The 54647-nt window shown below is 39.3% G+C and overlaps 1 protein-coding gene across 1 annotated transcript; it reads right to left on the bottom strand.

Annotated features, from left to right (window-relative positions):
- Positions 1–10264: 10264 nt before the first annotated feature.
- SGMS2 (sphingomyelin synthase 2) lies at positions 10265–40623 on the bottom strand. Its single transcript, XM_054295642.1, has 6 exons — positions 40578–40623; positions 18492–19126; positions 17644–17761; positions 15776–15929; positions 12058–12224; positions 10265–11076 (listed from the first exon to the last, which is right to left on the bottom strand). The coding sequence occupies exons 2-6, from the start codon at positions 18944–18946 to the stop codon at positions 10873–10875; spliced, it is 1098 nt and encodes a 365-aa protein (XP_054151617.1). The 5' UTR covers positions 18947–19126; positions 40578–40623; the 3' UTR covers positions 10265–10872.
- Between the last annotated feature and the right edge of the window lie 14024 nt (positions 40624–54647).

Below are 54647 nucleotides of genomic sequence, written 5' to 3'. Positions count from 1 at the left end.
TTACTGCAACATCAGTGGGTTTAGTAAGCGCTCTTGCTGTGCCCTCACTAACAGAGAAAAGTATTCATGTTTTGCCAACAGTGCTCCTTCTATAAAGTGATCCCCAAAAAACAAAACAATGGACAGAATAAAGGGAGCTTTCCCATTAAAAAGGGTTTTGCTAAACAAACTCTTTTTTTAAACAGTTGAACATTCAGTAAAGACAGTGACAAGCTGCTCATAAAACAGTGGCTGAACTGCATTAAAAAGGTTTTATTGCAATTATACAGAAGTTACAGCAATTTCAGAAATACATAAAGCTTTAAATAGTCAAGGTCAGTTTTCCTCTGAGCAATTAAGGCAACTGTCTCTTTAATCTAAACAGCAAGTGGACATTTTACCAGCCATGGAGCGAACAAAAGATAAAAACTAAGAACAGATTTAGACTGGCAGAATAGAATTCAGCTTTTATTTTCTCCATATTTGGCAGAAATTCAGCAGCTAATTACAATGTATACAAATAAAATGCATCTATTTGAAAAAATATATACAAACAGATGAAAATTTAGCTGAACTAAAGATATTTTATATCTGAGTCTCCAGAAAAGTTTAAATTCTGTAGTGTAAAAATAAGAAGCTAAGGTATTCAGCACAGCTGAAACACATTACTGTTTTTGTCAGTTTTCTTTGTACAAGAGTAATCTAGCCCCACTTCCTTCTCAGTCTAGTCAAGAAGCTATACTAGATTTAAAAAATGCCTTCCTTCCCTATGTATGCAGCTGAAAGTTTGGTTTCAGTGGCATATAGCCAATTCTAGGATGTCCAGAGATTAAATTGCACATTAATTTTGATAGAAAATGTGATTAATTTCAAAATGTTAAGTGATAAAATATTACTTTTCCTCTAATATACCAGTAGATATTTCAAGTTAAAATAATAGCTGTTGGAACATTAAAATCAGTTTCTCCAATTTAAATTAGAACCAAATAGCCTCTTTTAAAAGCATGAAATTAATAGTAAAACATATCCAAGTACTTTACTAATATTCTGCATACTCCAATAACTACATATACAAGTTTTAGCACTATAGTACTTTCCATCGAAGTCCTTCCTGTTCAGTCCTAGCATCAGTGTGATAAAAAACACATCCCCTTTAATTCTTCACTTAAGGAAACACCATTCCTCAAACTCTTTTACCCCTAACTGAGTAATCAAAGCATTTGGTGACTCCACTTCTAACAGGTCAAAAAATAGCTCCACATAACAAGCAAACAAACATCCCCACCAGAGTAAAGACTATCATGAAAAAAGCAGTAAAAATAGAATAGTTCAAAGGAACTAATTTCTCCTTAAAGATAACCAAGTTACAGAGTTAAGGCCCAAGCAGAAGCATTGGAAGTTTAATTAACACAGTAAACTCTCAAAAGCAACATAATATTCTTTGCTCAAACTTAATCTTTGAGTCCTGTCAAGGCTTAGGACTGTTGACCAGCTGTTCTCTGCAGCTGCTGACTTAGCATCCATTCTCTTCAAGTATGGGCTGTGGTTTTACATGCTTTATTTGAGCTTGCACGCAACTTCTGGATTTTTACTTCCACAGGCACTTTATTCATAAAAAACACTCTCCTTGTCAAAAGCACATTGAAAGTATTTGAAAGTTCTGAGTTACACTAATGCACTGAAACATGTTTCTGTAACACAGCAGCTAAAGCTAAAAAAAAACCCACGTTGGTGAAGTGCATGTCACATGCTCATAAAGGTTTTGTTTTTGCAGGGCATTGAAACATGCAGCCATTTGCCTCTTAATATTCTGTAAGTATTGCACTTTTTTTGTAAATTAAAAAAATACAGTCATTTTTCTCTGAAGCGTCTAGTAACTACGACAGGAAAATTATATTTCAATGTGGCTTAGGACTATTATGGATGACTTTGTTCAATCTTTGGCTTTTCCAAGGGTCCTACTATAAAAGCAGGCATGGACACAAGTAGGAAGACAATCCAGACTATTGTTACTAGACTACCCACCTTCACACAACAAAAACCCCACCCAGCCCTGGTTTCATCCTAGATGGTGGGCTTGTTTCTGCTTTAAATTAAGTTCCTCTAAACCTGGAATATTCTTTGCACTGATATAGAAGTTCCATCAACTAGATCTCAGAGAAGCCCATTTACTTCTTGAAGTACTAGGTGGAAGTGATAAAAGAGAATCTATTCTAGTATTTGAAGCATAGCAGCGTGGGGTACAACCCTTTCAGAGTAGAGGGGTGTGCTGCAGTGCCACCTGGGCATGGCACCCACTCTGCATGATTACATGTCCAGATGTATTAAGGGTATCATGCTCATCTAAGAGCTGACTCCAGCAGGATTTCCACACCTGTCACAGGCAGATACTTCACAACTGTAAGCTCACAAGTAAGGGCCTTTAACAAGAACTAAAGGCTCTGTATTCTCTGTGGATAGAAAGTGTAGGTACTGCTGCCTAAAAATTCCTCTTGGAAAGATCCGGAAGTGTGCTGTCCATTATATATAATAAAATCACAACCAAAGGCAGGGAGGAAGGCAACAATAACTTCTGCAACAGAAGGCACAAGATAGTTTTTCATATTAAGAAAAAGTTGCTTGTGAAGCTTTCAAACAAAGCTAGAAAATTACTTTGCTGTTTCACTACCTAAACAATGTAGATTAAGGTTCTTGCACATGTTTTATAATGTCCTACTGTGAACTGCCTTGACAATTATGTTGTTTCACTTCTGCTCTTTAGACAGCTACATGGTCATATCCATCACAAGCTGTTTGGGTTTTTTTTAAAGTTTTAGCGAAATATACATCTACACTATATAATCAGTGACCTCCTAATAAAGCTTTGTCGTCTTCACATCCTCTCCCTCTGTCCCCAAGGCTTCAACAGTGATGATGAAGCCAGAGAATTATTTTATATAAACTGCCAGCCTGTCCCTTAATCCTACCTAGTGAAATTCTTACATTTTAGACAGTTTTAGAAGATTAGTTATCCTAAATGTATGAAAATTTAGAATTTGACATGTAATTTAGAACAATATACACACCTAATGTTCTCCTGCATTAAAATTCTATTTTTGCCATTTTTATATAAAACAGAAATAGAAAAGTGTTGTATTTATATAAAAAGCATTTGGAACAGGCTTAAAATGTAGAGAAATTTTATTTTATTGAAAGGTGTCACAACAGCTTTCCTTAGTGTTCATGTTTACTAAGAGAATAACAGCTCTTTATAATATTTGAGATTATTAGCACCATAAACAGATATAAGGTTTTAGATTTTTAAATATGTGGGTGGTTATGTAAATAGTCCACCTGTATTCATTAGTACACAGGCTGACAATAAAAAAATTCAACTTGTACGTGCCAAGTAAATAAGTAAAACACATAGGACAATTTCTTCAACATGTTTTACCGAATTCACAGTTGGTAAAGTGACAGACAGTGAAGTGACCATGACAGACAGCACCTCTGGAGGGAAAAGCTACAAGATGCTCCCATTATTGCTTTTTTTTAAAGTACAGCTAGTGCAATAGTTGGTTTTGGTTTGGGTTGTTTTAACACAGTGAACAGATTGCAGCACAAACCACAACTCTAGCTCTAGCACCTCTTGCACATATACAGCAAACCATAACACTCAGTTACCTGACAAAGTATCAGTTATAAAGTGTCATCCTGAAAGTTTGACAACATAAAAGCCAACTCTTGCTAATTGTGAAGAATTTCTATGAAAATGACACCCAATTTGCAAAGATCAGTAGAAACTAGAGCACCAAAGGTTTCTCAGTTTGTTATTGCAGTAGTCTGCTGCATGGTGTTTGCAGAACTGGACCCTGAAGCTACAGAACAATGCCACCTTATCAGATTCTTATCATGCATGCATTACAGCATTCTCATACTACCTTGGAGGGTTCCTCAGCAGCCAATGGCTTTTCTTGCCTAGTTTTTCCAAGGTTGGATACACAGCTCCAATTGACATAAAGAGCTATGGATACCTAGGATCCAGCCTAGGAGAAGTCCTGCAAGAAAAGCTGTCAGCTGACAAGGATGAAACCATGTTGCAGCCAAAGTGAGGTCCTGTGCTGTTTTTAGGGAAGTCTTGAGAGTTTTCAAAGTCACATGGAAAGCATGAGAACCACAAGCATCAAACCATTATTTCTGCTTTTACTTTCAGGTTCCTTGGTACAACCCTGACCTCAAAAACTAGCAGAACCTTTTTCACATCTCACACATGCTCTCCTGAATCATGAAAGTGAACACAAACAAATGTGCTAAACATTTAAGAAGCAAAAATTGATTCCTGAGGGAAAAGAACTATGTCCTAGCAAGTTAGGTTTCAAAACCTGAAATTATTATCAAGTACAAATTGCGCAAATATGTGTCTGACAAGAATGCCTTTGGCTTTAGGATTAATTCTGAAGCCATCTCAAATGTAAATTCTACTCTTCTGTATTGAGCCATTTAGAAAATACAATCAGTAGAAGCAGATGTAGTTAGACAGGAGGCTTCAGCATAAGCAGCATTTTGAATGGCAACAAACTGAAACAAGTGGAATGCAAACCCAGTTTTTACAGAAGTAACAAAGCACTGCTAAGTTACTCCAAATGTAAAGAGGGGTTGGAGTTCAGTAATATTGTTTAAGGTTCACGCACAAACACTTCAATGGCAGAGGTAAAAGTAAGCAGGGAGATAAATTTCCTCTTGGTATTCTCAGCACACCTGCCACCTCTAATTAAAAAAAAAGTAGAAAGCAAACAGTCCCACTCATCTTAAATGCAACTCACACACCTGAAGTAACACCCAATTGTATGCTCCATTGAATTGGAATGCAGCTCTCTGATAAGTGGTTTTACAGAGATCTGCCTTTTCAGCCCCATTTATAGTTTTGATAAGTGACCTTCACTTTTTTTTTACCTATTGTCACCTTTAGCACTGCACTGTCAGTCCAAAAGAAGCTCAAAAAGACAGAGATGCTCCCAGCCATCTGTACTGTACAAGTACAGCCTGGTTTGCCTTCCTAGAGAAGCCACTGTGTACTGAACCCAGTATTGCTCATCCCAGAGAAACCCCTTCCACACCCATGTGCCTGCATGGTGCCTGACCCCAACTGCTTGAGATGCTTTTATTTCAGACTCATTTCTGACCACTTTTTCTCTTAATTAAAAATTTAAAAAAAAAACCAAAAAACCCAAAAAAACCCCAAAAGTCATCTTCAAACATAGTTCAAAGATACTTTGTAAAAATTGAACTCATTTGGCACAAAGAAGAGTCTTCTGCAGTAATTCTTTGCAGTGTCACAAATGCTAACCTCCTAAAGATCATATTTTGCTGAGAGAAAAGGCAAGAGCTAACATTATTATTTTTTAGGCACAGCTTGAAAGAAGAATATTTCTCCTAGAAGAAACCCATGCACAGACACCTTAAAACACCTTAGGCACTGTATCCAAGGGATCTGCAATTTTTTCATTAACATTTACCAGAACTAAAACCAGTTACATTTCACCATACAGACAGCAAGTAAAAGACAAAAACACTCACTCCTCATTCAGCAAAAGGACCAGGTCAACCACTACAGAATCATTTTAAAAAGTGCAAACACTAATTATAACAGTATAATACAGCATCTTTTCTCAACTGTAGTACAGATAAGACTGCATGTAACATGCAGCCAATATAATTTTAATTCAAAAAGTAACACACTGCTCCTCCCAATAAGAAGTGGTCTGCCTTCTCCTCCTTCCTACTTTGCATCTTAAAGGTTAATACACAGCCGAGTGCCACAGAAAAAAAACCAGCTAGCTATTTGCTCAACTCCAAGTCCTTTGCAATTAAAAAATTTTCACTGAAAACAACTCAAACCTTTGTGTGTTTTTAATCACTGACTTAGAGTAGAAAGAAGGAATCCTCAACACCAGTATTTCATATACACATTAGAGACTGCACAGTATTGTTACTTCATCTTTAAAAATCATTCAGGCATTGAGTGTTTAGTTTGGAAAGAGTTCAAAACTGGAAAGCTTCCTTGAAATACATGAGCTACCTGTATCCAGCCTGACATCCTCATGTGTTGCTTTCTAGGTTAATAAGATTTAATCTTATGCTTAAATCCATGGAAACTGAAGCCAACTAGAAAATCTTTCAGTATGTTTTAAGCATTGCAGCACTTTGTTCTTGTTTTAGAAACTATTAGTGACAGCTTGTAGGAACAACTTATAAAAGACTGCTAATAATATTTAAGTACTTTAATCTCCAAGCATTTATCACTGGGTTAGGTTTTGTTTTTATGTTGTAAGTTACGGATAAGAGCCAGCACAGACACACAGCTGCACCATAGAATGACGTGCTTAATATTGCTACTTCCTTACAGGGTTTTTTTTCAGAACTATTACACAATTTAAATCTACACTTCTAACAAGTTAGGTGTAGTTTAAGCTCAATTTCATGCAAAAAGCAATATATGATCACCATCTACTTCAGCGTTTTCATCTTCTTTGCTTTTCCCTATAAATACTACAACAAATGCCTTTGTTTCACAGCATTTATCTCTGGATTCTAAGAAGCACCACAGAGTGGCACATGAAGGCTTCCTTCTAAGCAGAGTTACTTGAATGGCGTGCTAGGATATTTTTCTCATGTGTACTTAAGCAGCAATACCCACTTGAATGATGCCTAATAGGAGTATTTACTTTTAAGATCCCTATTCTCAGTAACTGAATTTAAGACATTGAACACTTCTGTATTGAAGTGTTCTATTCCAGGCATTGTAAAACCAATCTCAAAACATCTAATTTTGTGTGCCCATATAAAGAGTTCTAGGTAAGTCCAAAACACGTATATTGTGAAAATATCAAGATGACAATGGAGTTTTACAACTATTACATCTGCCAGTAAGGCAAAATGGTTCCAGTTCATATGGCAGCTTGGACCCATTTTCAAAACAAGCCCATGAATCTTTAAGATTCAAGGTTTATGCATAAAAAAAAAAACGAAACCAACAAAACCAAAACCACAAAAACCAAAACCCCACTACCAAAGAAAAAAAATCCTGCAAGCAAACATAAAAAGTAACATAGAGACACGAGAAAGTTCATTTAAAGTTAATGGGAAAGACTTCTTCTTGCGCTGAAGCTAATGGATCTGTCTCTAGAACATTCCATCTAATGAAATGAGAAAAAGAATTTGGGTTAGTACCAAACAACTTGGGATAAACTGTCTAGCCAGATACTACTGACAAGAGAAAGCCAGAGATTGAACAGAGATTCTGATTTAAGACCCTAGTAAGCAGATTTGCAATAATTCAATTAAGAGAATGGTCTCTCATCTCTTTTAAGACTTCCCAGTTCTGTCTCTGTTGCTGAGCTTTATTTCTCTATCACACGAAGGCAGTGTATTTTAACATAAACTTACTTTCATTTCCTTCTCTCCCAACCAGATTTTTTTAAGGAGGGCAGCAAATCCCGTATAGGGTTCATAGCAATGTTTAGCACAGCTATTTTTGCTACTACGCCACCTGTGGCGATCTTTCCAAGAAAAGAGCAGTGAAGGATAACTAACAGTACCATTTGCGTCCACACGGGAGTGCTGAGCACGTACCGAAAATGTGTCCATTTACAGTGCTTTCAAGTAGATGTTAACAATTTCTGGCATTAGGAGTAAGCATCTGTAGCATGACCACTTAGCAGCACATTTCTTTAAATGCTCAAGTTAACATTTAAAATCCAGATTTAAATTTATGTTAGGCATTTTAAGAAAGCCCATCGGCATTTAAATCATACTGATATGCACAAATGTAGTGGGGTTTTTTTACCAAGTGTCTGTAAAGTTCAACATGTAAATGCTCTTCAGTCGAGAGGAGCATGTTATAGTCACAGGAAAGGGGCAGCTCCTGTGACATCTGAGAAATATTACTGGAACTAGGAAAAAATAATTAGTGACACACTGCAAAGTATGTCATAATACACAGACCAAATAATACAACAACCACTTGATAGTAGGTCCCATCCTACCTACTTCCTAAGGGAAGTCCAAGTTTCTCCTTTTTACCTACTGCATCTCTTGCTTCTTATGATGAAACTATACTTTAAGCTTTGTGGTATTTGTATATAATGATCACCAAGATGTTACAATTAGTAATTTTTTACACAGCAGTTGTGGTTTATAGTGGATAAATTACTATAACAGTAAGAACTAGAATATATCATTACTTACCCCATTTTATCACCTTACATATAGGTCTAAAGAGTCATCAAATACAGCTATACCATCCAAGTTTGTAAAAGCACTTAAAAGCTATTGAGAGGATAGAAAACTGGGGCTTTCTGCTGATTAAACACACAAATATCCCTTTGAGAGCTTTCATACAATGGATAAAGATTAAGTACTTAAGGGAGGACTGAGCCAGAACAGGAACCAAGTATTTTGAGCTAGAGCTGCTACTTAAACTTTCCTGTTGTACTAAAACAGAAGTCTCTATCAAATTTAGCAGTAGAATAAAAGCTCATGCAGCCCAACAAAAGCAGAGTCTTTACTTAGTTCTATTTCATCACTTTCACATTTTTTTCCTTCTGAAACAGGAATAAGTGTAGAAAACCCCAAATAACTCATCCTGCATGAAGAAAGCCTACTTTGCAGATCTATTACAGAAATCCCACTGTCAAAGTGTTTATTTTTCAGCCAACAGATGAAAACCACTCTAAGCTCTGTAGGTAACGCTTTTCATCGTGCTATTTTCAAGGCACAGTGACTATCAAAGAAATCCTTTCATAACTCCTAAAAGATAGCATTACTACAAGTGGATTAACATGACCATATTTAAGGTATCACAAAGCTTAGATTTTAGCTTTAAAAATGATGATCTATGAAGTAGTACTGATATAACAAGTATCTCAGGAGATCTACTGACTGGTGTTGAACAGATTCATTTGTATCACAGAGAAAAAGGATTTTCAAAAGTTTTTTGATACTGGCTTTGTAGCTGTTCAAGGTCTGCTAGAAGCAAGCAAATGAAAGCACAGGTATGCCCATATACACACAACTTGAAGGGCACATTATCAGAGTCTGCTAAACTCATTTTAAATGACACAACCAAACCACAGCAGAATTTCTTTCTTAACTAAGTTTTTCCAAAAATGTATTGAAAGGAACACTTTTTATTGTATTATTTTGATAATGCACAAAAATATTTGAAATGCACAAAAATATTCTCATGTACAACTCAGAGAAAAGATCCCCTTAACTGAAAATTATTATATTTGAATACTCTGTATTTCATTTTATAACTAACTCTGGACTTCTTAAAAAGTTGTCATTATTTAAATTGTGCTCACACTTGTCACTCAGTTCAAGACATTCTTAAAATATGCAGCATTTCATTTATATTAGTATCATCTCAACACAATGCAGTTTTATCTTTTCATTAGGTTTTAGTGAGTATCTGAAAATAATATTAACTGCAGAAATTAATACAGAATATAAATGGCTAAACATGGTGTGCTAATTTTCTACTTTGCTTTCACAACAATACAAAACAACAAACCAACAAGAAACAGGCAGCTGTTAATCTGTGGTTTTGTTACATGTTCACCCCATGGTAGTTTCCCCCATTCTCAGCCAACTTGTTTAGATAGTCATTTTAGCTGGACTGCAGCCCTGGGAAAAAAAGGTAATCTACTTTTGAGGCCTACCACAGTGTCATTTAATATGAAATTATTTTATGTTGTAATTGAAGAAATGCTGCTGTTGTAGATACTTTATCTTAGCACTTTTTTGTTTGGTTGTTTTTTTTTAAAGTAAGTCACAGAAACATGTGTCAAGAGGTAAAAGACAGAAATTCACTGGAGAACTATGGCTCCCAAGCAAACCTGCTACATAGCTTCAGCAAGAGATTGCTACTAAAATTAAAATGTTTATTTTAAATGTAGCCCCATTTTGGACCTGGCCTTGCATTCCTCAAGCAGGTGAGAGCTGTACAACTTCTGCCTGCATCAAGAACTCTAGGATTACCATTCCCAGCAAGTAATTTTGTTTAAGGTATGTGCTTTTGTGTATATCTGCATCTATATACACTGACAGGCACTGTAGAGCTATATACACAAGGCCAGTTGTAATTCAAGATTCAGATGTTGAAACTGTCTCTTACTAAAAACAAAATTTTAGGCTCCTTGAGCTAGCAGCTGTTTCTAATTTGCAAATTCATAGGTAACAACTATTTAAATATAAAATTACAAATAAAAATGTAAAAATTGGTATATAGTAGAATACATGGGAGTTAACAGCGGTAAGTAGTATTTTAGGGTCCTAAGATATTCATACCCAGTGTGTAAAAAAGCCAGACTTGCTTCCAGCTGTACCAGTCACACAAAGGCCTTACCTTCATTACAAGAATAATGCAACAAACCACTTCCCACAATTGTGTTATTTTTTTATACACCTCAGTATGCCAATATCGTGCGTTTACATGTTAGCATGTTTTTGCCCTTACGCACTGCAGAGCTCTGAAGAGGAGACTTTTGGGTGCTTCTGTGGATGAGTGAGAGATGAGTGATAGTAATGGAAGTGTTACTGTGGTCTTTGGCACCTCTATCTCATTAATAAAGCACAATCCTGCTCCATTTTTTCCTTTAATTAAAAAAAAAATCCCATCAGTGGTGCTTTTCATCAGCACTGAAGAGTAGAATAGGTCTGTACAGCCAGATGAGAAGAAAACATCTGAAATTCAATATATGTGTCTACAATTGTCTTTTCATCAATTGCACAGAAGCTTGGTCCACTTCTTCAGTTACAGTCTTCTTAAGAACTTTGGTTACAGCATTAATGTTTTGGTAAAAAAAAAATCAAAAATGAAAAAAACCAGAGCAGATGCTTTCCTTCTTTTCTTCAGGTAGATTTTTCATTGTCCTCTCCTGTCTTCTGAACCCGCGAATACTTTTTGCATGAAGATTTGAAGCAGCTGGGAGGCCAAGATATTGGCCAGGAAAAACTGCAAGGAACAGAGCCTTGCACATTCTTCTCAAAGAAATAAAATATTGGATACCACCATGCTCGAGAGAGAAAATTCGTCTGCGAAGACACCTTTAAAGTCTGTATTGACACAAGCATGCAAAGAGGAAAAGGCAACTGTCAGTTAAAAAGCTTAAAATCTATTACACTGAGTCAAGACAACAGCAAAAATGCAATGCATGTGCATGCATTTCTGCAAAGACTCTGAGTATTTAGCCTAAAAACACAGAATTGAGACAGACATTAGAGTCCAAATGCATTCTACAAACTGAGCATCTTTACCACAAAGAGATGCTTTGTTGCAGTGGAAAATTTGGGGCAACAAAGCACTCGAGAACTTTTCAGTATGAGTGCTTTCAGGCATGACATGTTTCCACTGATGAGTAATAGTTGAGAATTAGACTAAATGGGCTTAAGAGCTATGCTTCTGCTTGAAAGTGTTGTTGAAACAACAGCAGCAACAACCTTCTGAACTGTGTACCTTTAACGACATTTACACAAGAATTGTCATTTGAATTGTAGGAATCACAGAATCACAAGGTTCAAAGAGACCTTCAAGATGATCGAGTCCAACCTGTTTCCTAGCACCTCAACTAAACCATGGCACTGAGTGCTACATCCAGTCTCTTGTTAAACACATCCAGGGATGGGGACTCCGCCACTTCTCCTGGCAGACCATTCCAGTACTTTATCACCCTTTGTGTGAAAAACTTTTTCCTAATATCCAACATATATTTCCCTTGATGCAGCTTGAGACTATCTAGATAACTTCAGTTATGCAAAAATTTTATTACTCAACTACTGTTTATTCATAAGCTGAGACAAAGAAGGGGTATTCTATACATCAATTACAGTATTAAAACCTCAAAAGCTCAAAAAATATTTTTAAGGCAAATTAATATTATTTACTTAAATAACAATGAAGTGAAACTCATTGCCCATTCTGATTAAATTTCGATATGGAACATCTTTTTATTCTGAGATTAAGAATATTTAAGAAGATTTAACCTTCAGGCAATTGTAACAAATGCAGGCTACACATGGATTGTGAATGCCACTCACCTTTTCATTAGCCATGGAGTGGTACCACCAGAAGAGCCGTGTGGTGATATAGTAGGCAATGATGACATCTACGGTATAGTGTTCATGAGCAACCAGGATACAAATGATGCCAGCAGCACTCATCAGCCAGCAGATCAAGTGATACCACCAGAAATGACGTGGTGAATCTGTGAGACAGGGAGGCGATGGGGAAAAACACAGCAAAAAGTCATCTGTTATTCTAACAGTCCACAAAAGCAAGGGGGAAAGATAAGAAAATTCATTTAAGGCTGCTAAATTTGAAAACACAACTCATATCGCACTGGTACAGATCCCCTGCTATCACACTGGTACAGATCCCCCGTTTTGATTGGTATGAATTTACATAATGAATTACACAAACTTACTGCAGTGTTCTTACTTTTTTAAGTGAGCACAAGATGGGTTAGCTAGACAAGACTGCCACCCATTTTCTAGTCAAATTAAGTTTTCCAGTTAAATAATTTCTAGGATTTAGGGTGCAGAGGAAGAGACAAAATTGAGGTAAAACATACACTTCGCTTATTTAACTTCATTGTAATTAATCTTTTCTTTTCACACTCTATATTGGAGTAAAATCAAGCCTCTAGAACTGATACAACCTGAGCAGAGATCACAAATTAAACAGAAAGACACTCATTTTAATTATTAGGTTTTAATTATTTGCATGAAGCCTCAGTTCTATGAAACAAAATACACTGTGTAGAAGAGTATGTGAATTTATACCCTTAAATGAAAGGTTTAACAAATAGGAGCGAAGCTATTCAAAATGCATTTCAGCCACATCAGTGGAAAAGTTCTCCTGTACTTCTTTGCCTATTGAAAAAATGCCCTGAGTGTCACAATGATCATTCATAACTTCTGACAGGCAAACTGGCTTTATTTCACTCACAGTGCGAGGTTTTGGCACCTCCTGCCTTGTGGGGCAACAGTCAGCCTTTACTGTCACACAATGCCAGCAGAAAAGTTACTGATCTCAACAAGCCTACCCAGTAGGCGCTGAGAGGCCTGTGCAAAACAATAACTGCAAGCGTCAAAAAAATTCTCTTAACTCTCCCCAAAACCCTGCAGACAGATCTCCATCCACTGATTTTTTTTTTTTTTTTTTAAGATGAGAAGCCAAGCAATCTCAAGAAGTTGATGAAAACAGCATTGAGAAAGTCAGACATACCAAGGCTAAAAATACAAATAACTATTCTGGTGAAAGACGTGGTGTGCAGAGAATAAGTGAAAAAATGGCAGAGTACAGAAGGAAGAGAAGAACAGAGCAAAAACTCCACTAAGCCAGACATAAAAACCTCAGAATGCATCTTACACCAAAGACATGTTAGTGAAAGAGCAAAAAAGACCACCACAAGCAGCCTCTAATTCAGAGCAATTATAGGGCTTATGCCCTGGTTCAGATGACATTTTGATTGTTATATGTGAGGTAAAAAAAGGAAAGCTATGCATTTCTCACTTATAGCGCACAATTTCAGTGAAATATATGCCTAACAATTAGGCAGCAGTCAAAGGGCTTATTACAAAAATTTGCATGATAAAATTGCACCAATCCCTTATAATATAGGAGAAACTAGCCCAGAAAATATTGGGTTGTCTTCATCTTTTCTGGTACGATTGAGTACGTGAGTAGCATTAAAATATACCATAACAGAAAACACAAGGAAAACAATGATGATTCTTAGGTCTAAGAATCATCAGCATCTTAAACCACTATTCAAAGAACATCTCAGATCTGTGATTTGGAGTCTATCACATTCAAGAGGCCCTTTTATAGTGTGTTTTTTGTTTAAGGCAGAATACAGCACAGCAGCACCTTGTTCCCTCAACATTTTAATACAAGGAAGGCATCAAACTAATGCTGCTTAGTCTTATTTTTATTTCAATGAGAATACAACATTAGGAGGGAAGACTCCAACTCCAAACATGTGAACTGAGAAGGGAACTCCCCACTACACATTCATGCGTGGCCAAACTCCCAGGATAGCACTGCTTACCATATATTAGATTTAGAAGTCAGTGCTAAGTTCTCTAACACTTCAATAGATGCTCTCAGTGCATCTTCTCAGCACAGAAGAATTTTCCTCCCATTGCCCAGAGCAATGTAAAGCTCAAGGAGAAACCATAACTGCATCTTCTGCATGCTTGCCAAGTACTTATCAACCACAAGAAACATTAAGTAGGAGACTCGAGCACAAGACATCCAAAGATCATGAATTAACTTTTCACTTGCAGTAACTAATGTACAGCACACCTGAGAAAAGTAACTTTGCTTCTAGATGCAGTGTAGATGTGCAATGATGCTGTGTTCAAGCCTACAACCCCCTGCAGCTAACCTGCACAGAGCTAGTGTGCACAATTACTACAGCATGCTTTATCCAAAATTTAAATCATCTGTCAACAAATGATGAAAAGCTATCTTGTTTTAATCAAGCAATAAGCACTTACACAAAGACAGAGGTGACATGTTTAGCCATATTTAGCCCTTAATTAAAGCCCATAACACTTTTAGTCAGCCTTACCACAATCCCTAGGAAACAGCTCACCCTTGAGGCCATCACTAAGCATGTGGTCAGGATTAGTTAGCATAGATTCACCACAGGGAAGTCATGCTTAACCAGCCTGATAGCCTTTAAAATCTGGACAACTGGCTGGATAGATTCCAGGAGACAGCTGGATGTTGTCTATGTGAACTTCAAGCAAGACTTCTGACACTGTCTCCCATGATATGTTCACAGGCAAGGCTGAACTGAACTGGCTGAATGGCAGGGCTTGGATGGTTTTTAATCAGTCTACCTCAACCCAAAGGCTCATACTGGGCCCAGTATTGTTTAACTTACTCATCAACAATTTAGATGAAGGGATAGAGTTCATCCCCAGCAAGTTGGCTGAGAATACAAAGCTCAGAGCAGTGGTGCTGTGCTGCCCTTCAAATCTCACACAGCAGAGGGATGGGCATGGGCAGAACATTTTGAAACACAGCAAGGGCAAGTTCAGGGTCCTGCACTTGGGACAGAAGAATCTGGTGCACCACTACAGGGTGGGGCCAACCTGCTGGAAAGCAGCTCTGCTGAGAAGTACCTGGGGGTCCTGGTGGCCAAGCTGCCCATGAGCAGCAACCTCATGGCCAAAAAGGGCAGAGTAGCCTGGGGTGTATTAGTAAGATCATTGCCAGCAGCTTGATGGGGGTAGTCCTGACCCTCAACACAGCCCAGTGAGGCACATCTGGAGTTCCAGGCTCCCTAGTACATGACAGATGTGAAGCAAGTCCAGTGGAGGGCTACGAGGATGATTCGGAAGCTGGAGCACCTCTCTTGTGAGGAACAACAGAGGACAATAGGCCTGCTCAGACTGGAGAAGTGTGAGAGGAAACCTTATCGATGTCAAGTCTCCCTTTCTGGAAATATTCAAGAACTATCTGGACACAATCCTGTGCAACGTGCTCTACGGAAATCTGCTTGAGCAGAAAGGTTAGGCTAGATAACCTACAGTGGTCCCTTCCAACCTTAACCATTTTATGATTTTACTACAGCCACAGTTCCATTTCCACTCAATTTGTGTTTCAAACCCATATAAATACAGGCTGTGTACAACTGATGAGTAACCCTTGGAGGGCAGTAGTTTCACATGTACTTTTGTAATTCATTTTGCTGGTACAATGAACATGAACAAGAAAGTGCATTGAAATACAATCACTTACACTCTTTGATGAACAGATAGACCAGCGTTAATACTACAGTGTGTCCACTAAACAGGAAGTCTCCACACAGGATGTGGGATCCAGTTATGGATAGACCACCACCAGAAATCAGTCGCAGGATTCTCTGAACCTTTGCCTGAGAGTCTCCATTCAACTAGAACACAGAAAGAAGTATCGTAAGTGACTCAAATAAACTTCTTGCGCAAACATATATAGAGTCAGGGAGACAGGGATAAAAGGACAAATTATCTTAATTTTCTTCAGGTTTCTTTCACATATTCTTAAATAAGCATGCATTTCCCAGTTGACAGGTGATAAAGATCAGTTTGGTAACACTAGCATTTGGTCTATATTTTTGATTTATAGTCAGTCTATATTTCATCGATACTTTTCCAGGCTATTTTAAAATATGCATTGTATGAGAATGAGATGCAGAATATACTGAGAAGGTAAACATTAAAAATTTTGTAAGGTTAGATCTCTCACAGCAGTTGACATAATCAATGAAACTCATTAAAAACTGGTACAACCTTCATACAAATTCTGTTATTCTGTCCAGAGTTGACCAGTGTTACTACCAAGTAAAACCCTCAAACTTGCTCCATTTTAGATTTAATTACAAAGTCATTCAGGACTTAACTCGTATTTGGAGGATGTACATTTTTAAAGCATGTATTAGAACCAGCTTTTGATTTCTTATAGATACTAGGCAGTTTTATCTAGCTGTTTTAAATTATTCTAGGAAAAAACCCCAAGAAAATAGATAACTGTTTTCCATAATCAGAACACTATTCACATATTAAAATAATCCAGAAAAATGATCAGCAACTTTTTTCCAGAGTTCAAGTAACTAATCCTGGTTTCATGCTAGCAAAATGCACTTTCAGCAGAGACATTTGCACTTTGCTTTGATTACCTCTTCTCACTCTTCAATACAGTCTATCACATAGTCATTCCCCAAGCTGCTAGAACAAAACCATTAAACCTTTACAATAGTGGCAGTTAAATAAAGCATTTTCAAAAAGACACTGATTTGCAAGAGAATTATTTCATCCACTATATCCCAAAGTTGTCTCAATGTACAAGACAACAGCCATGATGCTGTAACTCAAGACTAGAAATCTTATACAAGAGGTGACAAATTTATTCCCCCACTAAACTGGCAATACATTTTTTCAGTACAGCTAACACAATAGTTTGTTCCAAGGAATTTTAAGTCTACAACTTTTTATTAGTAACCTAAAGTGGGAGTAACAACTCCTTTATGTCAACATTTAACTCCAGCATCATTAAATCCTTAAAATATTTTTGTAAAACTATTAGTACATCCATGTTTCTGTGTGTATCAGTTCATTTATGCAGCTGAATTTAAGTCACATTCCTATACATTCTGCAGGTTGGAAACCAAGACAGGCAGCTGAGTTCAGGTATTGCAATAGCTCTTGACCAAATAGTGTGAGAAACTAGGCAAAGCACATAACAGTGTGGGGTTTTACAGGGATACAGCAACAAAAGCTTGCATATCAGGCTATGAATTACAGTGTTGACCTGGGGTATCCCACCATATAAGAAAAAAATATTGCTACAGTATTAAGATTAGCTTGAGCCTCAGAAGCAAGTTGACTGATTTAGTAGCAGCACTATTTCAACCTAAGATGTTCTGAAAGGGAGCAGCCAACTCCATCAACAATTTGAGGCTCTGTTATCACACAAATTTTGGTTTATCACTACCTATGTTTCTGAAGACATCAACTGAAAGTAATTTGTGTTATTTAGTAATACCTGAAAAATTATCTTCTATTTGATGTAAGGAGCCATCAGGACTGATGCAGAGACTAAGGCAAGAAGCAAAAGGCAAAGACTCTTACCTTTGGTGCACACTGAAAATGCATTCCAGGCACAGGTAAGGTGGTAACGTACATGGTAATACAGCGGTACAGATACAAAGTTCCTATTATAAAAAAGAACCTGCGTCCCACTATTGATCTGAAAGTAAGGAAAGGGGGGAAACAGATTGAGTACAAAGTTTATATGCAGGACATTCAACAGTTATGGAGCTTTAGCTATATTAGATAGCTGAATTCTTAGAATGAAAGAGCAGATTCACCCCAGCTCTTCACCACACACTTTGCTGAATCAAGCATTAAAACATCCCTCTTCAGCTTTCAGTCTTGTTAGCTCCTTATAGAGTGAAACTCTCACCAATTTAAGATGGACTCAGTCTAAGTTACAGGTGTGGCCAGGCAGTTTTCCTCAACTCAATGGCATTTTCTTTTTAGTCCCATACTATAACCCCATTCTCAACTTAAATATATGTAGTTTAGGGAAGACACATGAGAAAACTTCTATTTAGCTGAAGAGGACAGTGGGCTCTTCCTCAAACTTGAATAATATTTTCTTACACCATCATGATTTCCACAGTTTAAACATCCCCAGGTCAGCAAACACACTTTGAAAAGCCCAGTCTTAGAATTAACTTGACTCGTACAACACAGGTGTCAGAAATTCAGAATTCAAAGACATTCAATAATCAGAAAACCTGTATTTTCATATCTGGCATAGACACACTACAACATTTTGTAAACAAGCTATCCCTTTGTTATTTTCTGGCCAGCCCTATTCCACAATATTGTTAAGGATTTCCCTCTATGATTTCTTCTACCCAAAATGAGCAATGTAAACCTACAGCAGAGAAAAAAGAATATTGCTAACTTACTTGTATCTAAGAAACAACCACTGGAATATCCATAATCCAAGTAGTATCATTCCATTTATTTCTGATACAGAAAAAGCCCATTTCACACGATCAATGTAATCAAAAAATTTGTCAGGCAAGGGAGGGCTTAGCTCCTTTGGAGGTACTCTCTCATGGACCACAGTGATCATGACAGTTGTTAAAATCAAGTTGAAGAGAGCATAGACAAATGCAATGCCTGTTTTCCACCATTCCAGAGGGAATTTGTTCCTAGATTCAGCAGGCATAGCAATCTGGATGTAATCAGGATACTTCTTTGCTGTTTTTCGCAAGCCATTAGACAAGCCCTTTGGTTTGCTAGTGCCATTTTTGTTCTCTTCACTGACTGAGAGAGTAGGTCGTGAGTAGCCATTAGAAGTCTCATTTGGCTGACCCTCCATGTGCTCTTCAAGCTTTGCTGTCTCAATGGTATTCATTTCCAAGCTGTATGGCCAAAGAGGCTTTATTAGTGACCAATTTCTGGGCTCTCTGAACGCTGTTATTCCTCAAAGTCCAATGTTCTTGTTCCTAGATGACTTCTGTAGAACTCTAAAATGCATCCATTGTGCTTTCAAAGGAATTTGTGAAGACAAATCTTTCTTCTAGAGCTGAATAATCTGCAAAAAAAAAAAACCAAACCCAAAACAGATACTGAGAGTCTTCATAACTAGTAATGTGACAGTGAACAAAATATTCTCAGAACAGGCATCTTTAAGTATTTCAATTCCATCCAAGTCTACTTAGAAACACAGTCAAAAGGCAAATTACTGAAATAATTCAAGCCAACTCCTACTTGATAAATCTCTCATATCAGTTTAAGAACTAGTAACAACTTAGTCTTGGATTTTTTTTAAAAGGACAAGCCCCACAGACCTTAATGATCATGACATCACTTGCTTTATCAGTTATCAGAATTAATTCGTATTTGGAGCAACATCCAAATTTGCTCCATATTCACAGCAACATTGAATTTTACTGCTTAGAGATATTCCATAAAAAATATCCTGATTTTGACCACACAGCTGCTACAGATCTTAATATGGGTTGTCCACATAGATCAGACAAATCTTGTCAGTTCAGGTGATGGGAAAAAAAAACCAGAATGGTACTAGGGTACTATAGAATTCAATTTTGTAGGGCATAAATTAATTTAGATTAATCTAGAAAATCTACTCAATGGATAGCTCCATTAAATTTCATTAGATCTAAATGAGTATTCCATCAAGTCAAAAATGCATTTATATAGCCATTGTAATATCCACTAAATGTCTGAAATTTCAGATAACTGAGAAATATATCCCTGGATTCAATTCTTAGTTATGGTACACTACACAAACAGCAGATGACAAATGAACCTTTGTTTGTCCTTTAGCTACTTTAAAAACAAATCTATTTAGAAGGTTTTTAAACAGGAACAAATAGAAAGTCATTATTACTCAGGATTTATTTCAGGCTGCATTTGCTAATTCATAAAAGTTTTGCAACCTAAACAGGTACGTGCACGTTTTATAGCAAGTTTTTCTACAAGGAACAAAGAATGAAGTTCATCTCTAGCAAACAGACATCTCACTAGTAAAAATAAAGGCCATTTCCCCATCTCAAGTTCTGTGAAATCCCTTACCATAGCTGTGATGTACCTATTTTTCTTACTCTGTTCAGTTCCTATTACAAAAATAGTATTACCATGTACAAATTGCTCCCCATCTACCAGTAAATTGTGATTCTTTCCTATTTTAGTGGTTCCTGCAAGAGAAGTTCAGCACTGCTACCCCCTCAAGTGTCTGCATGCCAACTGCAGGCTGCCAGTTTGCCATGCTTTGTGTGCAATTAATTCACCATGATGGCAGCTGGAGCTGCCAGTCTCCCTAACCATACACCACAGGACTTGCTTAACAACATGCCACCTGCTTACAGGACAATCTAAACCAAAAAGAGCCTGGAAAGTCAAGTGATGGTGTTTTGGTCCTTCCAGCCTCATCCCACCAAACAGAGAAGACATTTAACATTGTCAGCACCTAAATCTCACCGATTTCCTGGCTGCTTCTCCAACCACTGAAAAAAGAGAAGTAGAAGTTCAGATCCCAAATATGATGTTCATACAAATAAAACTGAAGACAGAAATAGCTGAGAAGCATTTCTAAATTTATGCCCTAGCAGATTTTCTGAAATCCACTGTCATTGGTTGACCTTCCCTAAATTCCTGATCAACAAGTGTATAACTATCCATACACAACACATACAAACAACAGACATCCAAGAAAACAAGTGGTGATTTTTGATGCTTTTTCTCTCTCTTAGCAGTCATATTGTGATCTCTATCTCCATCTCCAAGAAAAGATCAGCCAGACAACAACTTCTGATGCTTCCTACAACTAAAAATACCTATTTAGAGCATCTACAAAAGCAACAGACTTACTCAAAACTACACCAGAATAGTATTTAAGCTTTCACAAGTCTTTTTCTTAACACACACACACTTCTATTCCTTCTGTCTACCACTAAAGTTAAGCATATGACAGAACACATTAGTGACAGCAGAGAAAAACTGAACCCAACTGCTTATGTTTTGGAATACATGTACCTAAATTTCATCTATTAAGTCAAGACCCCACTTCTCACCATTATGTCACATATAGCAGCCACTGAGGCAGCACTCAGCAAAACCTGGCAAATTTTACATCCTGTGCAGTTGAAACATTATTAGAATTATGCATTAACTGAGAGCAAGCTACCTTAGTTATTTCCTTCCGTTCTCCACAAATACCTAACCTAGAGTGCCTAGTGCCATAAGTGAAAGATTTTACTTTCAGATGTTTAATGTGATCCAAGCTTTAAAGACCAAAGAGTATCTGAAGTACAGATGAACAATAACATAAGAACTTAAAAAGTCAAGTAGTGCTCGTGTTCTCATATTAACTTATTAAGCAAAACAATTATAGCTACAGCTTGCAGGAGAAAGTTGTGTTCCTTCCTGGTACTTTTAAATGGATTGTAAGGCATATTGATCTACCACTTCTGATGGCTCATCAAGATTATTTCAAGCAGAGTGCATACTGCAGCCAAAAGTTTGTTTACATTGATAATTAAAGGTGCTATATATCATCAGATGAGTGATGTGTAAGAAGGCAAGTGCTTCCCTTTATAGTACCTTTTCAATCTCTTTCTTCCATATTCTAAAAGAAATTAGCAACTCTATTGATGAAAAAGACAAAAGTCTCTCAGTCCCTTGCTGCCAATCTGACTGGCCAGAGAAGTGACAGATACAGAGCGCCACCAGCCCAATCATCCTCTGCTACTGGCTGTAAAAGGAACTCCCCAGAAGTGTGCAGGCTCTTCTGCCAAGTTCCTGGTCCAAATTCACATATAATTCACCACCCAAAGTGGTTCCTTTTAGCTTCACGTTGTCCTTATGATCCTTTCGATAAAATATCCATTTGATTTTTTTGTCAAATCCAAAACATCCCCATATCAAAACCAGAAGATGCCCACAAACTGCCTAGTAGAAGGCCTTCAGCAACCAGGCAGCAATGCTTATACCTGGCCATCCTGCCAACACCTAGGTCTGAAAAGCATACTAAATTGCTCTAAAATAGGGAGCAACTGCTGGGGAAGTCTCAAACTCACAAATAACTGGCCAAGTAACCCAAAAAGAAAAATAAAATTCCTATAAAGGATAACTCCAAGTTTTAGGAAAGTTTTCCTTTTGAAACCGCTTCTATACCTTCTAAAAATGAATGTTACCTTATCAAGAAGCAGAGTTTCTTAAGCAGCAGCTTTACAGCAAAAATCATAACTGCCTCAAGTAACAACATATTTCAAAGAAAATCTTTAGAATTAACAAGATGCTAAAGGAGGAAGTGTCCTAATATTTTATCATGAGCTCCTACCTGCTCCCATGCAAATAGCAGCCCTTAGCTCTCTGCATCTCCATTTGACTGTCATTTGGAAGAAAATAGTTGATGGGGAGCACAGCTTTGAGACAAGCACCAGAAAGCATGTCTGCATTTGGCTCTTTATGCTAGAACTTAAGAATAACAGAGTTTTATTTAGCTTGTTAGTCATCCAATTTTCATCTAAAGGTCATTTTCACACAAAGTTAGCTCCCAAACTATTTCTCATCCAGAATTGGAACTTGCACATTTCTCAAAATATTTTAATTTCTATAATTTATGAAGGACTGAATAGTCACAATTTGCACAGGGTTTTCAAATAAGCAGTTCTTAACCTGCTGTTTAAACACTACTTGAACAAGAATATCCAAAACTGTGAGACTGATCTATTCTGACATTAAGAGAAGCTATACTTTCATATACAAAATGGAAAAGACTTCTGATAGTACTATTTTAAAGCTTTTTGTTAAGGTTGGTAATCAATCAAATATTTGATACAGCTGTATTTGGTAACCGAAGAAAAGGGGTGTGCAAACAAAGTACAATTTGAAGTAACTTATCTGCGTCACACAGTTACTGGCAGACAATTTTTTTGCTAGCTTGTATTTTGATCAGTTAAATTTTTAGGACTACCTATGGAACTAGAACTAAAAAAAGCCAGGTTACCACTGTCATCTACACAGCAATGAATAAAAACTTCCTTTTAGGGGTTTCTCCTTAATTTTGATTTTTGAAAGCATTCCAGATCTCACTATCCATTACTCCAGGCTATATGTACCTCTCACAGCATGCAGGCTGCTGGAAGGAAGAAAAAACAAGCCCAACAACACCCAAAACGTCCAGAAGACAACTGCTGTGATGCTAAAGAATTGCAAGTAAAACAAAGCTGGATTACAGAAGTACCGTTCATTATCATCACATTATCACCTGCAGAAATGTTAGCTTTTTTATTAAAAAAATAATTAACTATTTACATCACATGCAGTTATTTGCAGCAGTAGAAACAGAGCAGTTACTCCCTGTACCCTGAGAGGGGGATTGTAAATCCCTCATTTAGGATTACTAATATACCAACAGAAGACATATTTAAGGACTAAATCCCTACACTAAAGAGAGGAGAAAAAGCTTCAAAGTTACAAGTTATCCATTTGTACAAACCAAGGTTTACCAGTCCTGTAGAATTCTATTTCTTCATACCTCTTAATAGTAACAAGTATGTTAGGTTTCATTTTCCTAGTAATTCATTATCCAGTGTGTTCTACAGCAGCGCCAGGTTCTGAAACAGTATGTCCCAAAAAGCACCCAAAAAACTCCCATTTTGTAGCACCACAGAATGGTTTGGGTTGAAAATGACCTTAAAGGTCATCTAGTTCCAACTCTCCCGCTATGAGCAGGGACACCTTCCACTAGAGCAAGTCCTTAAAGCCCCATCCAACCGGTCCTCAGGAACTGAACAAGCAAGGAAAAAAAGTATCTTTAAGCTCTTTTATAATTTTGAACACCACTGAGTAGGTTTGCCTTAACTGCTTGAAGGGATCTTTAAACTCTTGAACTGTTTGGTCCCCAGAGTCCGAAGGACTGTATTTGGTAACTAAGAGTCTGATGTCCTTTAAAGGTGACACCATGACATGGCTAGATTTTCCTTGTGATTAGTATTACCCTTGTCTTTCGAGAAACAAGATCACAATAGCTGTCCAATACTTGTTATCTTTTAGTGCTACTGTAACTCATTCTAGAAATAAACCATATGTACATGACAAAGTTGGTTTTATTTGCAGGTTAACAGTCTTCCCTAAAACAAGTGTTTTGAGAATGGTCAGTCATACATCTGCAGAACCAGCAGAACAAACAATCACTCAGGTTAGAAGAAACCTCAGGAGGTCCCTGGGCCTCTGGCCAGGATCAGCAGTGACTCAGGGTTTCAATCCAGCTGTACTTTTCATGCCTACAAAGAAGCACAACCTCTCCATGCAGCTTGTTTCACTGCATGGCTGTTCTCACAGTGAAAGCTGGACTTATTTTTGCTGTTTTGCTTGTTTTTTAATTGTTAAGTCTACTGGTTTTTTATCTACTTCTTATTAGAAGTTACAGCCTTTGTATCTCCCCAGTGCTGTGAAGAGCCTGGCCCCCATGTTCCTGATGGCATCCTTGCAGGTATGGGGGGGCTGCAGTCAGGTACCTCTGAGACTGCTCTTCTTCAGGCTGAAGCAACCCAGGCTCCCCCAGCCTCCCCTCCCAGGCCTGTGCTCCAGCCTCCTGACCACCCTCATGGTCCCCCTGCTGGCCTTGTTGCCACCTCATGTTTTGCCTGGGTGAAGGACCAAAAACCATGCACAGTATTCTAGACAGCCAAGTAGTACTGAGCAGAGAGGAATAATGATTTCCTATAAATAATGACTATGTTCCTATTAAATACAGCTCAGGACAATGATGTTGTCTGCCTTCACTGTCAATACACACTGCTAAATCCCTTTTCAACAGAGCTGAAAGAAGTATTAACGTTACTCCAACGTTAAAGCCTAAAGACTCCCTCACAACTTTTTTATACCAGAAGAATAAGACTAAGTCTTCTTCCTGCTTAACCCATACTCTCTAAAATGAGACTGTTTCAGTATTTCAGATCTGCACTATTTCAGGTCTGCTAACCTGAAGTGATATTTAAGCTCTGAATCAGCTGCTTTTGAATAAAGGCAAAAAGGTCCTCTACCACTGCATATTTTGTAACATTGCAAAAAAAAAGGTTTGGCTCGTAACCTTCTTCTATTAATTACAAAAGCCTATTATAAACACTGTACAAAGTATGGAAGTCACTGTTCTACCTCAGTTTCATCAGACAAAATGCCAAAAATGAGTGCCAAAAGCCTCTGGATCAGGCTTTTATGCGCAGGCTGGCTTCTTTCATTCTGCTAGAGCTTCACAGGCACTGCTTAAGAGCCACTATCCAAAGCAAGATTCTTCTCAAAGAGATAGCAAAGTCTAAAGATTTGTTAAGAGCCTAGCAGCACAACAAATGCCTCAAATCTTTCCTAGCTGACTCAAAAGTTGCAGACACTGGCTGTGAGGTAAGGGGGACCCAGCACAGGAGGCAGGAATGTTTTAGACTATTTTGTGAAGTCCTCCACCTAGTTACCAAGGGTAAAGGTTGCACTTCATAATGGAAAGTCAGACCCACAAATTAGTCACCACTTTCAGTACAGGGCAGTGAGGAGTCACAATGACTAATGTGTGCTTTAAAGTGACTGTGTGACAGCTTATCAGCAATCAGGCAGCTAGAAAAGGAAGTTACATAACAGTAAATTGATCTGTGATATACCCTAAAAATATTTGAGTCATTATTAAGAAGATGTTGCCTGACAAATTTTTCCCCTATATGCTACTTCCAAAAATCACAGAATCACACCTTCAAGATCATCCCATGCCCTAAAACCTCAACTAAACCATGGCACTGAATGCCACATCCAGTCTCTTGTTAAACACATGCAGGGATGGTGACTCCACCACTTCCCCAAGCAGACCACTCCAGTACTTTATCACTCTTTCTGTGAAAACTTTCTCCTAATATCCAACCTGTATTTCCCTTGGCACAGCTTAAGGCTGTGTCCTCTCGTTCTGTCAGCGCTGCCTGGAGAAAGAGACCAACCCCACCTGATACAGCCACCTCTCAGGGAGCTGCAGAGTGACAAGGTCACCTCCGAGTCTCCTTTTCTCCAGGCTGAACACCCCCAGCTCCCTCAGTCGTTCCTCACAGGGTCTGTGCTCCAAGCCCCTCTCCAGCCTCGTTGCCTCCTCTGGACACGCTCCAGCATCTCAAAGTCCTTCCCAAACTGAGGGGCCAGAACCGGACACAGCACTCGAGGTGCGGCCTCACCAGTGCCCAGCACAGGGGAAGAGTGACCTCCCTGCTCCTGCTGGCCACACTATCCCTGACACAGCCCAGGATGCCCTTGGCCTCCCTGGCCACCAGGGCACTCTGCTGGCTCATGTCCGGCTGGCTGCCAACCAGCACCCCCAGGTCCCTTTCTGCCCGGCACTGTCCAGCCACACCATCCCCAGCCTGTAATGCTGCAGGGGGTTATTGTGGCCAAAATGCAGGACTCGGCACTTGGACATGTTAAACTTCATCCCACTGGATTCCACCCATCCATCCAACTTTCCAGGTCTCTCTGCAGAGCCCTCCTACCTTCCAACAGATCGACACACACTCCCAGCTTAGTGTCAGCCCCAAATTTACTAATGAAAGACTCAATCCCCACATCCATGCCATCGATAAAAATATTGAACAGAGCTGGCCCCAGCACAGACCCCTGAGGAACACCACTGGTGACAGGCCCCCAGCTGGATGCAGCACCACTCTCTGGCCTGGCCATCCAGCCAGTTTTGAACCAGCAAAGAGACTTCTGTCCAAGCCAGGGGCGGCAGCTTTTCCAGGAGTGTGCTGTGGGAGACAGTGCCAGAGGCCCTGCTGAAGTCCAAACAGACAACATCCACAGCCTTTCCCACATGCAAGTAAGAGGTCACATTTCTGAAAACATTCTAGTGTACTTTCTGCAGCAACAAGAACCCTCCTCCTTAGAAGTTTAAAATGAGAGGACAGTAATTGCTTAAATCTGCACAGCATTTTACAATATCAGCAATAATACACGGAAAAGTTGCACAATCCAGGGAAAAGCTTTTAGCACTGAGGTGTACATGGAGTCCTCTATCTCATAACTCACCTTTTTAAAAGCCTGAAACAGACAACAGTCCTTGCAAAGCATAGGACTGTAATCCTCACCCCACATGAGTTCTTAGGACGGGGTATATTTAAAACTAAAAACTAATTAGTATCATACTACAAGCTGGTTTCATATATCCCTCAGTTCATGTGGCACATGACAAATTGTGACACTGTACATAGCAGCAACGCTTGCCATGTTCAGAGACTCAAGCAGCAGAAACACCCATATCTACACACCCACACACACCCTTGTCTGATGGCATTCTGACCAATGTTTTACCCTCTGTGCCAACAACAGAAGACTAGCACAATGCACGCTGTTAAAATCGGTCAGAAAGGAATCAATGACTCGCTTACCCTCTCTTCTCCCTAAGAACAGTTTTCAGCTTGCTCAACTCTGTTGATGTAGTTGCCTGGAAAACTTTATGAGTATTAGTTAAGAGGGATGATGCTCACAGTAAACAGAGTGACTAAAACTCACCAAGAAACATGATGTAGTTCCTATTTTGGTCTTCCCCTTTGCCTTCTTGCCACGCCTACCACCAAGCAGCCTAAGGCTTGTGCATCACAATCAGCAACCCCTGTCAACCAGAGATGGGAATACACAGATCCCTCATTCAAGCTGTTTGTTTACAGGCTCAGACATCCAAATCTACATCTAGCTCATACACTACATGCTTCCTTAACAGTACCCTGCCAACACTGCCCCCCGCCCCCCCCCAGCTTCTGTGGACACACTTTCAGAACTAAAACCTGGTAAATTTAATTCTAACGCCAAGTCAAGAGTACTGACAAATTTCAGCAATTACCAAGAACAATCCAGACATGTTTACTTAGGGGATTAGAAAAGCAGCAAAGGACCCTTTCATAATATACTCTCCAAGCTTCCAGTTTGCAATAACCAAAATTATATTAAGCTTTCCATAGGTAACTGGGTTTCTCACTGAAGTTCTATGCACCAACTTGAAGCACTATACAGTTAAAAAAGGCATCAGAGCCTAAGCTTCCAATGCAGTGCCATGGTTTTCTTTAAACTTCAACAAGTATTCCATTAGCTCAAAGCTTTCTATTAATAGAAGAAAATACTTTCCACATTATGCTGGCAAGAAAAATATTTCCTTTTTATATTATTTAATTAAGAAAAGACAGTGTTTAACTTTGAATACTAAACACTTAAGTACTACACACTTCAACACTTCCTTCTTCATTTTTGTTTCTGCCACAGACTGATGAACAGAACACTCATTTCCTTAGCTTGCCAGGCAGGAGAAGTGATTATCCTATCTCCCCACAATACAGGATATCATTGTTGAATAAATTTTCTGAGAGGATGTTAACAGTGGGGCAGCAATGGAAAATAATAACTATAATCTAAAACCTTTCTGTAATACCCTTCTCATATATTTTGCTATCTCCATTTCAGCCCCACCCTAGAGATCATAAAAAGAGGCCAAGAATCCTTTTAATGTGTTTTTACTGCCCCTCACAGAGCTACTATTTAAGAACCTAACTAAACATCTCCAAAATGATTCCAACCTCTCTTCATTATTCCCTGTTGAACTGCAGCCTTTGGGAAGAACAACCCTGCATTGAACACCAGGGCAATAACGAAATTCCTTCATGCCAAGCAGCTCATGAGACTCAGCATAAAGGTTTTCACCATTCACATCAGAACTTTCATTTACTTGTCTTCCCCTTCTTGCCTAATAGTTTGAGAATTCTTTTTGCTTTTTAAGAGCTTTTAAAAAGAACCAACTTGGAAAGGACTGAAATGAGGAAGTTGGTGATGTTCAAATTCCCACTTATTAAAATATAAGATTAAAACTATTTCTGCAAGAAAACAGCTGAATAGCATCTTCAGCTGAAAAGTCATCATTGCTCCTAAAAAGCTATCATTAGAGTCTTTCATTGTAACATCACACAACTGCTTTGTAACACCTACATCTTGCACATCATGCACACACAGCATAACTAAAAAGGAACAAATTAAATTAATGACTGAAATTACATTGATCTTATCCTACCAGTTGGTAAAACCTGGTGTGAAGGTACTGAGGTGACTCTCAATCTACAGAGGATGATGTATATTGCACTGTATCATCATGTACCTCAAGTAGCAGCTTCCACACCTTCAACTATGTGCTGTACTCAAGGAAGGCATCTGGTCATCACTGAACCTGTTCTCTTTGGAAGCATAGGCAAGCAAATGATCACTCAAATCGGTCAAGGCTGAATGTGAAGTGGAAATACAAGCTGGCCAATCAAACTGCCTGCTAAATGGCATTCATACCAGCAGCACAATGTGCTGCACTGAACATTATTTTCCATTTCTTCATTTAAGTAACATTACTGTAACTTAAAATTTTGAGTCAAGAGATTATTTCCACAGGAAAAAAAACCCACAGGCTGGAAACCAGGACCACTTCTGATCTTTGTCTTACTGTCCATGAAAAATTTTAGGGCAGAAGTAAAGAATGAGTCATCAAAAAAGATGTTTCAAGAAGGATATTTGAAAAAAGTGATTTACAAACATACATCCTTATTTTTGGTCACATTTCTATGTGAGGCCCTAAAGCTTACTTTAAAATAGAAAGTATTCTATAGAAATTATCCAAAAAGCATTTTATGGCATTCTTATCCCAATGTCCAGCAGACACCTAGATACAGAGTGATTTGGGAAGAAGAAGGGAGGCCAAAGATGTGCCATGTAGACTATCTGAAACATGGAGGGCCAAAGATTCTATAAACTGTTCCTCAGTCAGAACTGCAGCTGACAAAACTGTTTGGGACAAAGTCAGTCTCATCTCTAGACTCCCTGAGACCAGTGGTGTGAATGTGTGCTAAGTAGCCATGGTGTACAGTAAATAAGTGGTGAATCAACTAATACCACGTGATCAGTTGCAAAAGTCTAAGGACAGAACTAAGTGTTCAACTGGAAATAGTGCCAAGCAGTTTTAAAGAAGAGAATGAAGAACTTGGCAAAATTAGGGCACAGTAAAAATAATTATTCTGGTCTACCAACTGTCTTTTTCCATGCAGGAGAACACTATCTTATTACATACTGCTATTTCTGCTGTGTTCCTGCATAAGTTTTCCTCAAAAATACCAAATATGTCAAAAGATCTGCATCTATCAGCAAGGACAGATCACATTCTGGCTTTATAAGCAGCCTTCTAAATTTAGGACAAATGGGCATAATCTGAGAAAACTGTTGTCGAGAGCATAGCTTGAATTCAAGACCCAACAGTGGCTTGGATTTCAGGAGCTTTCATTAACAGAGCACTACAGCAAGCCAGGCCATTTTTAAGGTACTGACCTGGCTATGCAGGCCAGGACAAGGGCTTGCACAGCACAGCCTCTAACATCAGCTGTTGCAGGAACTGCTCCTGCACTTTGCAGCTAAAGCCACTGCAGGTGTCTTTGCTGTCAACTACTCTCCTCTGGGGGAGTATCATCTTGCCAGGAGGAGGAGGGCACATCCAAGTATCAGTGGCACCAAGAACACCCTAAATTCAAATCTATTCTAGACACACAGCAAAGGGAACAAAGGGAAGTCTCACAGGGACTTAACCTAGAAGGTCCCCACATCAGCTGCACTTGAGCACTACTTTAAAAGCTGGGTAACTTCACCATCTCAAAGGTGCACAATTGAAGCACAAAACTTGCACATGGCAATATTAAACAGGTGAATGCCACACCCTGCATGACAGACATTGTATAACAACACACACCCCCACAGGAGCAATTACAGGTCCGCAGAGCAAAGGCAACAGCCTTCTAGACTCATGCAAGCCAATTAGGAAGAAATCAAAATTCCACATTATATTAGGTTACAACCATAACTCAAGAGGCGTGCTAAGATGTTAACGACAGCTGGGGCAGACCAAGATGGCCAGAAACATTCCATACCAATCCCAGCTCATGGAATTTCTTAACACTGCTTTTTCAAGACAACATACAAAGATGGGGATGGTTCAGGACTTGCCATAAAAGCTGCCACCCAGGAAGACATTTTATTTATTTGGAAGCAGAAGTCAGGCTGGGATACTAGCATATTCCAGCCCATGTTAAGCTGTTCCACTGCCAGTGCAGCAGAACTAATTAGTTAAGCTCATGCAAACAGTCTAGGCCATGCATGTTTAACTTATATGACAGGTCAATGTTAATTTTATTGAACCACATGAAGCGCAGTTATCCATATTGCACACCTGTATAAACAACAGTGGATCACAGGTTACCCATGCATTGGTAAGTTTTATTGGTAAAGAACAGAAGAAATCAGTCTGAAATCCCAGAGCAGATCCATTTTCTCTCCTTCCTAGTACTTTAACACTAAAAAAGTTTAAAAAACCCCGTTTCAAAAGAGTCTTTTAACACAAGGAATGCAAAATGCTGTTCTAGCACAAGACAAAAATTGAGTCAGAATTTCACAGATCTTCAGAAGAGAATCTATGCCCTACAGTAGGTATATTATTCCTCCCTGAAACCTTCCAGATGAGCGCCATATCTCATGCAAGACAAAGAACAGAAAAGAAACAGGTTTTAAACACAGCAGTGTTACAGTCCAGCAAAGACTGTAAACAAATCAGCCCAAAAAATAAGTCTGAACAAATCAAATTGCCTTTTCACATAAAGCACATTGTGAGCTGCCCTAAGTATAGAATACTCAGATGTGTGGGTCTGATGCAGAAAAGAAGTGCCACATCTCTAGAATTAAGCCATCTGCATAGCCCACATTTCCCTATAGTCCTGGGAGAGAACACACTCAAACAAGTTAAGTATTGAAGTTTAAATCCAACAGCATGAGTTGGATTTAAATCTAAAAAGGATTGTTCAGAGAAAGTTCATGGCTTCCCAAAGCTTCCTCATGTCTGACAGTAATATTTATAAAACAATTTTAGACAGAACTGACACTTGTTCAGTTGTGTTTCTATGGGGCAAGAGCACAAACTGATCTCTTATTCCACAGGGAGGCAGTCAGGGCAATCACCTGAATTGTCCAGGATAAAAACTTGCAGTAAAATTCCTTAAGCATATTCAGACACCAGAACACTGAATATTCACAAACACATACTGAGACACTTGCAGGAAGAAGTGGCTTGCCACTAACCCTCAACATTTGAGCTAATGTGCAGACTTCACAGCAGGCAATTGAAAAAACAAACGCAAAGCAACAAGCAAACAAAAGCTTCCAACAAACACCAATTGGAACAGGTACTATTCAGTCTAACTACACAAACCACTTTCTTAACATATACAGGAGACAGAAAATCACAAGACAAGGGGCTCACACACAGCACAGGCTCCTAGAGCTGTAACTTAGGTAAAAAGCTGCCTGTTCTTTGACACGTATCAGCATGAAAATCTGACTTACAGCTTGGTTATCTGCAAGCTTATCTCATGGGCAATCACTGGGTGGGTGCTGCCTGGCTAAGAGGTAAACAGACACAAAGCTCCTCTCAGACCTCTGAACTCTCCTAGACGAACGGGACTCATGAAAAGAGTTGATGAGAGGTGTGCAAACAGTGTTATAAAACAGTCGTAATAGTGACAAGACAAAAACATCATCCTAAATAGCAATACATTTTCTGTCCACTAAGATTTGTCTTTTTCTCCAGTCATACACTATGACAAATACACAACACTAAAAACACCATCCTGCAGTTTATAAGCCTTTGGATGAAAGGAGAAAGTCTTTTTCTCTGAATCTAATTGGAAACACTATAGAATATCACCATAAACACCAGGACATTTTTCATGCTACATTCTCAACAATGCATGACCAAATTATAAGCTATGTAACATCAGTCTAAAACCTTCTGAGCAATACAAACCATTAAAATCAGAAGCATCTTCATAATAGTGTTATGGAAGATGAATCAAGATAATGGTTCTTCAAGCAAATTATGGAAGCCAAAGTACAATATTCTTCCTGCAGCTGTCCTTGTAACCGCAATAGAGACTTTGATAAGAATGAACTTTATCTGCATGTTACACACATTACAGTCAAATTCTGACTTAACTGTGTTGCCTCTGTCACATGTTCTAGAAAGGCTTGCAGAGCTAAAAGCTTTGCTCCTGATTCTACCACCATGGGATGCCGAGGGAGAATAGGAAGAAAGCACATATGTGTGCACAGTCAAAAGAGTTACAGTAAGGTAGGAGAACATGGTTCTAGTGTTTGCCCTGGCTGCAGAATAGAAGAACAGAGAGCTTCCGCCTTCCTACCCTCTCCTCTGCCCTCCAGGCCTTGGAAGGGGAATAGTATCCCATTTTAAATTCTGTCATTCAGTTCTGAGCTCTTCAAATATAGAAGAGGTAAAGAGTTTAGTCAACCTCTATGATGTTTAAGACTTTTAATATAAACTTCATCTTACTACAAATTAAGGAAAAAAAACCAAACAAGAAACTTTATGGGAACATTCTGCACAGTAAAACTAAGCCATGCACCTTACCTAGTTCAGATTGTCTAGTGACTAGGAGTAATGCACACAAAAAGGCATAAGCTGCCTGCAATGTGTAAAATTACACTTTAAAAAACCCCAAGCACTTCACCTCAAAGAAAAATACTTCAAGAGCAAGAAGTATACTTATTTAGCCTAACAACTTAAGCTTTGCTATTTGAGGTATTATGTCTTGCAATGTTGATGGTCAGCTGAGATTTATTTCATCCATCTTAACCTTTAAAAGTCAGTACAAGTCACTGACTTTACCAGAGAGAGACACATTATTCCACCCTACATTACACAGTTTGTTCCAAACAGAAGAATGAAGAAATGTTACTTATCTTAACACTTATGCTTGTTTGCACACATGGAAATAGCTGAGCCATTTTTTAAGACCTGCATGGAGGAAGCCAATGACTATGGTTACTGCAGAACACAAAACAAAGGCCAACAAGAAAACCTTTCTCATTGGAAAGCACTTGCCATTCAGCTGTGCAGCATGTGTAGTATTCAGTTTCCAAGTCATAGTTATCACTAAAAAGATTAATTGTGAATAATCTGAAACTCAGGATACAATCACTGTAGTGGACAGAAGTTCAAACTCATAACACTAAACTCTTCAATAAGTTGCCTTAATATTAACTCCCAATTTAACTTCTAAGTTCACTGTGGCACCTTGGAAGGAACAATGCTCTTAATACTTCTTGCTTCAGTGCCAAACAGGATGCCACAGCCCTTCCTCACAAGATTCAAATCCACCATGAAAGTTAAAAAATTTTTCTAGGAAAACAAAAACACTGGAGTGTTGTTTTCCTATGTTAGTGCATGAGCACTCTTAATAGCCAATAATAGGATTCAAACAACTTCAGCCAACGTGCTTTCTCACAGAATGGAAATAAACAGAGTTTCACTTTGGAGGACTAGCTTTAGCTTTCTGGCACATTTTCCACATCAAGTGGAGCTGATTTTTTTTCCCAAAAATTTCAAGATCATTCCCTATAGCTGCATGCAAAGGATAGACATGCTTTCAAAGTAACTTGCAAACAATTCTGTGAAAAACAGCACCTGCATTTCAGTAACACAGCTTAAGCAAGTGTACTAAACTTTTTTACTTACAAATTAGAGCCAAATTTTGGCCTCTAAAAGACCAAGATGGTATGCCAGAAGACAAGAATGAACTCTTGTCAAGTGACACTCTAACATATAAAATCTGAGTAAAATCAAATGAAGACAAGCTCATGGTTCTCAGACTGGCATTGTAAGGAACTCATACCTGGCATCCTTACAGATTAGTACAGTATTATGAAAACAGGAAAAACCACAAGCTTCTGTCAGGCTCCTAATAAACAGGAACTAAAAGTAACATGAGTTAACTTTTTAAGCCCCAACATATCCAGTTTCTATACACTCCTGAAAAAGTTATGTTACCAGAAAAAAAACCAGCATCAATGGACTAATCCAAATGAGAGTCATAAGAATTAATATCTCTCAGTTTTACAGAAAAAAAAACTCACCAAAACAAAACAGGGCTTTCAGAATTTCAGTTTAAATGCTTTTGATTTTTTTTCTGAAACTGTAGTACATAAATTTGAACCAGAATAACTGTCAGAAGATGAAAAAGAATTCTACATTAAGTGTTGTTTTAGCACTGTTAAGACAGTAACACAGCATTACAGCTTTTAAGATGTCCTTTTAAGCAACTGCAGTGATGGGAACACTTTGCTCCAATACAGTGTTCAGTCTCAAACCAAGACATGGGAAGCACTATTAGGCATAAAGCATCTACAGACAGCAAGGGCAGCTTCCCATTCACAAGGCTGATGTGGGGAAGTAAAAAAAGAAATTTAAAAAATAATCAAATAAACCGTAATTACTGTGGAAGCATACTATAACTATCAACAAGATACAGGATTATATCATGCCCTCCAGATGAAAGACAGAATTAATGACTATGAGGCATGACCTTCTCTACTGCTGCTTCTCTCCAGCAAATTATGTCACCTAAATAAGGAGACTGCCTCATTATTTCTGATTTAGCAGTAGTCTGGAATATTAAATGAAGCATATAGAGTTGAATTCAGTTTCTTGGACAGGACATAAGCATAACACAGCTGAAACTGGATAAAAAAAAGTCTGGAGACCCTCTCTCCTTACTTAGCTCTGCTCTGCTCAACTGGCCAGCACTAGAGTGAACATAAGCAGGAACTTGGGTGTGTGCATAAGTAAACATTTTGTCACTGTTATGTACCTTTCACATGGCTGAAACTAACTGTGAGAAGTCTTTCAGCATTCATCACACAACAGTTTAAGATCTTAGGAGGCTAAGCAGAATACACACTCTAAAAAGAGAAAGATTAGAAAATGCAAACATTTCAACATAAAAAAATAACCAAGTAGTGAGAGCAGGTGACTTCTTAATAAAGGACTTTTACAGACACAAGAGTTATATTAAAGATTCTTTTAGGGAGGTAGCATATGCAAAAATACTTCCAATAATACTTCAAGAAATGGAAGACATTACCTTGTGCTTAGATCTTACAAGATCCAATAGGCTTGTTCTTAGAGGCTGGACAGATTTCTGCACTCTGGCAGGATTAAAGACTCCCGTTTATTTTATAGTTAACTTAGATTTTAAAAAAACCCCAAAACACACACAATCAAAACCAACCAACCAAAAAAAAACCCAATCAAATTCAAGTTCTATTATTAGAGGCATGAACTATGATCATGGATGTATGATCAAGCAAAACAAAAAACCCATCCTTCTCTAAGACACTACAGACACAAATTTGTTAGTTTCGATAGCTCTTAGTGACACCTTGCTATCAGAACTTGCATAAAGACAGAAATAATATACTCATTTAGACAAATGTACTAATATTGGGCTTTTTTATTTATATGTATTTAGTCCATATTAGTACTTAAAACTTCACTCTGAATATTTAAGCTTACAGTAGCAGCAAGACTGACACAGGCCTAAGACAGCAACAGGCATTCCAGGCAAAAAGGCCTTTCCCAAAGGCAGGGAGGTTATAGAACTCTACAGGGGCTATACTGGTTTATGACAACTAACATGTAAACCTGTCTCTGAAACGTTTCACAAAGAACATCATCAATTGCCTGGGGACCCTTGAAAACCTGTGATCATAAACTGCTGCAGGCAGTTTGTAATTCCCAGATGGGGGGTTAGAAAAAATACCTTAAATATAGGGAGCTTCCTGGGGTTTATTGCTCACTTCCGTTGATTCCTTTTGTGGTATCAATCTCACCATCAAAGTAACCTTACTGTAACTGAAGATACAGTTAATCATTATTTGTACTTTAAACTTCCTTCCCAGTTTCAGCCATGATATGCTTACATCTTATCTGAAAAACTGAATCCAACTCTCTTAATTAATTTAAGATTTCAGATTCCTTCTAAATCAAAAATAATCCAGGGGGAATTTATTTTAAATTTAGCCATTCTTAAAATTAGCCATATTCCTAAATGCTCTGTACCAGTTCAGCTTAAATCAACCAAATTAAGATGATGCAACTTTTGAAAACATTCAGTGCTGTGCCCAAGAGGCTCAGCATTTCCCCGAGGAAGAACAGGTGAACAACCCTAATCCTAATTTGCATCAGTAACCACAGACACAACAACAACACTGCAGAGTTTAGTGCAAAGCTTACTGCATGCCACAGGATCCTAGTGAGATTCAGCCTGAGGAAATCACTATGAAGAAAAAGGAACAAAAGACTACAGAACAGAGAAGAAAGAGATGAACTCTAAAAGCCAGGAGAAAAGCTAGGAACAGCAAGACATTGCAATGTGTGACTGTCAAGATCTGACTTCAGAACCCTCACAGATCTAATATCAGCAACTTCATTTTTGTATACAAATTTTATCAATAATAAGTGAAATGTTCTTAAAATTTATACATGGCAGTTGAAAGTTAACCTCTGTCAATTGGGGAGAGTAAGTGACATCTGATTTTTTTGTTCAGGTACCTACAAATAAACAGGACATTCTGCCATTCTGGAGTTACATATTGGAGAAACTATTTTTTTATGAAAAACATAAGTAATATATGCTTTTTTGCTATAAAATTCTCTTGTCAGAATGAAGGCAGTGAAGGTCTCCTGATTAACAATGCTCATTATTTTCTCTGATGATCTAAACCTAAACACTGTTTCATTAAGAACCATTCTATTTGCAATGATCACCTCAACAGCCCCAGACACTGACAAACTGTTTCTTCTATACAACAGACTCGACTCTAACATTTTTAAATGCCATCAGATTGCAAGCAGGATCCACCTGACAGACAGTAAGCAGAAAGTTTTACTCAGCAACCACAAGCATGATCTCAAAGCACAGTAGTACCCTTATTTTACAGATACTGCATGTATGTTAGCTAGAGGGTAAGTACCATGTTTCCCTAAAGCTGAGTTACTTTTACTTCATATTTTAGTCTTATTAAAATTCCTAGCAACAGCCACAGACTTCCAAAACCAGTTATATTGGTAAGAAGTACTTCGTTCTCTTTATCACCCATATCCCCACAAGATCTGTTCTGGGGAAGAGAAACAGTGGTGGCTGTTAGTGTGAACTTTAGCAAGCACCCTCACACAGGAGATGCTTGTGGTTACCAATGTCCTGGAGCCTCACTAGAACAGCTGGCTTTCAGGAGAGTTAAGAAATGTCCAGAATAGACTTTCTGTTAGAAACATAACACAGAGCTCTCTGTGTTACATAAAACTTTCCCATTAGCAGCTCTTAAGGTCTTCAGCATCTGCTGGGACAGTGGTGCCTGGATGCCTGGCATTCTTAGTGTGCACAGCATCTTTGGGGACAGTGGTGTCCATGGTACAAACAATTCTCCCAGCAGGGAGAGATCTCTGAAGACAGTGGACCTAGTGTTACATTAATCTTCGCAGCATCTGTGCAGACCAGTGCAATACCACAGCCATACTAAATAATATGTCACAGCATCTGTATTGTCCACAAACAGCATCAAAAACTAGTGTAGGGCCAACAGCCCACCAAAATTAGGGAAAAAAAAAATCCAAACAGAAAAGACATGCCATTTTATTACAAATACCTCTATCTTCAAAGACCACTTCTGTTCCAGGAGATTTAAGAGTAATGAGCCATTTCTTCAAAAACCTTCTTCTACATTTTCTGCTCCTTTAAAAAGGTTACTTATTTTTTAAATCCATCACTTGTTTCAATATTTATTTTGTTAATCCTTAAAAATCAATCCACTACTTTTCAGTCTTCATACCATTAACATGCTATACTCATACACTGTAAATAAATAACTCCAGGCTTTAGAATTAAAAATACCTAAGATTAAGTCTCTTATTCAGCTCTTCCAGAGACACGGAAGTATGTGTGTGGGCTGAGTTTTTTGCATTGATAAGGAAATCTTCAGTTTTTCACTATACAGTATCCCTGATATAACACTTCTGATGTCTACTTGAAACATTCAGTTCTGAATTAATTTCTGTCTTACAGTAGTACAACTACAGCACACTTTTACAATGCAGAAAAGGAGATGCTTATCAACATGCCATCCATGGCTCAATATTTAAAATGCAGGAGTAAAAGCATTCTATATTGAGATTACCAACTGGTGACTTAAAAAAAATAATCTAAGTAAAAGCATTCTAGATTGAGATTACCAACTGGTGACTTAAAAATAATCTATCTTTGCTCTCTTCAAGTTGTCATTTCTCCATTGTGTAAGTTCACTTCAAGGACAGCACAGAAATCTACTTCATTAGGGGCCTTTATCACCTTACTATTGTTGTCCCCCTAGATTTTCACCTAAAATTTCCCCGATCACCACTTGATTTGTCCAGTGCTCTCTAAGACTAACAAATGATCCAGGGTACACTGGAATATTTTTGTGAAGGACAGAGACAAGCATATGTTTTTCAGTAGAATGTGATAATCTCTGTCTGATTTTGAACTAGCAACCTAAAAGGAAAGAAATATGGAAGCAAGCACATTGATCTTTCTAGTAAATTAAGCTCTAGATTATTTAAGTTAGGGCAAAATAAGGAATAACAGTTATTAGTTTCACAGCGAGAAAATATTTAGGCTACAGAGCCTCAAAAAACCTGCCTTGTCAAATAATAATACATCTAAGTAATTGCATTAAATATAATTTAAAAAAGCAAATTGATTTTGGACAAAGCATTTAATAAATGTGGTTTAAAGTGAAGCCTGCCAAAACTCCTGTAAGGCCTGGTGTCTCAGATGAAGAACCATGCACCTGCTCAGTTTATGCTACTGCTTCTACGGAACCATTCACTTGTATAATTAACTGTGCATAAATTAAAAGCTGTCAAGTGGTTTGAGGACAGATGTTTGATTTCCTACGTGTTCAAATGAAACAAAATAAAATGTTTAGAAATGGACTAAACTGAACAAAAGATATTCTACATTGTATCTTAGTTTTATTACTTTGCCAGAAGACTATGGATCAACTACTTTTCACAAGAATTTAAAGATAAACTTACGCCAGAAACCACACAACATTAAAAGAAATGCAACCTGCCACTAAGTCAAAAGTTTAGTTTAGCAGCAGTCCAGGAAGTTTAAGAGTGGCTTGAACAGAGCAGACATACAATAAGGAAAAAAAACCCCAAACCTACAACAAAAGACCTTTACAACAACCTTATAATAATACTTTACCTTCCTGAGCTGAAATCCCCCGTTTTGAAGTTCCCTCCTGAGCAGCCAGGTATGTGGTACTGCTCTAAGAGGTATGTACACAACTGCCCACACCAAAACCATAGAATTTTACTTTCAAACTAGGTAAGTTCCACGTTGGCAAGAGAAATCAAAACAGCAGGTGCCCTCCCAAGCTAGAGGGGCCGCTAGAAACGGGAGCCCACAAGCGTGGGACTGCTCCTCCCAGAGTCTATCCGGCTGACAGCTGCAGGTCTCCTGTGAAAGAGGGTCTCCAAGCCGGCACCTGTGGTACGCCACGCTCTCAAGCCACCTATGCCGCTCCCAACTTACCTACTCAGCCGTATATAGAAAATCTTGCACTGCTGGCAGATCGTCCTCCAAAGGCGGCTGGAGTCGTTTTTGGAGCCTCAGGGCTCCTGGGTTTGGGCTCTGCAGTTCCTTACGGGCAGACACTCCCACCAGTGAGGCAGCAGCACGCAGAAGCAGCTAGAAAGTTTGCCACAATCTCTACCTTCCCCTGCAATTTGCTCCTCTCCCAGCCTCAGCCTCTTCTCGCTCCTGGCGAAAGGGACCGGCTCTAAGGGCGGCGGCGGGGGCGACACTTCTCGCGGAGGTTTCCTGCCTCAGCAGTGCCGCAGCTGGAAGGGCTCTCCCGCTGGAGGGCGGCTCCGGGCCGGGGGGCGCCGGGGGCAGCGCTCGTTCGGGGCTGCGGCCGCCGCCGCGTTTGCCGCGAGCCTCATGCTCGCCGCGGTGCTCCCTGACATCATTCATTCTGCTACGCGCACGCCCGCCCACTCCATTTCCAAGCAGTGACTCACCCGGCGCTGCCGCGGCCGCCGCTGTCCGGGGCCGGCCCGCCCGGCCCTCCCGGAGCCCCCGCCCGCCGCGCAAGGTGCCGGCCCCGCCCGCCCGCCCGCGCGGCCCCCCCGACGCGCGCCTCTGCGCGCGCGCGCCACCCCCTCCCGGCGGGGCCGCGCGCCCGCACCGCCCCGGCGCGCGCCTCGGCCGGGCCCGCGGCAGCCCCGGGCGGGCCCATCCCGGCCCGAACCCCGGCCCCGCGCGCCCGCTCCGCGCGGCTGCCCCGGGAGCCGCTGCCGCCGGGCAAGGGCCGAGTCAGCCCGCGAAAGAGGGCGCCGACACCTGCCCCGCCCGCCCTGAAACGCCGGCTACGGGAAGGGCACTGCCTGCCCCCGCAGCCAGCGCGGGCACAGGTGCCGGGGCCGCCCCGCAGCCAGGCCACAGGCGAGCGCCGCCGCCCTCCGCAGCCACGGGCTTCCCGGTTCTGCCGGGGGATTTGATTTCCCCAAACCTGTTCACGTGACAGATGACTGGCACTGAAACCCCCTGCTTGTCAAGTGTTTCACCCCCGCCTCTGGACTCGGCTTTCCTTGGGGTTTTGTTTGGCTTTTTTTGCCTTTTTTTTTTTTTTTTTTTTTTTTTTGCGGTTTTGTTTTCCAAAGAGTTCCCCCATCACTACGTAGCAGCCAGATTTTGTTGGGAGTTTTCCAGTGTAAGAAGCATGTGATTGGCGGGGGAGGAAGGGAGGGGAAGACGGTGTCAACTCATCCTCACCGAAACTCGCTGCGGCCGATACACACCTGTCCTGCCCCAGCCACCCGGCTGCGCGCCGAGCGGGCACATGACAGAGCGCAGCACACACCCGGCACACAAGCCCGGGTTCGAGGAAGGCACCTGACCCTCTGTTCGTCACACCCCTGGAAAGCCCCCTTCACCCAGCTATTGGCTATTCTGCTTGGGTTGCTCACACTTTGTTTTTTAACACAAAAGCTTGGGGGAAGGGAAGAGAGAATCTGCTTTATTCCAGCACAGAGTGGAAAAATTTTCCGCACTCTCAGATTTCTGTGGGACAGGGAAACTGCCCTGGTCCAACAGTGACAGCCAGGGCACTGCTACAGAGTGCCAGGATTTCCAACTTTTATCTCCTGCAGCCTTAATGCAAACAGTCTTATACCAGATAAACAATTCAGCAAGGCTACTGCTGTTCCTGTTGCTAGGTGAATACACATACACACCTGTAGTGCTGAACCAAAGAAGTCTGCTGGAACCTCACAGCTCTCTGTACTGCCACTCTCTTCTCACACCCCCCCCTCCCCCACCAATTCTCCTAAGTAGGTAATGCTTCCTTTAAAATAAAATCTAAAGGAAAAAACAGAAGGTACCATGGCCAGGGAATTTGTTTTTAACTGATTACAGAGATATCTACATACGCCTTATTGCAGACACAATCACATGCGTGCCTTTGCAGAATCATATCTTACTTCAAGCTGTTATACAGAGGATAATAACAGACAGAGCAACAGATCAAGAGTAAAAACAGCAACACAAGTGAAAAAAAAACCCCAGCTATCTACAGGCAAAGCAAAGAGGCCTCCTCTAGTTTTCCATAATTAAAAAGAATCACTGAAGAAAGGTTAAAAGCAAAGACCAGAAATTTTACCAGAATTTTTCCAAATTATGTAGAGAGATCAGTAAGCTGAAACACCAGCATTACTCTATAATAATATTCTCTGAAGCACTGCATTTGAGTAAGTAAAAAGTAGCAGTACATTTTCTTACTCTGTTCAAGGCTACACTTCACACCCAACCCCACAAACCCATCCATGCAAATGAGAGGTTGAAGTGTAGAGCTCAGGGGAGGACCTGTGAGGAGCAGCTTTCAGGAGAGGGTCTTGAACTAATCTGGTAAAAACTGTTTGCAAGTTCTGCATAACAACAAACCTTCAAAAACAAGCAGCAAATTTGTGAAGTCACAAAACTTGCCAGAGGAAATAGCAGCACATCTCTTGACCTTTACTTTAAACTAAATTGAATTCAGAAGATTGTTTTTAGACAGGAATTAAGTGAGAGATAACAAGACTTACAGAATGAAAACTCATTTTGAGGAAAAAGAAACCTTGCACACACAGACAGAATTCCATGGAGAGACTCACATACAAGTCACATTCCCCTTCACCTCCCAGGGAGGCAGATGAGAGGGAGAGAATACAGAAACAGAGCTTTGAGGGGGAAAATTACTGTTCCATTCACTTGGAACAAACCCAGCATCTTTTTCATTACTGTTTACTTTTTCCCCCTTTCATGAGATCAGCAGGGATATTATTGGAAACAGTAATTCTAGAAAAGAACACAGCCAGCTTGTGCATTAAAATTCTGACTATTTCCAAAGAGACACTTGGGCAGTTTTCAGACGTAGCTACCACCAGAATCCTGCTTAGACCTGCCATGGGAGAACTGAAGCTGCAAGATTGGGTTTATGGTGGGGGGAACCAAGAACCATACAGAAATTTCTAGTTCAAGCTGACTTTACAGTTATTAGACAGAATAAACAGTATTACTACAAAAAAAAAAAAAAGCTGCTTTTTTTTTTGTGTGTGTGTAGCCAAGCCATAGCAGAACTCTGTGCAGAAACTGATAGGCAAAAACTATGTACCTGTGCTCCGCCTAAGTAGTTTCAGAACTAATTAACTGTACAAGTACATGTGTTCTTAGGTGTTCACATACATTTGCAGCCTTTATTGCAGGTGTGTTAAAGGCAGATGAAAACATACATATTTAATATTGAAGTATGCCATACACTGCCATAATTATAGTCACTAACAATCCTTCCTTGCCTTTCCTTCAAGTAGCATATAAATCAGGGTAATCCTGCCAACTACTTCTAGTCAGGTCTAACATTATATTCTGTACCCTGGTTCTCATGGCAGCCCTATTATATCTGTGAAGGTGCTAGTTCATACTTCTACCTTAAAACAGATAAAGGAACTCCAGAATGATTTATTGTTCCCACTCCATTAAGAAAGAGTAAAACACACAAAAGCCCAATGTAAGTGGATTATACCATGAAGAGATTCTTCATCAGTATACACTTCCTAAATCCTTAAACACCCCCTAATAAAAATAAGTTCCAGAGTTTTTGAATTAGATGCATTTCAGCAATGACATGAACTCTAGGTCTCCAGATTATTATTTTTAATCCATTCACTGACTCTTTTTCATCTTCAAGGGCTTTAGAAGAAGAAGAAAGCTTACCTTGTAAATTCACATTAATGTCACTCTTTTTTGGCAACTGAACAAGCGGATGAAAAGATAAGCCACAATAGAAATCACAAGACAAGTTTTTCCATCATTCCTTCATAAGCCCCAGTTCCAAAGTACACAGTACTGCCCTACTACTGGAGAGGCTGGAGCCTTAAGAAACATGCTTATAGATCACCACAGCTGGATCAAGCACAACTTCAGCTGCTTAGATAGCAAGCCTACCTTAACAGGTCAACCCCCCAAAACAATTTAAAGAAAAAGCAGAGTACTAGTTACTATGAAGCACTAAGCTGCCAAGCCAAGCGCTGCCACACTAAGCACACAAACGTCGCTCCGGCGCTACCACCTCGCACGAAGCACCCGCGAGCAAAGGGGCCCCCGAGTGGCTCGCTGCGCTCACAGGAGCCCCGCACCCCACGAGGGACCCCGGGGACAGCGCTCCCGCCGGCTGCCCGGCCTCACCTGCGGCCTCCCGCGCTGGCCCGCGCCGCCCCAGCCCGGCCCTGCTGCCCGAGTGCCGAGGCACGGCCGCCGCCCGCCCTTCCCCAGCTTTCAAAGGAGGCGGGAAGCGGCGCCAGGCCAATGGCAGCGGGAGCCCCCGCCCGCAGGTGCCGCCCGGGCGCGGGAGGGAGCGGCCGCCGCCGCCGGGTCTGCTGACAGCGGGAACAGCAGATGCTCCCTGCAGCCGCTTTCTTTCGACTTCACGAGACCTACAAATCCGTGATTATTGTCTCCCGTTTGCCTAACCTTGGTGCTTTACACAGTTTACATTCCTCAAAAATTGCTGTATTAGCTGTTTTCATAACCAACAGCTAGGCAGAGATATTATGTTTTAAAAACTATTTTTTCAAGAGCTTATGTGTTACTGAGAACATCCCTGGATAGTTTCAGGGAAATAAAAAATGAAGCTTTGTGGAATTATACTCCCTGCTAAAGCTCATGAGGAAAAAACATACAAACAAATTTAGACTACAGATTTTTTTAACAAAGCAGTAAGTTAAAACAAGCTTTTTACTTTTCTGTCACTATTTCACTTTCATAAGCAGAAAAAGCTGTACCTCAAATTTATCCTATTTTTTTTTCCTTTGGATATATTGTGGGATCATAGAATCATAAAATCATAGAATGGTTTTGGGTTGGAAGGGGACCTTGAATATCAATGGTTTTGGGTTGGAAGGGGACCTTGAATATCCAGGTCCAACACCCCTGCTGTGGGCAGAGCCACCTTTCACTAGACCAGATTACTCAAAGCCCCGTGTCCCTGGGGCATCCACAACTTCCCTGGTCAACTGTTCCAGTACTTTACCACCCCCACAGGGAAGAAATTTTTTCCTAATATAATTAGGAATGAGACAGGAAGGGTGGGGGAGTGTGTGTTTTCTTGTTTGATTTTGGTAATTCTTTAAGTATTCAAACTATATGAAATCAGACATGCCTTAGAAGCCATGAAATAAAGAGATCTCGGTTCAGTGTCTTTCAACCAGTTTTCTTAAAAAATGAACCCAAAAATTGGTCTTCTATCTAAAAATATGTGCATCCAAAATCTCTGTCTCCAGCTTCAGAGAGCTTTCTATACACAACAGTGGCATACAATAAATACTTTTCTCTGATGAAGCAAGGCTTTGGCAGAAATACTTGACAGAGGCTCTAGGGGGGAAATGGGAGATGGGGAACAATGAAATTAAATTCTAATTTATCACCTCTATATGTGTGCAAGGTGATTCTAGGAAACTAGATGCAGATGACACAAAGCTGGTGATGCTGTTGACACACCTGAAGGACAGGATACCAACCAGAGGGACCTAGACAGGCTCCAGAAGTGGGCCCCTGGGAATCTCATGAGGCATAACAAGGCCAAGAGCAAGGTGCTGCACCTGGCTTGGAGCAACCCCCAGTACCAGCACAGGCTGGGGAGGAGCAGATCAGAGCAGCCCTGCTGAGAAGGGCTTGGGGTGCTGGTGGGTGACAGGATGGACATGACCCAGCCATGGGCACTCACAGCCCAGGGAGCCAAACCTGTCCTGGGCTGCATCCAGAGCAGCGTGGGCAGCAGGGCAGGGAGGGGATTCTGCCCCTCTGCTCTGCTCTGCTCTGGTGAGACCCCACCTGCAGGGCTGCATCAGCTCTGGAGTGCCCAGCACAGGAGGGACAAGGACCTGTTGAAGCAAGTCCAAAGAAGGCCACCAAGTCATCAGAGAAATGGAGCGCATCTCCAGTGAAGAAAGGTTGAGAGAACTGGGATTCTTCAGCCTGGAAAAGAGAAGGCTTCAGGGTGACCTAATTGTTGCCTTCCAGTACTTGAAGGAAACTTACAAAAAAGATGAGACAAGGTTATTTACAGGTGCATGCAGTGAAAGGACAAGGGTGAATGGGTTTAAATTGAAATAGAGTACATTTAGTTTAGATATTAGGAAAAAACATTTTTACTGTGAGGGTGGTGAAACACTGGAACAGGCTGCCCAGGGAAGCTGAGGATGCCCCATCCCTGGAGGTGTTCAAGACCAGGCTGGATGGGGCTCTGAGCAACTTGGTCTAATTGAAAGTGTTCCTGCCCATAGGGATCTTCAAGACCATTCTACAATTCTATGAAGCTGCATCAAGCAGAAGTATCGGAAATACTCTCAGGCTCCTTCAGAAAAAAGGTAACACTTTTGGCAAGAACTGGAAGATCAGAAGAATGATGCTAGGCAGCTAAAGCTAATTAAAGCTTTTCGTAACATCATAAGGATTTCTGGATATGCGATTAAATGCATGAAAAATAAGACAAGACTGCTGCGCTGTAACAATTGTCACAAAGTCAGCTGACAGGTGAATTAGCCCATTTTCTTTGCTACTCAGCCTATCTGCTGTATCTTCTCTTCATGCTGCTGAATAGCTTTCCTCTCTATCTCCTCTGATCCCATCTTCCCATGTAACTTTCTTTTAATTTCTCACCATTGAGATTTTTTTTGCAGCAGGTCTATATTCTGAAACAGAATAGTTGGGCTAAACCTCTGACTACTAGACAACATCCTCGTCAATAAAAGGTTTATAGGGCTTTTCCCCAGTAATGCAAAACAGAAACCCATTAATTTTAATATAAACTGAACAGTAGCTGAACAGATCAACAGATGATCTCTATTTGTCTCTGTGTGTGTGCTTTTACTATGACAGAGAATTTTATCTGATTCAGCTGGAAAAGGAGAAAAAAATAGAGGGAAAAGGAAGTAAGACTGGAACATGAATGAGCAATACAAAGCTGCTAAGACTAACCCCTCCCCACTTAAGCTTAAAAGCAATATAATTTTTGTATCATTATCTTACATTTGAGGGTTCTATTACTGTGAGGAATTTTTTTATACGCAAAAATTATTTTAAAACCTAAGCAGCTGGCACAATTGCATGAGGGACAGGTGGCCTACTTTATAAAAAAGTGACTGCTGTTATCATCTGAATGTAAATTCAGTATGAAACACATGGAGAGCTCTAATGTACTAGGGTAACCTCCTGTCTAATCTTCTGTCCTGGCTCTGATAGCAGGCAATGCAAGAAGCTTCAAGAGGGGCAAAATCAGTAAAAGCTGGGAAAAGGACAGAAAGGCATAAAGCATTCTTCTGTCCTAGCTGCTTATCTACTTACCCTTCCAAAGGAGAATACAATCATTAAAGTTGGAAAAGACCTCTGAGATCATCAAATCCAACCATCCATGTTCACCATTAAACCATGTCCTCAAGAACGACAGCCACACATTTATGGAACACTTCCAGGGATGGTGCCTCCACTGCTTTTCTGGGAAGTCTATTTCAATGCTTTACGACCCTTTCCATGAAAAATCTTTTGCTAATGTCTAAGCTAAACCTCCTCTGGTGCAACTTGAGGAGGTTTCCTTTTGTTTACTTCCTGCCTAGCATAACAGGAGATGCACTTTCTCCTTTTAAATAAAAAGACCAGCAACCAACAAGTAAATTTTAATGAAGTATGCACTTAACACCAAAAGATTGCTGCTTTTGGTGCATTTTTCTTGTGGATAAGTTGTGATACTCCTCAATTATGTAAGACCTTAATACAATCCCATGCCTATTTGTCTAAGGGTTTTAAAAAGTTTGAGGAAAAATACCAGAAGGTGTACAAAATAGTGTCAAAGAAATTTTGCTATTATTTTGCACTAGACTGTAGAATAAAGTTTGACTCTGAATAATGCCTACAGACATTCTGACAGATATCCTTCAAGTAAGTGAATGAGTCATGAACCTCAAAGGTAAAGAAGGAAAAGACAGAACTGACTCATATATCAATTCTGAATTTTAAATATTACATGCTTTTTTGACATGCTGTGTATTAGCACATTAGACGTTAACATGTCTTCTTTTCCACAAGACCCAAAAGATAAATGAGTTTGGTAAAAAGGATATGTAGACTATTGTTCCACTGTATTTGAAATGTATTCAGAAGTAATTTGGTGCTTATTCTTACTTGGAAGCAAAATGCCCTAGTGTCACTTACTAAAGTTGTGGCCATGAGATTTAGTACAAAGGCCAAGGTCAAGAAAATGTTGTTTAATGGATGATTTCTTAGACTGAAAAGCATTAAGTCTTTCTGCCCGTTTCTATGTATAATCAGACAGATAAGATTAGATGGCTTCTGAAGGCATGAAGCCAAGGGATCCAGGTATTGTTATGTCCAGCCAAATGTACATTACTGTTGTAAAAACATGTTCTAAAGTGTCTTTTCCTTTCATTCATGCTTTTAAATTGACTTGGAGAAGGATGCAGGAGTAAGTTATAATACAGGGAGAGGGGTTCTTTGTATCTGTTAAGAAAAAGGATGAAGCATCCTCTCAAGTGCCTAGCTTGAGAAGAGGGGCAGACCTCAGAACAGATGAGGAGGCTGATTGTTTTCCATGAAGTATCTCAATGGAAGACACAATAGCACTGTCTTGACTTTTAGGTGCTCAAGTTTATACATGGGCAGACCTCTGAGATGTCTTCATTAAGAGTCTAGATTCTTGTTCTGCACTTATAAATAAATCACAAGGAGTTGTAAATATGGATGTCTCCAAGTTTGCACACACTAGGAAAGGCAATAGAGAGTACGCTGGAAATGGAAGTATATTCAGCAATCTGATGTTGATGGGAATCTTGTACCTAGTATGAATATAATTGATATTGATTAATTATGCACCAAGCTGATTTAGCAGTGTGCAAGTTCAGGGATAGGCATAAAAAGTATGAAAGCATTAAAAATCCACAGTGCAATAGGCTTTGAAGAAGGAACTATACTGAAACCAGAAATATGAGGATCCTCAGAGTATGAAGAAAAGCAAAGCATGAATTATACTCTGACTGGACAGTAGTACTTCTTTCTGATTAAATAACAATGAGAAAATGGTGGCAGCCACTGCCCTCACAATAACATCCCTGATGTAATTAATGAAAAGAATAAGTTTTTGAACATGTTTGCCTGAACCAAAAGCAGTCTTTGTTGATCACCTCATAGAAATAACTCCAGGCAAACATTTTTCTAGCCCATCAGGAAAACCTGCAGTACCTGTGGTCTCTTCTAAGGCAAAAAAACCAACAAACCAACAAACCAAAACCAAGAAAAACCCGCTCTGCAAATATCCAGTATGCACTCTCACCCAAATATCTTATTTCTACTCTGCTTGATACTTGCATTTTCTAAATATTGTTTTATAACTTTGTTCATTTCTTCACAAAAATGTTGAGGGAGTGGCTAATGAGAATACCAGAAAAATATTGCAACAGAGAACTATGTCACAGTAGGCAGTCATGGCTAAACACAGTACTGTGGTCACTGGGACTCCAGCTAGTCAGGACCTGTTTCTTTACCTTTTCTGCTGGGGCCTGGGACACATGTCAGCTGGGAATGGCACAATCCACAGCACTGGAAAAGTATTTTCACATCACCAAGAGTTTTAAGTGGAGTCTGTGTAATGATTCCTGAAGATTTCATGCTGCAGTGATTATACAAGTTGATTAAACACTGTATTTAGAGGTACTGAGATTTTTTTAAATTCTCTTTTTAAAACCTATTGCTACTTAATTTGAAATGCCTTGCTTTACATCTTAAGGTGTTATTATTTTGCTGTCATTTGGAGACAAGTAGAAAGACAAACTAGAAAGAGTCCCTTATATATATATATGTATAGAGAGAGAGAGAGAGAGAGAGAGATAGATAGATAGATAGATAGATAGATAGATAGATAGATATGTGTGTATTCTTATATGTGATTCTGACTCTGGTTATAGACAGAAAGAGAAGGAAACGGATTTTTAAATTAGGCACAGGATATCTCCAGCAGCATAAAATATTAAATCTGGCATGTAAAGTGGAATACAAGTGTCTTATATTCCTTATATCTCTGGAATCATCTGGGGATTAACAGCCTTTGAACCAGAGAGCTCTTGGCTGAGAGGTCATGATCTAACTTACAGTGGTCATGCTGGGAACAGAAGAACTGGACCCCACCAGTGGCCAGTGTCAGTCATTTCTATTCCACTCTTTTCCTATACATCAGAGCAGTCCACATGCTGATGCTTACAGGTTTATGGTCATGCAGTCCTTTATGCAGACATCAGCTCCTGGGATTATTTTTGTTTCCTGTGTATTTGTCTTAAAATACTTGCATTATTTACTGGTCATTTGTAAATTACATTTTACATCTTATAATGGATTTGTGGCAATAACTTCTGTAGACAGTTAAGGTTTTATGCTACTATCCTTTAAAAAATGCCAGGCAGGCTAGGGCACAGAAGGGATGAATGCAAATACTGCTGACTGTGACTGCCCAATGAAGCTTGAAGGAAATACATTTGTTCTACTTAGCTAAATTTTCCTTGAGACTATCAGAGTTACATCTTGCTTTCTGTCCTTTCAACTTCCTCCTCAAAGGTGAGTCAACACTCAGTTCAGACCTGACTGCCCAGAGCTTTGTCCAGTTGGGTCTGGAAAACCACTGAGACTACAGTCTCTCTGAGAAAACTGCTCCAATCCATTTTCCTTGTATCTAGCTGCAACTCCCTTTCTTGATTTCTGATTGCTGTTTCCCATTCTCTTTTCTTGTCCCTCTGTAGAGCCTGGCATCAGACTTTTGGTTGGTAACTTTCTTCTGAGCATTGGAAGGCTGCTCTAGGCCTTCACTAGGGCTTCTCTTCTGACAAACTTATTATCTACTTTAACTGAATGCCTGCTAAGTCAGTAAACTGTTTAGGGAGGTACTGGATAAAAAATTCTGGGCAAATCCATAAAGTTCTGCAGGTTACTGATAATACTCTTGAAATCTCACAAAATTTATATATTATAAAATATTCAGAAATATGCTTATGTACTTAATTTTTTTAGGAGAAATCCAACATTTAAAAAAGAAATACAGAATCATATTTTATTTCAGACCTTAGCAACCAAGAAGGTGGTAGGTCATAATTGCCAGCTCCTTGTTGATCTAGGAGGGAGTTTCCAAAATAAAATGGAAGAAAGTCCCATATATCTCCTGTATTATGGGATAATGTCAAAAAGGTTGAGAACAACAATTTCTTTTCTGCAGGATTTAAAACGACTACTTCAATTTTCTTAATCAAGAATAGAAGCTGTAGTATGAGAATAATAGTTATAAATATTTCATTTTCACACCAACTGTTCAATTACAAAAAACTTTAAGTCTGATGGTAGAATCCAAGGCAGTCATTAATGCACAAGCTCAGTCTTGAAGGATAGATATACATTGTGACTGCTTCTCCTCCGCCTAAATTTACTATAATTTTCCCTGTTCATTATTATTTTCATCATCCTCCTCTGCTGTTCTTTCCCTGTGCTCTGCAGATTTTTGAATGGCTGAGGTGCTTGGTGTATATTCTGGCTTTCATTCAAAGTTTGTATGACCTGCCTTCTTTTATTTACACAACTCTCAGAGTGACAAAAAATTAAGATTTTGTTGAATAACTTAAACAGTTAAGTCAATAAGAAAATGAAGATATGGTTATTTTTTTACATATTGTAAGGGTGTCTTCTTTAAGTGTTAACCTAAGTCTCACATAATTTTAATGTTTTCAATCTTTCTTCAAATATTGATATGTAATGAATATTCAGTTGATTTTTCTAATAATTTCTTATTAGCAATAAAATATTCAGGTTTTTAATCTTTAGGCATCCAGGCTTTTGTAGAAAGGAAAGTATGTATGGCTTTCCTAGTTACTAGATAAAAATGGGATTGTACAGTATTGACTTCTCCAACATTCAACTGCATATCAGAAAGAGGACGAGGTTTTCTGACTGCAGCTCAATTATCTATATACCACAGGCAAACATGACACTATTTTTTATCAGTGGGAAATCTAGTGCATCTAGAATAAATAAATCTTGAAATTTTGAAATAAGCTCAGAATTAAAACATATTGAGACATGGGGAGCGTCCGTGTGTGTGCTTGCACTGTGAGACAGATCACGCCTCTGGTATTTGGATTATGAGAAGAAACTTCAGAATCACAAAGTGCTGGAGTAATCCTTTTAACATGACTATGTTATATTATTCCAAGAATATTACAGCAGAAAAGAAGGCCACAGAAGCCCACAGTGTTATGCTAAACTGTTGTAGCCTGTCAAACACTAAAATCCCAAACTTCATAAAAGATAGGGAACACTGCAAATCTAGTATTTGTCTTAGGATTTTCAAATATAAGACTGGAATTCTGTTTCTATGTCTGCTTTGCAATGTCTGGCAAGTTACTTCTAATTATAGTTTATATATATTTTCACTGGCTTTTGACAGCCCAGTTATCAGGGACTGTGACCAGCCTCCTCTATCAAAGATTTAGATGGGTTGTGACTGTATTTTGAAACTGTTAAATAAGTCTATTCATAATTGGTGGGGGGGGGGGCGACCCGTCCCCTAATTTTTTCTTCCCATTGATCTGATAACTTTTGAAATGTCACCTAAAAGTGAAGATCTGGAAAAAAGGACTGTAAGCACTTGTATTTCTGACTAGGAGGATAAAGTTTATACATTTTTTTTATTTCCCAGGCTATTTCATAAGTATATACTAAAGAGGTTGGTTGTTTTTTTAATATACAAGTATATTGCATTTATTGTAAGTGCTGCTAATGTTAGTTCAGCTAACACAGGGGCCATATCATCCTAAACCCTAATGGATAGTCATTTGTATTAGTTGCAATTATTACACCTTTTACAAAACCCCTTCTCAGTTTACAGAAATTCACTGTTATAAGGGAAAATGCATGAACCTCTACTTTAAACAGTATCTCCTGTACTGTTTATAAATAAACAAATAAAAATTTAAAAACCACCTTTACATCCCTTATACCAAGTACAAACATCCACACCAGCAATAGGAAAAAATGTGGATTAAAATAATATTTCTTTCCATCTGAAAACTTGTACAGCAGTTGTGGATATTTTCTAAAATTACATTGACAGCAGCACAGAAAAAACAGAGATTCACCTTGTTAATGACCTCTAGTTTTGGCAAGATTTTAAGTACGAGAAAAAGAGGAGATCATTCTTACCATAAACAGGAAAAGAGGCTTTATAACAGCAGCATTTGCTAGCACCTCTAAAATTAACTCTGGGTCAAGCTTTCCATGAGAAATGCTTTTTTTAGAATTAATACAGAGCAGCTCAGCTACAGACACATCAGAGAATATATTTTAAATCAGTCAGTCTGGAAACCAGGTTTTAAAATAGTACACATGGAAACAAAAACATAAATTTGTATGGAATATCCATTTTCTCTTATAAATTTTCTGGTCTAAGGTGTTCCTATCTTTCCCTGTGATTGAAACATAAGGTAATTTAGGCCACAGAGTTATCTTTAAATCATAGCAGAGGTTAGAAGGCATCTCTAGAGGTCATGCAATCCAACCCATTGTCAAAACCGGGCTAGTCATATATTTATTTTCTCTGAACTTTAAAACATGTTAAAAATGTATATTTCACACTATTTTTAGAACAAGGCAAATCTTTACCATGATATTATTTTGTAGTGATAGGTGGTAAGCTGCATAACTGCATACACATGTTCTAGAAAATGGTTGTGAGATTTCACAGTAAAAAACATGAATGTGTATGGTAAATATAATCTATCTTAAGATGTTGCTGTTAGCTGCAACTAACCACTTACACTTGTTTCTGCCCATTTTTAAAGCTCAGTAAGTTAGATTCCAGTCAGATATTAATGTCAATTAAATTTTCAGGTTAAATACTAGGGCATCACTGTATTCTAGATTCTCCTGGATTCTGTTTAGGTGAGTTGCTTCAGTTATAAAACCTAAATCTCATAGGTAGAATTTCAGATCCAAATAATTCTAGACAGAGCCATCTATCATCTT

The sequence above is a fragment of the Melozone crissalis genome, unplaced genomic scaffold (genome assembly GCF_028551555.1).
Source record: "Melozone crissalis strain CALT ecotype California unplaced genomic scaffold, PUWL_Pcris_2 ptg000006l_1, whole genome shotgun sequence".
Lineage (NCBI taxonomy): Eukaryota > Metazoa > Chordata > Aves > Passeriformes > Passerellidae > Melozone > Melozone crissalis.
The sequence above is the reverse complement of the archived record's forward strand: the minus strand, read 5'-3'. Positions and strand labels throughout refer to the sequence as shown.

Coding starts and splice junctions, on each gene's coding strand:
- SGMS2 (XM_054295642.1), bottom strand. CDS start 18,946: ATGAATACCATTGAGACAGCAAAGCTTGAAGAGCACATGGAGGGTCAG. Junction 15,930..17,643: donor ATTTTCAGTGTGCACCAAAG/GTAAGAGTCTTT, acceptor TCTGTGTTCTAG/TTGAATGGAGACTCTCAGGC. Junction 11,077..12,057: donor ACTCCATGGCTAATGAAAAG/GTGAGTGGCATT, acceptor GTGTCAATACAG/ACTTTAAAGGTGTCTTCGCA.